General features: G+C 44.0%; 3 protein-coding genes and 1 long non-coding RNA gene across 5 annotated transcripts in view; 1 reads left to right on the forward strand and 3 right to left on the reverse strand.

The window, feature by feature from the left end:
- Nucleotides 1-3,383: 3,383 nt before the first annotated feature.
- Nucleotides 3,384-9,880, reverse strand: LOC143137518 (uncharacterized). Its single transcript, XR_012989989.1, has 5 exons — nucleotides 9,779-9,880; nucleotides 9,222-9,299; nucleotides 7,377-7,433; nucleotides 5,499-5,640; nucleotides 3,384-5,298 (listed from the first exon to the last, which is right to left on the reverse strand). It is a non-coding gene; the product is annotated as an uncharacterized LOC143137518 (long non-coding RNA).
- Nucleotides 9,881-29,398: 19,518 nt separating this feature from the next.
- On the reverse strand, nucleotides 29,399-33,372 carry LOC143137507 (perforin-1-like). Its single transcript, XM_076297757.1, has 2 exons — nucleotides 32,899-33,372; nucleotides 29,399-30,419 (listed from the first exon to the last, which is right to left on the reverse strand). Exons 1-2 carry the CDS (start codon nucleotides 33,237-33,239, stop codon nucleotides 29,411-29,413), a joined length of 1,350 nt encoding a protein of 449 aa, XP_076153872.1. The 5' UTR covers nucleotides 33,240-33,372; the 3' UTR covers nucleotides 29,399-29,410.
- Nucleotides 33,373-37,981: 4,609 nt separating this feature from the next.
- LOC143138640 (uncharacterized) lies at nucleotides 37,982-41,311 on the forward strand. The gene has a single exon (XM_076299065.1). The coding sequence runs from the start codon at nucleotides 38,390-38,392 to the stop codon at nucleotides 41,309-41,311; it is 2,922 nt and encodes a 973-aa protein (XP_076155180.1). The 5' UTR covers nucleotides 37,982-38,389.
- A 29,628-nt stretch (nucleotides 41,312-70,939) lies between these two features.
- Nucleotides 70,940-72,089, reverse strand: part of LOC143137501 (SEC14-like protein 1) — a 24,620-nt gene continuing 23,470 nt past the window's right edge. For both annotated transcript variants that reach the window (XM_076297742.1, XM_076297743.1), the window contains one exon: nucleotides 70,940-71,592. In XM_076297742.1, coding sequence (XP_076153857.1) covers nucleotides 71,487-71,592 — 106 coding nt within the window. In that variant the 3' untranslated portion in view covers nucleotides 70,940-71,486. The remainder of the gene's footprint in view (nucleotides 71,593-72,089) is intronic.

The raw sequence follows: 72,089 nt of genomic DNA on the forward strand, positions 1-72,089 counted from the left end.
GTAATAAGGATAATTGAATGTTTAAGTAGCCCCCATTGACTGATTTAGTGTAGGCCTATGCCTAATCCTGTGAACATTTCAGATGCAACACTGGCATAATTAAGAAATATTAATGCAAGCTATGACTATATAAACCACTATTCTGAATAATGTGTTTGTGTTTCATTTTCACCTGCTGCCATGTGCGTTTGGCAATGGTGTTGCATCTGAAATGTTCACAGGATTAGGCATACACTAAATCAGTCTTGGTTGCTTACTTGGAAATGAGGTCTTATGTCCAAAATCCTGAACCACCCCTTTAAGTGGTGTTAATCGGTACTACGACGCTGATTATGAAGTTGATTTGTTGAGCCAGGGTTAACCTCATTGGAGTTTGTGCGCGTTCACATAAAAGGGGCGGGTTGCAGCGCAAATCACCACTTTCAGTGATGACGCGTTCACCTTATTTTACGGATGAGGAATGCAAAATTATTATGACAAGTTATGAGGAATTAAACCCCACTCTACGACAAAAATCAAATACGTCGGCAGTGAACAAAGCAAGGCAAGGCTGTTGGCAACGTATTGCAGATCGGGTAGCCTAAATGCCTAAAAGTAAAGTTTTATTTCCACATGTTCTTCAAATAGGCTACGGAGGATTAATAGCTTGCGGAATGTATTTAATGAGTTGAAATAATTAAAATGCCTATTTTGAGTTCATAAAAATGCCTACAGATGCAACACAATTTAGAAGTGGGCATATAGATTACAGTAATAAGGATAATTGAATGTTTAAGTAGCCCCATTGACTGATTTAGTGTATGCCTAATCCTGTGAACATTTCAGATGCAACACCATTGCCAAACGCACATGGCAGCAGGTGAAAATGAAACACAAACACATTATTCAGAATAGTGGTTTATATAGTCATAGCTTGCATTAATATTTCTTAATTATGCCAGTGTTGCATCTGAAATGTTCACAGGATTAGGCATAGGCCTACACTAAATCAGTCAATGGGGGCTACTTAAACATTCAATTATCCTTATTACTGTAATCTATATGCCCATGAATTGGGTTGCATCTGTAGGCCTTTCTATGAACTCAAATTAGGCTATTTAATTATTTCAACTCATTTCAGACATTCCGTAAGCTACTAATCCTCTGTAACACATATTTGAAGAACATGTGGGAATAAAACTTTACTTTTAGGCATTTAGGCTACCCGATGTGTACTTTGGAGTGGGTAAGACTGTTTTTAGTGGCAGGCTAGCACATACCGTTGACTTGCGCTAGCCTAGCACCTGCGAACTCTGCAATTAGAAGGACTGGATGAAACGTGTTGAAAACGGTCTCCACTGATAAATATCACACTTGCTTACTTGGAAATGAGGTCCTATGTCCAAAATCCTGAACCACCCCTTTAAGATAACCAGGTTTTGTCAACCCCGGTTTAACAAAGTAACCCTGGGTTACATCTGGGTAGGTTAAGCTCCCTTCATAGTACAGGCCCCTGGTCTGGAGCAGGCTAGCTCCACAGAATAAATCGCCATGGTAACTTATACCATAACATATCCTGCTGCCCCCTATCCCGCTTTTGTGCAACTGGATCACGGATAAATTGAGCCAGGATAACCAAGATATCCCGGCTTAATCCCTTATCCTAGATTTGTGCAATAGGCCCCTGGGATACATGTAAACATAAACACAAACAAACAAATCCCTAACTGTGTATTATTTAGGTACTTACTTGAAAGTCACAACCTCTGTTAGCAGATTAATTTAAGGCTTACAGTATATAGATCTTAGCAAATATGGTTTTGGGAAATGCACCCCTAGTCGGGAGGAGGTTATCAGCTAAGACTTCTAGGCTAGATCAGCACAACAAAACGCGATTGGTGGACACAGGCCCTTAAACTAAAGTGGTTAGTGCAGCTTAGCCCCTCCTTTGACAATGGCGCCACCTTTTGTGGGTGTAAGGAAATTATTATTATCATTGCATAACCATTTGTGTAAGCAGAAATACTGTTGTGCTGAGTTTTAAAAACAGAGAGTTACAGTTGAGTGTGCACTAGTCAAACGGGAACCGCACCCTGTCTGTGTGCGTGTGTGTGAGATGGAACTCGCAGCGGAGTCGCTATGTCTTGCTTCCTGGTTTCTGTGTGCATCTGTACAATAAAAGACACAGCTTTGGGCTGCAGAGTCAGAGACTGATTGTGAAAGGGATATTCCCTTACACTAGCAAGCTCTCCTCTTGGTACCAGAGTTTGTGGGCAAAGCCATACTACGTGTTGTGGTTCTTGTATCTATATGTTGAGGTTAAATTCCCTGACAGTGGGTATCCCTTGACCTCGGAGACCGCATCGTACAGGGGTCTCTTGGGACAGATCCGACTCATGCCTGACAATATTCTTTATTCTTTTTGTTTCATTTGTAGTTGGATTTTTAATACAATGTTTAGGTGTCCTCTACGAAGGAAGTGTTTTTATGTTGCTTTTTGTGTAAGTCCTTTGTGTTTGTTTAGAAGACATACAATATAGATGGGAATGCATTTGTACTACACCACCGCCTCTCCCTCACAGCTGTTGAAAACATAGTATACTATACAGTTATTGCATATGTAGGCCTAGTTAAAGTGAATTCCCTAAATTATAGAATAAAATACATTTCCACAACGCTGGTTGGACATTGCTTCTGCATTTTGAAATCATCACTCTATGGGAATTGATGGCGAACAATTCAGCCTGTGGCATATGTATTTTTCAGACAATATGCAGAATCTTTTTTCACTTACGAATGTACACGATTGGCGATATATTTTGCCAGCACACCTCCCTAGCTTATAATTTGCAACTGTGTTGCATCTAGCAGTGATCTAAATGTTATAACCTGTTCCTGTTGTGTGAAATAAACCGCTCTAGATCGATTCATTTTGTAAAGGAGTAAAATAGCGCAATAAATAAACGCCCTTCTTATGGGAACATGCATTGAAACTAAAGAGGGAAGCCTGGCTTGACACATTCACTCGTAAGTGAGCTTCGTGGCACCGTTTAACTCTGATTGCGAGTTTGGTATTTGTCAACCCAGGTTATCCAAAGAAAGCCTGGGTATGTCCAGCGTCCAAAGTATAACTGACCACCATGCTGAGTAGTAACTAGTGTTGACCCAAGCCATTTTGACACAAAGAAAGAAGTTTATTTAGTGTATTTCATACTCAGGGGGAATGTAATGTGCTTTACACAAACAAAAAGCAAAGCAAAAAAGAAAATACAAGCACAAAAGGACAGTAGTTAAAAACAATAGTTTAAAAAGTAACATACACAAAGTAGAATGATTAAAAGAAAGACACAAAGTAGAATGATTTAAAAGAAAGACACAAAGTAGAACAGAGTGCATCTGAAAAGACATTCTGCATCTGTTACAGTTTAGGTTGGTTATTTAGTTCAGCAAAGATCCCCCCAGTATGCTGATGATTTAAGACCTTGCCCAGTGATTTAAGACCTGTAGGGATTATCTACTCAAGAATCTTAGCCAAAGAGTACAGCATAGTGCACACACATACATACATACAGCAGTGAGCTCACTAGGAGCAAATACACACACCCGGAGCAGTGGGCAGCCTTAATCCTGGTGCCCAGGGAGCAGTTGGGGGTTAGGTGCTTTGCTCAAGGGCACCTCATCCATGGATGTGGATCCCACATTTGTCCTACCAGTCAGGGCTTGAACCAGCCACCAGCTGGCCACGGATGCCCCAGGTAGAGCCAGGTATATATTGTTATGGTATATATACCGGCTTCCATAAAGATCATCTTCAGTATAAAAAGACGACACTTTGGAATATGAACGGAGACGTTCAATAGGGCCCTGTTGTTTGTGTGTGTTATATTCATTTAGTGGAATTTTATTAATTTCATTTTCATGAATTCCAATTTGCAGAGTTGGTAATCCAAACATAATTATAGAATTAGTGATTTTGATTTCATAACGAATCTCTTTTTTAAGCCACACACGAACAACAGGGCCCACCAACATAGAGCCAGGTATTGCAACGCTATCGATACCGGCTTCCATAAATATCATCTTCAGTAAACATACCCAGACGATGCTTGTAGGGAAAAAACCTACTCAGAACTCTTATCCAAAGTTTATAGAAAAACTCTAAATCTTTGGACTAATGGAGTCTTATAGAGTGCAAACGTACACTATTTGGCATGGGACAGAAGCATGCATTTAACATGGATACCATGCATTGCTTGCCACAGGCACAAAGTGTTTAGCATGAACCATTTGGAATGCAATTAATGCATGCCTAGTCATGGCATTATTATACAATAGCCTCCAAAAGGAGGCCAATGTATAGGATTCTTAGCCAAGGACTGCAGAAAATGTTCTGAGTCAGTTGACTTAACATTCCTTTTTTTTTGAACAAAATGTTCAACAGGGCCCTGTTGTTTGTGTGTTATATTCATTAAGTGGAATTTGATTAATTTGATTTTTATGAATTTCAATTCAAGAATTGGTCAATCAAAACATAATTATACAATGAACTGACTTTGTACATTTTATCTTACATTTCTACTTGTTAAGTCACACACAAAGAACAGGGCCCACTAACATAAAGCCAAGTATATATTGCTAAGGGTATACAGGTATATACCGGCTTCAATACACATCTCTTTCAGTATAAACTAAAAAGATGATGCTGGTAGGTGGAAAACCTACTCAGGACTCTTAGCCAAAGTCTATAGAAAACCTCTACATATTTGGACTAATGGAGTGCAAAGTTCACACTATTTGGCATGGGACAGCAGCATGCGTTTAGTGTGGATGCCATGCATTGTTTGCCAGAGGCCAAAAAAAGTGTTGAACCGTTGAACCAAAAAGCATGAACCATTTGAAATGCAGTTCATGCATAACTGCATGAACCATTTGAAATGCAGTTAATGGTTAACATTGCCATTATTGCCTTCCTTTTGACTAACCTATGTTTTCATAGCCAAGAACAAAAGGGCAAGCCGCCAGACCTATGAGAGCATATTGAGTCTCAATATTAAAATTGATGTGCAAAATGAATTAAATTCATATGCAAAATGCCAATGTAATCCTAAAATTGAATTTAAATTCCCCGCTCATACATTCAAGTTTGGGCTTGAGATGAAAATTAAAATTCAATCATTCCATTTTACATTAGCAATTCCTTTACACAGAGATCTGGAAATATTTTAACATTGAGACTGATATGCTTCCATACCCCCCCCCCCCCCACACACACACACACAGTTTCTTCATCCCCGGATGTGTTCCAGGAATGATGGTTCACTACAAGTAGAAAACAAAATGCAGATGTAAGCAGAAAATGTGTGTGTTTGGGGTGTGATTGTCAAGATATTTGAACCATGTGAAATCAAACAATACAATTTCAGGTTAGCATGTTGCAGTTAGCTTTAGTCTTAGTTGCATGCTTTTGGCTTTAACTCAACCATATGTGCTTCAAATGTTCAGTAATTCTGAATTCTTACCTCTGGTTGTTAGCATCCTATAATAAGAAATGCCGGATGGTGTTTCCAATGGCGTTGGCCAGTATCCGGTTGGAGCCCACCCAACTTCTCCTTGTAGATGTATTGTTCAGATGTACAGCCCTCATCTTGGTGGACAGGGGTCCTGAAATAATATTTTATTAGGATAATTTAAGAGTATGTTTAACTGGACACCCAACCCAAAACTGCTTATAACTGATAAATGAAGGGGAATTCTGACCGTTTTTAACATAAAGTAACATAACACAGTGTTATTTAACATAACGCAAAAAACTAAAATAAAACAAAATAATTTACACTATTAGTGTGTAAGAAATGCTGCTAATTGGATGTTGTTTAACTTAAAGTATTGATAAATGGTGCAGTCACTTTAAGGGGCGCTGAAACTAAATGGTTCTCATAACATCTTTTGCCAACTCTTACTCACAGAGGATAAGGCTGATTCAACTCTAGCCTTGTTTGTTTATTACACGTTATTACAAGCAGCCTTCATTGTTAGGATATGGAAACATGTAATGAGTTGATGCTAGCTTAACATTTCTGTTTGCAATGCAAAGTACATTATGAGCCTGATAGCCACCTAGCTATCTGAATGGAATAGGCTTCGTTTCAATCGGCATATATGCTTCATGGAAATGCTTCGTTTAAGGAAAACGAATTGTTGAAGAATCACCAACTCAATTCTTCAGAGGCAAAGTAGTATTGGCTATGTTACAAATCAGTGAGTACAGCCAATGTTAAAGAGCCCTCTCACCAACCTGAGCTTATAGATAGTGAGGCAGTGGGAACTTGATAACTCTGCCACCTCTTCTAGCCTCCCAGTCTTTGTTGGATTCATAATTTCCTTTTAACAGTTTCTTATTAAATAGGAGATACCAACAATGACAAGCCAGCTGGTGCCTCTATGTATCGGTCTCTTTTGCGTGCTCAAAATGCGCTCCAAATTACGCATCCTTTATCGATTATCCTTACATGTTTGATTGATAACTCATTTGGGAATGTTTTAATGCACATATACTGTAATTTAAAAAAGAAAACTATGAACAGATTTTGCGTTGTTTGTGTTATTCTTCGAAATGTGAGATCCGTAGGCTGATGCTTGGCATTAGAGCTTGATAAACTTGAACGTTACTGTTTCTGTGTCAAGTGTCCTAGCTGCGCTGTTGACGCAGCATTGGGTAAGCTAGCCTGTCCAACAGACAACTCACTCACAGGGTGCCCGACGCCCCCCTGTTGACGCAGCATTGGGTAAGCTAGCCTGTCCGACAGACAACTCACTCACAGGGTGCCCGACGCCCCCCTGTTGACGCAGCATTGGGTAAGCTAGCCTGTCCAACAGACAACTCACTCACAGGGTGCCCGACGCCCCCCTGTTGACGCAGCATTGGGTAAGCTAGCCTGTCCAACAGACAACTCACTCACAGGGTGCCCGACGCCCCCCGTTAGCAGAGAATGCCTAGATAATGCTGGCTTTAACAGCAGCCTGTCTTAGTGGTCTAAACAATATGAATAATATTAATTGAGCATGGTTTAAGAACAGCTAACAGCAGATGCACACTTTCATGTATCTTATATGGAATTCCCCCCGTCACTTAGGCGCCCCCCACTGGCGTAGTGCCCCTATGGACCGCATGTGTTGCATACACCCTTTTTTGCGCCACTGGGGGTCACCAAGTACTTCTCGCTACAAAAATAAATGAAAATAGCACAGCTTTGTAGCTGCCTGGCTGTGCTAGCCACTAGCAGGACAACTCGAGTTAGGCAGCACCATTTCTTCACCCACTAACAGTACACTACACGGGGACTGCGAGCAAGGCTCTATGTTAAAAACGTCTTATTTCCCCATTTAACAGCACTCACCGTTTCCCATGAAAATGCACCAAGTGTTCCATTGACTCACTTTTTGTCAATGAATGCCTGTTATACAAGCAGAAAAACATAATAAACAACTAATACAATGTGTTAATAGGATGATACTTCAACTTGTTACAATGTATTTCCACTTGCAATCAGCTCTGTGAACTCTGGTGGGTGTGAAACATAATTGGGCCTATATTACAATCCTTTATGCAAGAACAATGACAGGCCTCACAGATGTTACATGGTGAATTTACATAGGTGTCTAGGCCATATAAATAATCATTCTTACGTGGTGAACATACATAGGTGCCCATTGCTCAAATAGATGGTCATCTAATGTCGAATGTCAGAGTAATGAGATTCAAAAACTTACCTTAATGATACACCACAATTTATAAATAACAAATTTTAAAAATAAAGTTTATCAAATATATATTAGAAGAACAATTAGTAAGGAACTACAAGATTTCTTTTTGAGGTCACGTCTTCCTACTGTAACATAATCTATACATTAAATACTTCATGGCCACGAGATGGCGCCATGGCATTGAACTTTGGCTGATGTGAGCAAGCAGTTAAATGGCTAAATCTAGTGGCCGTGCAGCGCAATGGCGCAATGAAACATTTAATTTAACAGGGAATTACGGTAGAAAATGTTCCTTAGGCCAGTGTTTTTCAACCTTTTTTGTGCCACGGCACACTTTTGACACTTAAAATGTCCCACGGCACACTAACATCCTGTGTGAAGAAAACATAAACATACCATAGCCTAAAATTTCAAATAATACAGAGATATGGCCTTATTATAGCTTCTATGCAAGACCTGCTCAATATAACAAGCGCCCTCTGTTTCATTTGTAGGCGACTATATCTAATTTAATTGTTATGAACTGGATATGTGATGATTCTGTGAGTACTGGATATGGGGCCCCCATTGTACAATGCCTGCATACCACAAATAGTGCAATCATACAATTAATGAGAGCATGTGGTTATAAATTCTTTGATTTTTGAACAGTTGCTTTTCTGGACCAGTGAGTGACATTTGGGTAATTTTCTGCGGCACACCTGATGATCTCTCACAGCACACTAGTGTTCCCCCGGCACAGTGGTTGAAAAACACTAATTATTCGTTTAATCCATCTGATTGGTTGTTTTCCTTTTTAAACTTTGTTCCTTTATAAATTGTGGTGTATCATTAAGATACGTTTTTGAATATCATTACTCTGCCATTCGACATTAGATGACCATACATTTGAGCAATGGGCACATCTTAGGGACTGACCGTTTTCATAAGATTTCTCCACATTGCTTTAAACAATTTATGATATTCTTGCTGTATATATATATATATATTGTACCAAAATGTAGTTTATAATTGCGTGAAATATAATAATGGTGTGAAATATAAGTGAAATGGTTGCTATTTTAAGTCAGCGGCATTGGTTTGAGGACATTTTTAAAGTATTGTTTTAGATGTGCTCAATGGGAGACTAGTGGTGACCAAAGAATATTTTGCAGCGGACAGGTAGCCTGGGAAAAACCAGACGAACTTCCAGCAAATTTGAGATTTGCTCTGCAGGTCATACATTTGTATTTATGTATTTACAAATGTATTTGCAGAATACATTTGTATTGAGAAGGGTCTGGTGTCAACCAACTATGACAGCGGTGTAGGCCAACTGCATATTACGTAATGACGTCAATTGTCATAGGCCTAGTCTAGGCTATATTCTGTAAGCAAGAAAGTGTTGGTTTACAATGATAGACTCCTAGGTTTAACTCTACCTTAAATATGAATGCTGTGTGTAAGCCGTTTGCCAAAATGAATGCAAAATGTCTAACCTGGTGAAATTATCCAGGGGAATTGTGTAGATCTCTCTCATGCAGGCCAGTCTTTCCCCAGCGATTCTTGTGCTTGTGCTGCAATGTTTGCAAACAAGGGATCTTAACGGACTATTTTCCTATAGGATAGGCATGACATAGACTATGCTACAAGTCTTAAATTACTGTTTTAATGTCCAGACAGAACTAATCAATTCAGCAAACAAATCGGACAAACTCGGCTATTATTCTTAGCAGACAGCTAGCCTACTTCTTTTTGTTTAGGTAGGCCTACATTATTACCTAACCTATTCCACCGCCACTTAGCCTACCAATGGTTTTACTGAGACCAACTCGGTCTAGTCCGCAGGCTACCTACCTACAGCCACCGAGACCTGGGCCTTGTGTGAGCAGCAGTAGGCTACCTGACTTAAACTACTGTTCATTAACACAAAACGTCAAAATTATTACTTGCATAAAATCACCAATTCCAGGTTATAAAGGGCCTATCAGACCACAAATGATACCGTTCCCTAAATATTTACCGCTCCATACGATTGCAGGAAATCTCTACTCACCAGACTACGCAGTTGAAAAGGGAGAAAATGGCGAACGTTCTTTGCACTTTCCACAGGTGTTCTAAACAACCGGAAGCATGTTGCACGTCAGGTAAGGAAAGGTGGGTGTAGAATGCAGTTCAGCCTGTTTGGAAATTAATGCAGATCAAAGAGAGAACAAAACAAAACAACTATCACCACACATGCACCATTTCATTTTCTGAACAACAGTAACCTGTTTGTTGTAGGCTAGGCTGCAGTGAAACCGTTTTGATTTGGTTTGAAAAGAACAGAGTCAACACTGTCAGTGAAACAGAATTAGAGAGAGAGACAGAGATGTGTGTAGGGCAAGCATTTGAAGCATAGGCTACAGATAAAGACTAACAACAATGTCAGCTTTCTAAACTGTAGTAGCCTCTAAATCACCCTAATGTACCTTCATCTCAGAGCATTACCATAAAGGGCATTAGTTTATTTTTTCTGTGAGAAAGAAACTTTCTGTATAGCAGCACATTGCTTAATTTTGTATTTTCACCACTAGAGGCCACTGTGGTGTTTATTTTGTCGTAAGTCGATTCCTTTATATTAGAGGCCTGGAGGAGGTGAGATGACTCAGAAGCAATAAGTAGCTAATCAGTATGTAATATTTAATAATAGTATTTAAAATTCAGGTCAATCAGGTAAATGTCAGTAAAAAAAGAAAAAAAACTTGCAATTTTCAATAAGAAAGATAGCATACAAGTATATAGTATTACTATACTATATACTATTACTATACTCTTTTGATCCCGTGAGGGAAATTTGGTCTCTGCATTTATCCCAATCCGTGAATTAGCGAAACACACTCAGCACACAGTGAACACACAGTGAGGTGAAGCACAAACTAATCCCGGCGCAGTGAGCTGCCTTCAACAACAGCGGCGCTCGGGGAGCAGTGAGGGGTTAGGTGCCTTGCTCAAGGGCACTTCAGCCATGCCTACTGGTCGGGGTTCAAACCGACAACCCTCCGGTTACAAGTCTGAAGCGCTAACCAGTAGGCCACATAATTTTTCTTATGTGATTAAAGAACATAGTCTGTGCCTCACGTAGAGTGACATTGTGCATGTGTGGGAGTTTGTCATTGTCTGTCATTTTCTTGTATTTTGTCACATATTTCATCCAACATGTGTAGTGATACCTGATCTCAAGTGCATATACAGTAGGGCTGATCAGCTGCAGAATCGATCAGGCAATTGATTCTGTCCCGCATTGTCTGATCTTCCAGGGCAACTGTATGGCTCTTGAAAGCTGCCCATGCATGATCATAGGAAATCAGCCTCAACTTTGTTTCTGGGTGCTTTGGTGACTCGGGCTTACAACACCAGACACATTTTGTTTCATCATGTATCTGCCCAAGACTTGATCGCAGTCATTTGGCAGGTGGATCTGCAGCTGTGGAACATTCATCTAACATAGAAGAAGACTGAGATGGGCATTCATCAGTCTGTTTTTTCTGTCTTGTTTTGGCTTGTTCCAGTTTCTTAGTATTACATAGTGTCAACATACATGCTTCATGGACATATTTTCCAACTGGACCTTTATCCCAATCAACAGTTGCATAGACATGCCACATGTAGACTTGTCAAGGCCACTCCATAACAGTGACTTTAGTTTTATGTTTTCCCATCTCTGGGTTGACCTAATGGTATCCGTGGCTTCATTACACAGAGTACCACACTGGAGAACACATGACTGTCTATCTGTCCCTGTTGGTATATTGTTTTTTTCCCATATTCAAGCAGTTGTGCATGCAGCATGCACACTGTCTTTACATTTGTCTTTACAGATCAAATCTAGCTCCTCTCACTGTGGGCTCAAAAGAATGACTGAGGCAACAAGCAGCAGCACTAAACAAGCATCATGTGCTAATCCTGTGGGCATGTCAAGGCATGCAAAGGAAACAGTTAAGTCCTGCTGACATGAATCAAGAAAACTGGGTATGATGTGCACAACATAAAATTAACAAATGTAGTTTGAGTGCATTATTCACTGGCCTTTTGTTATTATTATTTTTTTTTTTTTTTGCTTTTTAACAAAAGTTAAGTTTTCTATGTACTGGGGTGGGGGGGGGGGGGTGATAATGTAAGGACTCTCAAAGTAAAAGACCATCACTGCATCCAAAGTAATCATCAAACAATGCTAAAACAATGGCCAAATTGTCAAATAATATAAGAAAAGGCAAACATTGTGAAAATAGACCATCTACAAGCCCACTACGCCTCACAATCCGAGGCATTGTGGGCTTGTAGATCAGCTATTTTCTCAATATCTGTATATGTGGAACTAGGGGTGTCACGATTCTTCAAATCCTCGATTCGATGTAATTTTCGATTTTAAAGTCACGATTCGATTCGATTTTCGATCTTTTTTTTGTATATTACTATTAATGCATTACTTATATGTTATTTACTCTTTTTGGCCTTTTCCTTTTCTGTTTCAGGGGGCTTTTATTTTGAAACCGCTTTTTATTTTGAAACCGTTCCAATCGTGAGGTTGTAATGTAAACAGAACTAACATTAAGCTAAAACAGAGACGTGAACATAGTGGAATGAAACAACACAGAATGATAATTTGATTGTTTCAGCACACTCTGAAGAGACCCAAGGTTAGTGTTCATGGAATATGTACTTATCAATGTGCATTTTAAGCCTGAAAGTAATTTTGGACTGTAACTATCTCACCTTTTCACTTGCTAAGTTGAGTAGGCTAAGTTAGTTTTAATTGACGTGAATGAATGAATACTTCCACACCGGTGATTTCAAAGTAGCAAGAGGGGCTTTGATTTCGGTAGGTTGATGTGTATATTTTAACTGGCTGCAGTCTAAAATTAGAGGAGTGTTGACGCTGCAGTTCGTGCGTGTGTATTTGTGCGTCTTGGCATACATGCTGGACGTGACATTGGGGGTGTGGCTGCATTGTCGATTCTACTTTTAAGTTCGAAGTTCGAGATTGAGATGGTTATGGTTATGGTTATGGATTTAGCAGACGCCTTTGTCCAAAGCGACATATAAATACAAAACAACATAATAATATTTAAAAATTAACAGGGAACAGATTAAAATCTAGGTCAAATATAGTAAGGAGAATAGTTGTAGTACACAATAATATCAATTCAATCAATAGCCTAATAAAAAAAGCAATGTAAAAAAGGGGAAAGGCAATAATAAAACAATAATGTCAATTCAATCAATAATATAAAAACAATAACATGCTAAGACTACATTAAGGAGAATATCAATAATAAACAATAATGTCAAATTAATTAACAGCCCAATTAAAATAAAACAACATTATATAAACCATAACACATAAGCGCTTAAACAACTAAGTATATGTTGAATAGGAATGTCTTTAGACCCCTCTTAAACGACCCAAAACTACCACAGGAACGGAGAGCACTGGGCAGTTCATTCCACCAACATGGAACCACTGAAGAAAAGAGTCTGGAATTAGACCCAGTTTTTATGACTGGTCGACACAACATACGCTCACCAGAAGACCGCAGTGGGCGGTTGGGGATGTAAGGCTTGATTATTGAATTAAAATAACTAGGAGCAGATCTAGTTAGTGTCCTATAGGCCAAAGTGAGAGATTTAAATTTAATTCTGGCTACTATAGGGAGCCAATGGAGAGTAACTAGGAGAGGAGTTACATGTGTCCTCTTTGGCTGATTGAAGACCAGGCGTGCTCCAGCATTTTGAATCAGCTGTAATGATCTTGTTACACAAGCGGGTAAGCCAGCTAATAGTGAATTACAATAGTCCATCTTAGAGATGACCATGGTCTGAACAAGAAGTTGTGTGGAATCTTGTGTCAGATAAGGTCTGATCTTCCTAATGTTGTAAAGCATAAACCGGCATGATTTTGCAATAGAAGCTATATGCTCAGAGAAGTTAAGTCGGTCATCAATTACAACGCCCAAGTTTCGTGCCGATCTAGTTGGGGTCAGTGAAGTTGAGTCAAGCTGGATGTTAATCTGTTGGGGAATAGCTGTTTTAGCTGGAAACACCAAAAACTCTGTTTTTGAGAGATTAAGCTGAAGGTGCCGATCTTTCATCCAGGCTGAAATATCCTTAAGGCATGCAGAAATCCGGTGGGAAACACTAGAGTCATCAGGTGGGAAAGACAGGTAAAGTTGAGTGTCGTCTGCATAACAGTGATAGTCAAATCCATGGGAGCGAATGGTATCACCTAAGGAAGTGGTGTAAATAGAGAAAAGCAAGGGTCCTAATACTGATCCCTGAGGCACACCTGTGGTGAGGGCATGAGACTTAGATACCTGTCCCTGCCAAGACACGTTGAAAGAACGCCCTTTAAGGTAAGATTCAAACCAGTCAAGAGATGTAATTTCGATCGATTTCGAAATAAAATCGAAATCGTGACACCCTTATGTGGAACGGAGTCACACAAATTGGGGGGTCCCAAGTCCAAATATGATTGTTTTGGGGGGTCACAGCCTAAAAAGGTTGAGAACCACTGTACTAGATGGCAGCCATCTTGAATTTCGCGGTCAAAACAAAGTTGTAATATCAAAATGATGTCAAATGTGGAATCCTCATGGTTGACTTGTATGAAAAAGTGCCTTCATACATGATTCTAGGTCATCAAGATCAAAAGTTATTTTTTAGAGATGGCGCCGGGCTCCATTTTGAATTTGGCTCTCTAGCAAAAAATGCCGGGATTTTTGGGAGGGACATGGGGGCTAAATCTTTTCTAAAGGGTCCATAGAGGTCAAATCAATCATCAAAACATTGTTGCCAGAGGATGGTCACAGAACCTCACATTATGACCCGACTATATGCTAAAGTCTTTTTGAGCTATTTCCATGTTGAACTACATTTTATATTGACATAGCATGATGGCTGAATATAAAATAAAGACAGCTAACAATGGAATTAGATTGCAGTAGCCTATGATTACATGTATTGGATTGATATTCAACTAAGGTAGACTGCCGTTGTTCACAGCACTAGCTATTTTTGTTTACTGACATACTCCAAGTCTCTGGCCCTCTCTTAGAGCCAGGCATAGTGAGCTTTCGGGTTTGGGGACCACTGGTCTAAGCCCTGAAGCCTCTTAATACTTAACTGACATCTGTTAATAAGTGACCAAGTTTGAGAGGGTGCAAGGGTTCAAAATGCTAATGACAGGAATGGGACAGGATTAGCACTTATGACTTAAATTGATCTATCCTTAAATTGTCAAACACGTTGCAAACACATTTCTGTTTCATGTCAGTTGTTTACAGTTGTTTACTGATGTTTCATGGCAGTTGTTTACTGATGTTTCATGGCAGTTGTTTACAGTTGATTACTGATGTTTCATGGCAGTTGTTTACTGATGTTTCATGGCAGTTGTTTACAGTTGTTTACTGATGTTTCATGGCAGTTTACTGATGTTTCATGGCAGTTGTTTACTGATGTTTTATGGCAGTTGTTTACTGATGGCAGTTGTTTACTGATGTTTCATGGCAGTTGTTTACTGATGCTTAATGACAGTTGTTTACTGATGTTTCATGGCAGTTGTTTACAGATGTTTCATGGCAGTTGTTTACAGATGTTTCATGGCAGTTGTTTACTGATGTTTCATGGCAGTTGTTTACAGTTGTTTACTGATGTTTCATGGCAGTTGTTTACTGATGTTTCATGACAGTTGTTTACTGATGTTTCATGGCAGTTGTTTACAGTTGTTTACTGATGTTTCATGGCAGTTGTTTACTGATGTTTCATGGCAGTTGTTTACTGATGTAAACAACTGCTTCTGACCTCCCTTTGTGGTTCACTTCACAACTCTGAATTGTTGGTTAATTCCCTTGAGTAGAGTCTGCATAGATGCCCACTTACCGAAAGGACACAGAAAGGGTGCGCATTATCACAATTTTGCAGTCGGACAGCACTAAACCCTCATGAAGTTTACTGGAAACGCACATCAAAGTGTGGGAGGGGAGAGATTGGGATTTAGCCATAGACTCACAACTTGATGTATTCAAACTTTCTGTATTATTTTCACCACTAGTGAAACTGCACTGGCTCCCTGTAGAATTGTTTTAAGGCTCTGTTAATAACTTACAAAGCTCTAAATGGCATATCACCTTAATATATCTCTGAGCTTTTAACATCTTATCAATCACAAAGGAACCTGAGATCTTCAAATTCTTAATCTTTTTTGTGCCAAGCAAAGTGGACAAGCTGCTTTTATCCATTATGCCCCCAAACTATGGAACACCCTGCCTCTGTACATCAAATAGGCAAATTCTGTAAACATCTTTAAAAAAAGACCTGAAAGTCAAAGCTGAAGTCGGTTTGGATTTTCATTTATATTTATTGAAGTTAAATTTAAATTTCATTTAAATTTATTTCATTTTTATGCCTTGCAACACATTTGAAAATGTGTTGCAAGGCATAAAAAGTCCTCACTTTAGATGAGCTCGCACAATATCATTAACTAACCACTTGTAACTCCTCAGTTAATCATGAATTATAGTATTAGGAAGTTGTTTATAAAACATGTATTCACAACCTAACTAATCATTAGTGCATATGTAACAACTGTTAAATAATGGAAATATTACTTCATCAACAAAATATTATTGCATAATTTATTAAGTATTAACAATGATTTATAAACATATATTTTAGATATAGGCTTATTTACTATGAACAAACCATTTACGTACTTTAACTGTGTGTACAAATGCTTTACTAATGAGAAATAATGTATGAGCAATACTTTACAAATGATGAACAAATCATTTTGTAACGCATGCTGGCTCATGCATGAGCTACATAAGGGAGTTCCACGCCAGAATGAGTAAATAAAGAATATTAAAGTAATATACGAAAAAGTCAGTGTAGTGACTAAAAGCAAGGTGTAGTGCGAGTGTATGTCTAGGGATGTGTTCAAACAAAACAAAAAGACGACGGTCGAGAGGAGAGGAAGCCCATCTGCACTTGGAACCCAGGCCTTCAAATACAGGTGCTCACCAGGGCAATACCAAACACCTGCACATCTCGGGCAACCTGCTTCACACAGAGACAGACAAACATGAGCGCAAGTGGGCGGGGCCAGTGGAGACCCGGCAGGGTCGTAACAATTTACTTATAGTTTACGAATGCATAACAAATTATGAATTGTGTGTAGTTATTATAAAGTGTTACCTATTTGGTAACACTTTACTTGAAGGTATCTACATAAGACACATGACACTGTTATATCGTTTATATTATAAACGTTTATGATTTGTTTATAATGTTTATGACACGTTCATGACAGTGTCATGTCACTCTAATGTAGATACCTTCAAAAGCGTAACCAAATATTTTCATGATCTGATTGCCTATGACGCCCTGGGCAACCACCCCCTCTCAAATTCAGGTCGACTAAAAATTACTGTTGTCCTATGTGTAATAGCACAGCTAGCAACAGAGCAACAGCCATAACATTTATAATAATTAATGTTGGCCTATTTCATTACATGTGTAGGTTAAAGGAACACGCCACCCAATGTCAGTAGTAATATATGTTCTTACCTTAACTTTCACGAGTTGAGTCATACCTCTCCCGTGTTCGTACGTGCACTCAAACGCTCTGGTGCGCGGCTGGACTGTGTTAGCATGTTGCTATGCTAGCGGGCTTTGACGGCAACTAAGCTTAGAAGTAATCAAAAACATCCACGTTTTACCGACTTAAATACAGTTGCACGAGTAGTTGATAGAAATGCTACGGCCATGCAACATGAAACGTGGCGATTTTCCAAGCGAATAAACCGGAGAACTACAATGTGTGGCGCAATAGCACTTGGGAGTACTTCGACCTAGCGTAGTAGTAGGCCTATTGTTAACACCTAATTGTAGATCCTATCCACCACAGAGTTTAGAATCCATGCTGGATCGACCCTCAGCCTCTCCCTCCCCTCTGAGCGAGAGAGAGGCACACACACTAGAAATGCGCTGATGGGCTATTATTTCAACCATAACTGCATAGCAAAACTTATCATCCGTCAGCCATCTATCAGCACCAAAGTTTTTTGACCAATTTTCGAAACCACACCCGCCCACCATCCGCTGGTTGTTTTAATGTAGGCTATGGGTGATGCAGCGCTGCTGACGTGAGGCTAGAAAGCCCTTGCCTGTTCTAGAAAGACTGATCGATCTAATGCAACAAATATATGAAAAGGCTAAAGTCGTACATTGGCTATGTTGTAGCCTATCCCCAGAATATCAGCAGCAAACTCAGTCTCTGTCTCGCAAAACAGTCTCCAAATAAAACGCACATCGGCCTGTTGCCTATTCTGCCAGCTTGTGACAATATATCATCCAACATGCTTGATTGCATTGCATTCTCCACATTTTTAGCTAAATTTTCATGTACCACATCAGCATTTTTGTTCAGTGAATCTTTTGTAAATTGCTTTACAATTACCGTCGGGCCTATAGGCGTATTGCCTGGCTTGCCTCAGCTTCAGTCACGTCCTTTTACAATTTTATCATTGTAATAAAAAACGCAATTTGCCACATAATTTCAACATGCTCCTGGCCTACTAATTAATGCCTATTGTACTTTATTTTTTGCAAAAAAAAAGAAATCCTTGATAAAATAACAAGTCATTCACATTATAGGCTACTTTACACACTGTTATGTCAGGGTGACTGACAAGCCTGTTCTGAAGACTCCCATTCATTTTGACTGCACGAGCGCGTCTTTTTCAGACAGACATTTTATAGCAGGCCATCGGACAAATATGACGCCTCGATATTAAAGAAACTCCGACTCCATTCATTCTGAAAGTCCACCGCACAACGTGCATGTTCACATTTTTAGTAAAAACCGCAAAACTTGCTTGCTTGCCTACACATCTAAGTTTTCCGACTATTTTTCGTACCTTCTTTTTCCGCTGGATGTTATTGAGTTTGTAGAAGTTGTAGCTCTTACGTTCTGAACATCTCGCACTGCCATCGCCCGATGTCATTTCTGAGTCATATCAGCTGCTCTGTCTCTCTTTTAAATGCCTATTCCCTGAATGGTAGGCTACAATTATGTGTTTTATATATAGGCTAATATCGAAACAAAATAACCCAGGCAGTCTCATCTAGGATATAACACAGGTTGAAGTCAACGTCAAGTTGGTTCTATTTAGGGAGGTGAATGTGTGTAAACATCTGTAGATGACTCAGAAATGACATCGGAAGACAAGGAGTATAGTGGCAAGAGGCAAGCCGAAGGCTGCTGACAAGGGCCCGACGCTATTGTAAAGCAATTTACAAAAGATTCACTGAACAAAAATGCTGATGTGGTACATGAAAATTTAGCTAAAAATGTGGAGAATGCAATGCAATCAAGCATTTTGGACGATATATTGTCACAAGCTGGCAGAATAGGCAACAGGCCGATGTGCGTTTTATTTGGAGACTGTTTTGCGAGACAGAGACTGAGTTTGCTGCTGATATTCTGGGGATAGGCTACAACATAGCCAATGTACGACTTTAGCCTTTTAATATATTTGCTGCATTAGATCAGTCTTTCTAGAACAGGCAAGTGCTTTCTAGCCTCACGTCAGCAGCGCTGCATCACCCATAGCCTACATTAAAACAACCAGCAGATGGTGGGCGGGTGTGGTTTCGAAAATTGGTCAAAAAACTTTGGTGCTGATAGATGGCTGACGGATGATAAGTTTTGCTATGCAGTTATGGTTGAAATAATAGCCCATCAGCGCATTTCTAGTGTGTGTGCCTCTCTCTCGCTCAGAGGGGAGGGAGAGGCTGAGGGTCGATCCAGCATGGATTCTAAACTCTGTGGTGGACAGGATCTACAATTAGGTGTTAACAATACTACTACGCTAGGTCGAAGTACTCCCAAGTGCTATTGCGCCACACATTGTAGTTCTCCGGTTTATTCGCTTGGAAAATCGCCACGTTTCATGTTGCATGGCCGTAGCATTTCTATCAACTACTCGTGCAACTGTATTTAAGTCGGTAAAACGTGGATGTTTTTTATTACTTCTACGCTTAGTTGCCGTCAAAGCCCGCTAGCATAGCAACATGCTAACACAGTCCAGCCGCGCACCAGAGCGTTTGAGTGCACATACGGACACGGGAGAGGTATGACTCAACTCGTGAAAGTTAAGGTAAGAACATATATTACTACTGACATTGGGTGGCGTGTTCCTTTAATAGGCTACTCATAAACAGCTACATTCATCTTTTGCTCGTACCTCTCCTTTGCTCCTTTTCCTACCTGCTGGCTCGACCCTTTTTTGTCCTGTGTTTATTTGGCACTCAATAATTAAAATGGCCTCAATACCATTAACCAATTGTCAAGACGAAGCCAAATTCATTTTGGTGTGCCGATTGGTTTTGTATTATTATTTCATACGAAGGAAATGTGTGACTGACTTAAGCCTACTAATTGAGGTAGTTGTGCGATATTCCTCACTTCCCCGCTCCAGTAGGGAGACGTGGTCCAGAGGTGAATCCGACGGCTGCCCCTCCTCCTTTCTCTTCTCATCTTCTCAGCAGCAAGCACAGGCGCCTGCAAAGTGTATTCGCCTTATTCACCCGGCGGCCATTAGGCTAAGAGACTTGCCATTACAACTCAGTCCAGCAGATGGTGGTGGTAATGCACTCCGTTTGCAAACTGCCAAAAAAAACCTCACTGAAGAAGAACAACAGGCCAGTGAACCCTTGAGAGCTTTTTTTTGGCAGTTTGCAAACGGAGTGCATTACCACCACCATCTGCTGGACTGAAGTTGTAAGGGCAAGTGTACCCTTTAGCCTCGTAATGGCCGCCGGGTGAATAAGGCGAAAAGGGCGCCCACTCCCCCACACGATGACATGTGATTGACTATATGTGCAAATGAGCGATAGAAAGCTGATTAGTGAAAATTAAAGCTAATTTTTTTCAACTGCCACCCTGGACGGCTGCCCATATATGGATTTCTATGCAACGTCACGAAAACATGCGTGCGCAACCAAGAGGCAGAAAGCACCATAGAACAGCATAAAGCAATGCAAAAGAGCAAAAGAATAAAATGAGTTTTTGTGCTGAAAACTGCACCAATTTGAAATCACGATGGTTAGAGAATGTTAAATATGTTCAAAATCCCTAACGGAATGCATGTCTTCGCCAAAAATGACAAAATACAATGTTATATTAATAATGCAAATGAACGGGCAAGTCGAGTCCAAGTCCAAGTCCCAATCTAGTCCCAAGTCCTGAACAAGTCAGGTACTCTTCACTTAATAATGCCATTATTAGACTATCGATCATAATTTTAGCACTTCCATCTAATCCACAGTATTTTTTTTATAAATACAGATTAAAATATGTTCAATGTTTCTGTCTTGTAATCTTTTACGACATATGCATGTGCATACCTGTGTAATATTGTAACGCCGGTTCAGCCTGCGCAGCCCTCTCTGTCCCGTCGGCTGCGTCGACCACGCCCACTCCAGTCCTGCTCCGCTTCGCCGGAGTTCTAACCACCTGCAGTCGATCAACTAATTAGCCACTGGCTTTAAAATGACTCTGTCTCCCTTGCCTCAGCGTGAGGTATTGTTTCTCTTGTAACTTACTAAGCCGTGTGATATTAGCAGTATTGCGAGATTTATGACTTTATTGTTCTTTGACTTTGTTCCGTACCCCGACAACGATTCTTGGACCTGCGATTTTGGATTATTTGCCTTACCTGTGAAACCGTGTATGACCTGGACTGTACCTTCTGACCCCGACTCTTGGACTTGTGTAAATTGGATTGTTCGCCCTTTACCTGTGAAACTGTGTATGACCTGGATTGTGTTACTGGATTTTGCTACTGGATTTGCCCTTTGCCTATAAAAAGTATTCTCCGCATCTGAGTCTCCCTCGTATTCATCATAGAATACCTCACCGCATGACCGACTCAGCGGAGGCCCAAGTCTCTTCGAATCTACAAGACGATACCATCCAAGAGCTTGTGAATATGATGCGTGGAGGCCTACAGCCAACCAACCCTCCGGGTCCTTCCCGGACACCCAGCGTACCATCTCTCCCTGCGACGATTGCTCTCCCTGAGAGGTATGACGGTAACCCCGACAAATGTAAGGGATTTCTTATGCAGTGTTCACTGTTCTTGACCCATCATCAGGATAAATATCCTACTGAAGAGGCCAAAATACATTTCGTTATTTCCTTGTTATCTGGCCGGGCATTAGAATGGGCCACTGCATTATGGCACCAGCCTAGCCCTATCTTAAACTCAGAACCCCAGTTTCACGCACAGTTCAAAGAAGTTTTTGACCACCCTGCCTATGGGAGGGATGTGGGAAATTTGCTGTGTGAGATTCGCCAGGGGAGACGTTCGGCAGCGGACTACGCTTTGCAATTCCGTACCCTTGCGGTAGGGAGTGGATGGAATGATTCTGCACTCCTGACCCTTTATCGTAGGGGTTTAAACCGTGACCTCCAGGCGGAGCTGGCTTGTAGAGCTGATGTACGAAGTTTGGATCATTATATACGAATGTCAATATCCGTTGATAACCTGTTGCGAGAACGAAGCCCGCGGGAACTGCCCCCTCGGAGAACGCCCGCCTATCCTGTTTCAGAGCCTGATCAGTCCTCAGAACCAGAACCAATGCAGCTCGGTCGCGTTCCCCTGACCCGAGAGGAGAAGCAGAGGAGGCTCCGGCTCCGCCTCTGTCTCTACTGTGGAGATCCGGGACACCTCAGACTCCAGTGCCCCGTCCGACCCGTGCAGGATGTAGTCAGAGAGAGAGGAGCTGAGGTGAGACTTACGGTGTTATACAATGTATCCCACAAACAGCTCACAGTCCCTGTAAAGTTGGAAACTAATGGCACCATTATGTCTCTTTCAGCCCTGATTGATTCTGGAGCTGCAGGAAATTTTATTGATGCTCAACTGGCAACTGAGATGGGGGTCACGCTACAAAAAATTACTCCTCCTCTCACTGTTCATACCTTAGATGGTAGGCCTATGGGCAGTGGTCTGGTTACCCACCAGACTGAGTTTATATCATTAGATGTAGGAGCGCTGCACCGCGAGAGACTGCAACTCCTAGTTATTAATTCCCCTCGTGATCCCCTTGTTCTGGGCTACCCTTGGCTGCAGCAGCATGACCCAGTCATTTCATGGAGAGAGGGAGACATTGTCTCCTGGAACACTCAATGTTTCCAATCCTGTCTATCTATTCCCTGCCGATCCACCTCTATCGAGAGTCCCCATGTCCCCGAGGCGAGTATACCTCCTGCCTATCACGACTTTTCTGACGTCTTCTCTAAGTCTAAAGCTACCAACCTTCCTCCACATCGTCAATGGGACTGTGCTATAAATTTGTTGTCTGGTGCGCCTCTGCCTAAGGGCCGTGTGTACCCGTTATCTATTCCCGAGACGGAGGCAATGGAGAGTTACATCGACGAAGCGCTGAATCAGGGATTTGTTCGTCCGTCTACTTCACCCGCTGCTTCAGGGTTCTTTTTTGTGAAGAAGAGGGACGGAGGTCTGAGACCTTGCATAGACTATCGCAGTTTGAATACAAGCACAGTCAAGTTCAGTTATCCGCTCCCTTTGATCCCCGCTGCGCTGGAGCAGATGCGCGAAGCTATCATGTATACGAAACTTGATCTCCGCAGCGCCTATAACCTGGTTAGAATTAGGGAGGGCGACGAGTGGAAGACTGCGTTTGTCACCACTAGAGGACATTACGAATACCTCGTTATGCCATATGGATTAACTAACGCCCCCTCCGTTTTTCAGTCCTTTATGAATGAGATTTTCCGAGACATGATTAACAAATTTTTAATTGTTTTTATTGACGATCTTCTGATATACTCTTCAGATCCAGTCCAGCATGTGGCCCATGTCCGCCAGGTGTTGCAACGTCTCCGGGAGCACCAGCTGTTTGTCAAAGCAGAGAAGTGCGAGTTCAGCCGGCCAACGATTTCATTCCTGGGATATGTTCTGGGACCAGAGGGAGTTTGCATGGATGACCACAAGGTGAAGGCAGTTCTGGAATGGCCGGTCTTACACACTGTGAAGGAGCTACAGCGGTTCCTGGGATTTGCGAACTTCTACAGACGCTTCATTCGCAATTTCAGTGCAGTAGCGGCACCCCTCACCGCCTTGATTCGAAAGGGCCAGAAGCTTCTTAAGTGGAATGACCAGGCGCAAGAGGCTTTTGACAAGCTGAAGAAGCTTTTCTGCTCCGCTCCTGTCCTGAAGCAACCCGACCCCGCACTGCCTTTCGTGGTGGAGGTGGATGCATCCAACATGGGTGTTGGCGCGATTCTTTCCCAGAGGCATGGAGACCCGGCTAAGATGTATCCCTGCGCGTATTATTCCTACAAACTCTCACCAGCCGAACGAAATTACGATGTGGGTAACAGAGAACTCCTTGCAGTAAAGCTGGCCTTGGAAGAATGGAGGCACTGGTTAGAGGGAGCGAGGCACCCGTTCGTGGTGCTCACGGACCATCGCAACCTGGAGTACATCAAAGGCGCCAGGAGAATGAACGCACGACAAGCCAGGTGGGCCTTATACTTCACTCGTTTTAATTTTGTTGTTACATATCGTCCTGGGTCTAAGAATTGCAAAGCTGATGCTCTGTCTCGAAGATTTTGTTCTCAGGACGCCCCCCCAGTCGACGAGCCTATCCTGAATCCGGCCTGCATAGTAGCCCCTGTCCGCTGGGAGATCGAGAACGCTATCTTGGAGGCGCTGCGTGAGGAGGGTGCTCCACCCGAAACACCTGCACAAAGGATGTATGTACCGACATCAGTGCGCTCACAGCTTATGCAATGGGTCCACACGTCCCTCAGCTCTGGACACCCAGGTATTACTCGTACTACCGAACTTCTGACGCGGAAATTCTGGTGGCCATCCCTGACCGACGATGTTAGAGATTATGTGCTGAGCTGTCCGGTATGCGCACAGTCGAAGACCCCACGAGGTCTGCCCTCTGGAGAGTTGCAACCGCTACCGGTGCCGGACCGTCCCTGGTCGCACCTCAGTATTGATTTTATCACTGATCTACCAATGTCTAATGGGTTCAACACAATTTTGGTGGTGGTGGATCGTTTTTCTAAGATGTGCCGTTTGATTCCCTTTTCTGGTCTCCCCAGTGCTATGGAGATGGCAGAGGCCTTATTCAAGGAGGTGTTTCGGTTCTATGGAATCCCCGAAGACATTGTGTCAGACCGCGGCCCACAGTTTATATCTCGGGTCTGGAAGGCGTTTTGTCAGCGGCTGCAAGTGACTGTCAGTCTCTCGTCGGGTTATCACCCGCAGTCGAACGGACAGACGGAGAGGCTTAATCAGGAGATTGGGCGCTATCTGAGGCAGTACTGCAGCCATAACCAGACAGACTGGAGCCGTTATCTGGGCTGGGCGGAATATGCGCAGAATTCCTTGTTTCACTCGTCACTGAAATTAACGCCCTTTCAATGTGTTTTAGGGTATCAGCCGCCCTTGTTCCCTTGGGAATTGTCTTCCTCAGATGTGCCTGCGGTGGATGACTGGTTCAGAAGGAGTGGGGAGGTGTGGCGGACGGCGCACGTACAGCTTCAGCGAGCGGTGCGCACTCAGAAGCGCTTCGCTGACCGGCGCCGCCGTTCTAACGCAGACTTCAAACCTGGACAGCGAGTGTGGCTGTCCACGCGGGACATCAGGCAGAGACTGCCGTGTACTAAGCTAAGTCCTCGTTATATTGGGCCTTTCAGGATTTTGAAGAAGATTAACCCTGTTGCTTATCGACTCCTGCTCCCACCCAGATTTCGGATATCGCCCACTTTCCATGTTTCTCTGCTTAAGCCTGTCTGTTACAGCCCGATGTACCCGCCCACCACTGCGCAGAGTTGCCCCGCGCCCCTGGATGTGGGTGGTGAACCGGCCTACTCCGTTCGTGCCCTCCTCGACTCCAGGAGACGTGGTGGTCGTCTGCAGTATCTGGTGGATTGGGAGGGGTGCGGCCCGGAGGAGCAGTCCTGGGCCGACGCTCGGGATATTCTGGACCCGAACATGATGGCAGCATTCCACCGGAGCCGTCCGGACCGCCCTGCACCTCGTCGCCGGGGAAGGCCGTCGACTTCGAGGTCGTCGGGAGCCTCCCGTGAAGGGGGGGGTACTGTAACGCCGGTTCAGCCTGCGCAGCCCTCTCTGTCCCGTCGGCTGCGTCGACCACGCCCACTCCAGTCCTGCTCCGCTTCGCCGGAGTTCTAACCACCTGCAGTCGATCAACTAATTAGCCACTGGCTTTAAAATGACTCTGTCTCCCTTGCCTCAGCGTGAGGTATTGTTTCTCTTGTAACTTACTAAGCCGTGTGATATTAGCAGTATTGCGAGATTTATGACTTTATTGTTCTTTGACTTTGTTCCGTACCCCGACAACGATTCTTGGACCTGCGATTTTGGATTATTTGCCTTACCTGTGAAACCGTGTATGACCTGGACTGTACCTTCTGACCCCGACTCTTGGACTTGTGTAAATTGGATTGTTCGCCCTTTACCTGTGAAACTGTGTATGACCTGGATTGTGTTACTGGATTTTGCTACTGGATTTGCCCTTTGCCTATAAAAAGTATTCTCCGCATCTGAGTCTCCCTCGTATTCATCATAAATATACACATGTGCAGACCTGAGTAATCTGTACAAAACGGATAGCTACATGACACTCAGCACAGCTGCAAATATATATATTGTTTTTCCAAATTGCGGAGCCCACTGTAAGGATGAGTAATAATTTGACTGACGGCATTTCACTGCGCTATGCCACAGATTTGCCTGCAAACAATTTATTAGGCTGTCTGCCAGAAGCGACTCATAAGGGAAGTCAAGGTCAACACTTTTATATTATTTAAAAGATAATAATGACAGTAATTATGTTTTAAAGTATTCATTTCTTAAGAAATACTACACATTTAATGCTGTTTATCTCATTTGTAAATGGTGCACTGTCACTTTAAGCCCATTGTGTGCCACTGTCTACACATTCTCATAATGATCTTTTTTTACCAGCTCCATTCAAATACAGTATAGCCATATGGCTAGTCCACAAACTCAAACATTGTTTGTGCCACATGTATAGCACAATATTAACAATGATGAGCATAATATAAAGTTGGCACAAACAGCTTTCATTCCTTTGGAAAGAGAAGCATGTATGACATGATGCTTGCTTGACATTTTCTGTTTGCAATTAAAAGTGAATGATGAGCCTGGTAGACCCCTACAGTAGCTACAGTAGCTGAGTGGAATGCGTTTCAATCGGCATATGTGCTTCATGTAAAAAAAATATAGAATACTTCAAGACTCACCAGTTCCATTACACAAAGGCAAAGACAACTCTTCATATTTTTGTCCACTTTCCAAATCACAGTGAGTGCAGCTAGTATGTCATAGTGACCTGGATCAGAGACTTTCTAATGAGGAGACACAGCACTCAAAAAATACTCCATAGAAATGCATGGGGCTAGTTTGTCACGCCAATATGGCTGTTGTCTACACATATTCCACCCCTTCCTCGGCAAAACGTCGACATGTGAATACATTGAGCCAATCATGTGGTGTGATGTGAATACATTGAGCCAATCATATGGTGTGTTGTGAAGACATTGTGCCAATCATGTGTTGTGATCTCGCCGTTGGAGCAAGATTGGTGTTGTGAAGCCTTGCGCACGCGCATTTCTGCCGAAATGGATGCCCTACGAGTGCCCAAAAAGTGTTGTCAAATGGCCGCCGAGTGGAGGGACTTGCCTAAAAGGACTTTGCCTGGATCTCATAGTTTATAACAGTAGGCTAGTGAGAACCGGATACATTTGCAATCTCCTCTAATCTCATATTTGTTGCCTTCACGATTTCCTTTTATACGTTTCTTATATTTAAAAGAAGATATCAATTATCATCAACAATGACAAGCCAGCTGGAACCTACTCGTTTTCTCTCCCTCTCGTGCGTGCTTAGATGCGTTCTCAATTCAATGCAGTAGGCTAGCATAAGTTCATAAGTTGGATCTTAATGGAGAGGACTTGAAAAGATCATCTTAAACATTCAGTTTGCAGTAAAGCTACTAGTGATTGGCTAAATGTTGGTCCTTCCTCTGTCTCTTGGTGCCCTACACACAGTGTGTAACGCGTGTGTGGGTAGCGGCAGCACTGAACTGTGCTCTGGCCGCTTGTCTCCGCTATTTTTTTTTTTTTTAGTGGCTGAGGGAAAGCGTCTCTGTGGTGACTGGTCCACGATCAGGACATTTAGTTTTTGATTCGAGACATGTCAAGTCATCACAAGTCAAAGAGGCAAAGTCCAAGTCAAGTCTCGAGTGAATAGTATTCAAGTCCAAGTCGAGTCGCAAGTCATGCCGAATTTTATCAAGTCAAGTCTGAAGTCATTAAAATCATAACTTGAGTCTGACTCGAGTCCAAGTCATGTGACTCGAGTCCACATGTCTGGAAATGAGATGTTATTATCATTGAGACAACAGGGGTATACAAAAAAATCCGATTGTAGCTTACAGCAGCCGACTATTTAGGTTAAGTTTATAACGTTGTGGACGGCCACTAAGCATCTTCTGTCCCATGGCTGCGCGTGCTTCTAGTTTTGTTGGTAAACGGGAAACCCGTGTATACTGCCCATATGAGAAACCGCCCCTGTGTGTAATAATGAACAGTAATCCTGATAAATGAAAGTGCCCATTGAGCCATCATAAGAGGAGATATGACAGGACTGAAAGAGAGGAGACTATCAGAATATCAATCAAATAGCAATTTATTTGACAAATGACAGACTTGAACCGTATAGATCATACCTTAAACTCTATGCCTAAAACTTTACCTACAATCCCTACAGCCACCATTTAATGAACCGTAAACCTAATTAAGTGATTAATCACCATGACAACCCCAATAACTCAATCAAACATGATGAACCTAATTATCTAATAAGTTAAGTGTTTCCTTTAAGCAACAATTAGCTATTAGTTAATTATTACCTGAGTAACCCTTGAGCCACCCCTGACAGACATGCACACACACACAGGCTGGGGCTATACACACACGCCCTGTTTAAGGCTGGGCCGACACACACATCCTGTTTATGGCTGGGGCGAGTAGACCTCACACCTGGATCCCGTCAGGTGCGGGTCACAGGTGAGGGTGAACTTGAAGTAGAACGGATAAATGAAAGTGCCCATTGAGCCATCATAAGAGGAGATATGACAGGACTGAAAGAGAGGAGACTATCAGAATATCAATCAAATAGCAATTTATTTGACAAATGACAGACTTGAACCGTATAGATCATACCTTAAACTCTATGCCTAAAACTTTACCTACAATCCCTACAGCCACCATTTAATGAACCGTAAACCTAATTAAGTGATTAATCACCATGACAACCCCAATAACTCAATCAAACATGATGAACCTAATTATGTAATAAGTTAAGTGTTTCCTTTAAGCAACAATTAGCTATTAGTTAATTATTACCTGAGTAACCCTTGAGCCACCCCTGACAGACATGCACACACACACAGGCTGGGGCTATACACACACGCCCTGTTTAAGGCTGGGCCGACACACACACCCTGTTTAAGGCTGAGGCGATAGACACACACACACACACACACATCCTGTTTATGGCTGGGGCGAGTAGACCTCACACCTGGATCCCGTCAGGTGCGGGTCACAGGTGAGGGTGAACTTGAAGTAGAACGGGCCACGCTTCACCCCACAGCTGCGGTAGTGCGTCCCCTGCTGCAGGTGGACGTTGCAGCGCCCCAGCCGGTCGTCCCGACCCCAGTCCTCGTCCCACACCTCCAGCCGGAGCAGCTGCGTGGTGTCCACGTGGCCGAAGTCGAAGATCTGGTTCCAGGTCGGGTAGTTGGAGCGGATCATGCGGGAGCGCCGGTAGCTGCTGCCGTACCACAGCTTGACGTAGGCCTCGGTCTTCCCCCACCGATCCCCCTTCAGGCGACGTGCTCGCAGCGCCGTCACCACCAGGCGGCCGCGGGCGATCCGCAGCGGACAGCAGTTCGGGGAGACGTTGGGCCGAGCGCTGCACGTCGGCGGCGACGTCTTCCTCAGCGCGTGGGCCAGAACGTACTTGCGGATCTCGTTCCGGAGGTTCTGTCGGACGACGGCGTCGGTGACGAGCTCGTGCAGAGGCAGGAGGGAGTAGGAGACGATGTCCGGGTTCCTCTTCAGGCTCTGGAGCCAGCTGTGGAACCCTGCGGAGTCGTTCCGGGTCATGGAGAACTGCCCCAGCCACCCGTTGCCCCCGGAGACGTCGCTGCGGTGGTCGAGGAAGCCCGCGCTGTACCCCGCGGCGCTGTCCTGGTTGTTGATGATCTTGGAGCAGCTGGACGACGAGCCTTTGAAGAGGCCCAGACCCACGGACAGGCCAGCGCTCAGGCAGTTCTTCACCTGGCTGCTGGACATGCTGTTGAGGGTGATGAGACAGGTGCGGATGGAGGTGACGCGCTTGAAGCGGCCGCCCAGATGCACGCGCTGAATGTAGTGGGTGCCGAAGACGCTGATGATGCGCCGGTACTGTTCTGCGGAGCTGGAGGAGTAGGAACGGGGGAGGCTTGCTAACGCCCGATGAAAGTCAGGGCTGAGTGGCGGGGCACTGCGCACACGGTAACTAGACAAACAAACAAACAAACAAACAAACAGAAGGAGAAGAATGGGCAGAACATTCTAATAAAGCAGGTGCGAATTTCAGAACCATTCCATTGTTTTTTTCCAACCAAGAAAATTGCAAGAAATTACCAGTGCATGAAAATGCAAAACGTATAATGTAAAATAAAGTGTTAAAACAGATAATGTAGAGATAGTTACAAAGGTTTTGCTTAGGTAGACATGGTTGTTGCAATGATAAAGCTGTTTCTATGATGGTTCCTAAGGTAATCATGATTGTTGCTATGAAAACTGAGGTAGATGCTTTATTTCAATGCTTGCTATGTTGGTTGCTAGGTAGGTGGTGGTTTAATATAGTTATAGTTGGAATGGCTGAACAGTTGAGTAGTTTAAATGGTTAAATTACGTAATAGTCAATTATTGTAGTGACGACTTTTATTTTGAAACAGTTGTGGGCAGAGGAAACAGTTGACGGGAGTCATAGATGATGACAGTGTTATAAAAGCTAACTTACACGTTACATTTATATAGCTCTTTTCTCAACACTCAAAGCGCTTCACATGGAAAGGGAGACCTCACTAACCGCCACCAATAATTTCTGTACAAAGAAAGCTAACTATGCTAACAATGTAAACAAGCTAACTGTGCTAACAGTGTTACTTAGCTAAAGCAGTTATGCTAACAAAACTAACAATGTTAACTAGCTACCTGTACTTATTGTATTATTTAGCTAACTTAGCTAATGTTTGCTAGCAGGTATGCTAACAACGTTAACTATGTTAACCATGTTAACTTAGCTAGAGACTGTCTCAAATTGCATACTTCTGCACTTACAATACCTAATTTGAGTGCGTGAGGGTGTTCACACTGAAAATTCCAACGTCACAAAGGCCGCTGCAAGTCCCTGGATGGTGCACTCATAACGGTTAAAAAGCTGAGTGTGGAACGCTGGACACTTTTTCGCCCTTAACGGACGCCATCTTGGGGTTAGTGTTTGATATGAGACGACACTATTCTGTAAAAATTTGCGCACTACGCCAGTCAGCACACAGAACACATAGGGTGCTGCACAGAAGTGTACTCACAAAAGTACGCCAGTTGAGACAGTCAATGTTTTCTAGCTGTTATGTTAACAATGCTAACTATGTTACTTAGCTAACTTAGCTAATGTTTTCTAGTAGTAATGCTAACTATGTTAATTATGCTAGCAATGTTAACTAGCTGTTGAAGACTTTTATTTTGAAACAGTTGTAGGCAGAGGATACAGTTGGTGGGAGTCATAGTTGATTACAACTGACAGTTGGAATGGCTGAACAGTTAAATAGTTTAAATCAGTGGTTCTTAACTGGTGGGTCGGGACCCAAAAGTGGGTCGCGGAACCATTCTGGGTGGGTCACGGAGCTTGTGGTTAAAAAAAAAGAGAAGAAATCGCCCATTTCAAATAGACTTAAATTGAGACTAAATGGTGCAGAATCCACAGTGTGCGATGCACAATTGCTGGAACATGAGTGAAAATGCCTCATAATAAAGTACACCTGTCAAAGACAGACCTGTCAAGTACTTTAAGGTGACATCAGGAGTTGGAGACTTCACAAATGTAATGCCAAACAGCATGTTCCAAACAAATAGGCCTACAGGCACTTCGCCTGTCTTAGCATGTAGCTCACCAAATCTGTTGTCTTGAACGCTATAGAATATATATATGGGTCGCGACTTCATGAACATGGGAAATTGTGGGTCCCAAAGCCAGACCAGTTAAGAACCACTGGTTTAAATGGTTAAATTATTTAAAAGGGAATTATTGTAGTGAGGACTTTTATTTTGAAACAGTTGTGGGCAGTGGAACAGGATCTGTAGTCTTAAGAGAATGAGATTGTATGCTTAAAGCCTGAGAAACTGACTGCAGTTGCTACATGTGGCCTGGCCACCTGGCACAGGATACGAATTGCTTAATGGCCATATTCTGATGTCATAATGGCCAATGGTAAGTCTATGGCGACATTGTTAATAGTTTTTAATTAATAGTTTAAAAAGTATAAAAGTTACAAAGACTAAAAATATAAAGCACACATGTCCTAAGTAAGATCTACGCCACGCAGAGCTACAGTGCACTGTAACTAAGTAAGTATAAGTATATACTCTTTTGATCCCGTGAGGGAAATTTGGTCTCTGCATTTATCCCAATCCGTGAATTAGTGAAACACACTCAGCACACAGTGAACACACAGTGAGGTGAAGCACACACTAATCCCTAATGCTACAACAGCAGCGCTCGGGGAGCAGTGAGGGGTTAGGTGCTTTGCTCAAGGGCACTTCAGCCGTTTCCTACTGGTTAAGGTCAAGGTCATTAGGAAAAGGCTAAGACATGTGGGTGAATATGAATATGGGAGGTTGGAGATACTTCTTTGTAATGTAATATGAGATTAGCTGGTTGGGGATACATACAGTATGTGATATGAGATTAGCAGGTTTGGGATACCGACCTGTAATGGGAACAGGAGAGCTGATGGCAGCTGAAGACGCTTTTGTCCACTCTCAGTCTGGACGAGGCGAAGGCGTAGTCGGCGGAGTCGCTCCCCGACAGCTGCAGGTTTCCTTTGTACTTGGACAGGTCCAGGGCCACAGTCCAGTCGTTTTGGATGGAGGAGGAGGAGCTGTGCAGCAGTGAGCTGACGGAGCTGAATGTGGTGCTCTGGAGCCTGTGGCTGCAGCTGCTGTAGGCGCGCCAGTCCAGCACGGACACGGGCAGCTTCTGCAGCTGGTTGCCCATCAGCGGGTTGGCGCACAGGCTGCAGGTGTTGGTGGGGGTGTGGTACGTCTGCATGTCCACTACGTACGCCCCTTTGCGCTGGAGCTTCACCACGTCGAAGCCCTCGCCCACCAGGTTGTGGCCGGGCACGAAGGGGGCACGCTGGCACTCGGCGTGAGTGCCTGTGCGGCAGGCGTGAACCAGTGCCAGGGGAGATGCCAACAGCAGCAGCTGCAGGAGGCACGACGGGGGAGCCATGAGGACACGGCAGGCACAGGAAATGACACCCTGGGACAGGAAATTGCATCATCACACAACACTGTTAACCTGGACAGGTGGAATGAACTCAGGAAATGGATTTCTAGAAATAGATTACTTTAAAACATTTATAAAGTCTATGGGCTAAATATTTTGTTGACTGTTGATTTTCGAGTGTGACACACACACACTCATGGTGGGAATAAAGTACAGCACAATGGAAAGACAATACATTTCCAAAATGATATTGGTATTTTAGTCCAACCAGCATTCTCCGTACATAAAACGAAAACAGTTTAATTGCTCCAATGATCATGGTAGGACCATGAAAATCTTGGTAATACTATGTAATTTATCTTTGAGTTAGAAAAATTAACATGAACGTTATTAAAGGATTAAGTTATAAATGTTAAATAATTATTTGAGTTAGTTTGACTATTAAGGTTTTAAAATGAAGACTAAGAACTAGATAACTGACTGAATGGGTTCTTTAATGCAACCTTAAACTATGTTAATTGGTAATGGAAAGTACATACATAAAATAATAAAAATAAGAAACATTGAATTGGAAAACACAGAAATTATTTAAATTATTATTATTATCATTATTATATTTCTCATCGTAATGTTTTTAATACTGAAATTATTGTATTATTATTATTATTATTATTATGGCACTATTAATTAAACACAAGAGGGAAAATGACTAGTGCAGGGACACTTACCCAGTGGTGTGGTGAAGGGTGTCTATATCTTGGTGATATTGAGCGTAGCTTCCCTTCAGCCTCAGTGTGCTCACACGTTAGCACTTTCTGCTTCCCCTGCCTTTCATAGGGATGGCTGGAGACGTTTTCCTGTCAAGCAGAGCTGGTTTTTCTGAAGTTTCGGGAAAGTGGTTGTTATATTTCCCTCTAAGGTTGATTTACTGGAACATAGCCAGTGATTGGGACAATCTAACCACAAATTAAACTATACTCACTTTGACAAATTGTAGAGAATCAGAACATAGGAGGTCTTGACAAAAGAATGAAAACAAACAAAAAACGAAAAAATGTTACCAAAACCAAAATCATTCTGCTGGTAGGTTATAAATCCTAGACAAACCAGTTTGACAGTCATTGACTGTATTAAGAGAACCAGATTAATTCATAAGACTTGGGGAATAGCAAAGGGCCATCAACTGAATTAAACACAAAGCATTCATGAGAAAACTGACTTTACTGTGTTATTAAATAGCATTGTTATTATTAGGTTTAGTTTACATTGTTATTAAATACTGTTGTTATTACATAGCATTGTTATTATTAGGTTTAGTTTGACACTTAAGACGTTTCACTTTGCCCATCGTTCAAATTAGGGCAAGATTAAATTCACATTGTTTATATTTAAGGGTTGGAGTCCTGTTCCTTGAAATCCGGGTTATGAAATGCAGGTTATACCGCATTACTGCACTACACACCTAACAATGCAAAGAAGCTGGATTACAGCCAGGTATGGATGACTAATAGGTATGTCCACTAAGTAATTGATGTGTTATGTTTAACCTGGAGATGTTTTAAGGAAGTTGACCTGCTCCTTACAGTAAATGTGCACACCTTCAAGTAAATGAAGCCCCCCCCCCCCCCCCCCCCAGCTGTAATGATGTTCCCATGGTACTGTATGTGACACTATTTATTTGCTTACAGGAGGAAACTAATAATGGATGCATTGTTTGAGGTGATTTGTGTTTTGGCTCAGTGCCATGGAAGGTTTGGGCGGTGTGTTCTATTTTTAGTGTGCATGTTACTGGGTGCTGTTTTGTATTTATGGTGTGCATGATGTAGTTATTTTACTTTAAAGGTACAGATTTATGGTGTGCATGATGTAGTTATTTTACTTTAAAGGTACAGATTTATGGTGTGCATGATGTAGTTATTTTACTTTAAAGGTACAGATATTACAGTTTTTTAAACCCATAAAATGTTTTGTCACATTCAGCAATCATGTCCTCACGACCGCTAGCTGGCCATTCCATGAGTAGCTTACACTGTAAAAAAAACTGGTCTCTCTAGGCAACCCAGGCCCTGAAATCTGGAAACAAAGTGGGGGCAGCCTGTCCCCTAAACAGACACGAAACTCTGCGTGGAATTTCTCAGGGAATGCTGAAAGTAGGGGTGAGCTACGTATAAGTATAGTAGCTATAGTATATATACTCTTTTGATCCATGCGATGGAGCTACATCTCTGTTATGTTTCGTACGGTCCTTGGTTCAAATATAATGTATGTTTTTTTCCCCACAAAAGCTAATACAAAATAAAAACATAAACACAAACAAACGCGACTTCCTGCGCAGTCCCTGACTGCACCTTTAAGATATGGGCTTCAAAACCATCTGCATGCCACACTGACCGAAATAAGGAGAATTGAGTCTCTGACATTGCCGAGCTGCGGGTGCCCAGAATGTTGCACTGTGTAACGTCACAGGTAGTAGGACCATGACCCCTTTGTCGGATTTAGAAAAAAAATATGAAAATTGTTGAAAATTGATGATTTACTCTGCTTAAAGGTCTGCCAACTGAAAGCTTGTGCAGATTTTGAGTAAAAAACTTTTTTTGCACAGACTGGAGTGTGCAGATTTTTTCTTAAATCTTTATCTTATAAATTACCAATCCTGCACTTCGACAGATGAGGGGAGATCTTTAACTTTATAAAAAATTTATGAAAAAGACAAATTCCCACATTGTGTTACTTTAATTGACTTCCTCTAAATCTGGATAGGGAATTTTAGCAGTGTTGCTGGAAAGTGTTCCTGCGTATTGTTTTTCTGCAACATTCCCATTGATATTAGGCAACAATTTATTTTTTGGAGTCATCATCAATAGGCAAATTTTCATGATCATCCAATCAGAATAAATGGAACTGGTTATGTGGTTGCCCAGCAACACTGCTCAAAAAGTTGTCCGATGCATCGTCAGCTTGAGTGACATATTCCTTCTCACCACTTGAACTGGAGCCTTCACACAGATATGTAGTTAAACAGGGGACATTCACTTTTACAGAACACACACACACACACACATACGTGATCCCAATCAAAAACTCACAATATTAATTAAAGACTGTGAAGCTGGCCTTTTCACCAGGATCAAATCCTTCTTTTCACCAAGAGCATGTTTTGGAAATGACCGGCGTTCTATACATTATCCCGCTTATTATACGGCTACTTGCCAAAACGAAAAAATAAACTCCATGATATGTCTCTTTACACTTATTTGTTACCGTTTCGTCGTGGCTTTGGCTGAGAAACAAATAGTTCGCAACACACGCTGAACTTGAATCAAACATTCTTTAGAACACAGCTGATCAACCGTCTGCTTTCACTTTTGAATGAAGTTCCAAGCACAAACTCCGTTGCCATTGACAGCGGTCATTCTTGTTTTCAGAGGTCCTTTCCCAAGAAATAATGACCGCTAGAACGTTCGGAAATCCCATTCAAGTCAATGGAGCATTCTACTTGCATTGTGAAGAGCCGTATAATAATATTCATTAAACATTTGCCTTGAGGAGAACCAGTCCATTCCATACTGGCTACTCAATGTGTTGTGTAAAGATGTATGAAACAGCCACCAAACCACAGTCTGTACAAACATATTATACAATTTTAATATAAATATACAACAAACACATTTTGCCAGTTGAGTTGAGGAGTTAATCTAGAAGATTGGCTCTGTCTGTCTGTCTGTCTGTCTGCAAATTATAATGTCTAGATAACATGTTTATCTGATTGTCACATCTCCCTTCTGCCTCCCATAGTATATATATGACTGTCCCATGCTGTTCAATGACTACCAGTAAATGGTGTTTCTGTGTGCATCAGTGTGTGTGTGTGTGTGTGTGTGTGTGTGAGAGAGAGAGAGTGTGTGTGTGATTAATCTGTCACCACAGAGTGATGTTGAGTAAGATGAGCCGCCTATCTTAACAGTCCATTTGATTCTATCAGTCTTCCAGTCCTGACTGGCTGTCACTCCACCTCCTACTTGGCTTCTGATTGGTCTGCTACTACATGGAGAGGGTGGAGCTGGACTGTGATTGGCTAGAGGAGGTGGTGGCGGAGCTGAACTGGGAGAAGCCACTGTGACTGGATTCCAGACTGGACATGGAACCCCTGAGAGAGAGAAAGAGAGAGAGAGGGAGAGAGGGAGAGAGAGAGAGAGAATGAGAGAGAGGAGGGTGGAGAGAAAGAGAGAGGGAGAGAGGGAGATAGTGGGAGGGAGAGAGAGAGAGAGGAGGGTGGAGAGAGAGAAAAAGAGAGAGAGAGAATGAGAGAGAGAAGAGTGGAGAGAGAGAAAGAGAGAGGAGGGTAGAGATAGGGAGGGGGGGCATTTTTCATGTTACTTTCACTATTCATTATTTGGTTAGACTAGTGTGTAGTAGTTGTGTAGTTGTGTAATGGTTAGACTAGTGTAGTTGTGTAGTGTTTAGATTAGTGTAGTTGCGTAGTGGTTAGACTAGTGTAGTTGTGTAGTGATTAGTAGTGTGACTAGCTCCTTATAATATCGGAGCACCTCTCAGGTAATCAGACAACAACTGCAGTGAGTTGGGAGAGAGAAAGGAAGAACACATAGGCTACTACTGGCCAATCCTCTCCAATTGTTTACAATTGGACTCTGGGCGTTTGGAAACAGCTGAGGGAGGAGGCTACTTGAAACTGCGAGTTTCGGTCGGTGTGAGCGAGAGGACTTTCAGTTGACAGTAATTAACACCCTTTTGAACAATCTAAGCTGTGCGAACGTCAGAGGGCGGTCTACGCTGATTCATCATTAGTGAGACACGAGGACAGCTGCAGGCAATTCCTGTCAGCATAACAATAGAGGCTGTAGCTGAAGCGTCAGCGTAAGCGTCAGCCCTCGTTTCAGCCGTACTCGTTTAAGACGGACGCGGTCAAGACAAGCAAGTTTACCTGTGCAAGTTCACCGAAAAAGGCAAAAATGTACCATTACACCATATCTGTTATCACCGGCCATCGCAGAAAACGGCATCATGCCAAAAGGGGCCGAAATCGCCTTAACCTACAGCAACTTAAACGGTCCTCACCTACAGAAACCTCTTTCTCCATGGCCTTGTGGAACTGTCAATCCGCAGTCAACAAAACGGACTTCATAGCTGGCTATGCCAACCACCTTTCGTTGGAACTCCTTGCTCTCACTGAGACTGGGATCAAACCAGAGAACACAGCCACCCCGGCTGCACTCTCCACTAACCTTACACTATCCCACACCCCTCGTCCATCTGGACGAGGAGGTGGGACGGGCCTGCTGATCTCCAACAAATGGAAATTCACCCCGCTACTGCCTTCAAACAAATATGTCTCATTCGAATTCCATGCCATCACAGTGATCGCCCCAGCAAAACTCTACGTGCTGGTCATCTACCGCCCTCCAGGCCAACTAGGCGACTTTTTGGATGAACTTGACACTCTGCTGTCCTCCATCCCTGAGCATGACTGTCCGCTTCTTCTTCTCGGCGATATCAACATCCACTTAGATGCCCCAGGCTCAGCGGACTTTTTGGCCCTGATCCACTCCTTTGACCTCAAACTGGTTCAAAGCCCACCGACACACAAAGCTGGCAAAGAGCTTGACTTGATCTTCACTCGGAACTGCAGCACAGACACCCTCACGGTGACGCCTCTCCATCTTTCTGACCACTTCTTCATCCAGTTCAACGTCAGCCTGACAGAACAGCCTCCGGCTCCTCAGCCGATGGTCACGTTCCGCCGCAACATCCGGAACCTGTCTCCAACGCACTTTTCCTCTGTGGTTGCCTCCGGTCTACCTCCACTCAACACCTTCTCCTCTCTGGAGGTTAATGAGGCCACAGACTCGCTCTGCTCCACACTGAGCTCGTGTCTAGACGAGCTGTGCCCTCTTACCACAAGGCCAGCTCGATCCAAACACTCTCATCCATGGCTAAATGATACCCTCCGATCGCAGCGCACCAGACTCAGAGCCGCGGAGAGGAAATGGCACAAATCCAAACTAACTGATGACCTCAAAAACTACCAGACACTCCTGGCCTCCTTCTCAGCCAGCATCACTGCTGCTAAGACGGCTTTCTACAATGACAAAATCAACAGTGCTACAGACACTCGAAAACTTTTTTCAACCTTCAAATCGCTACTCAACCCTCAGATGCCTCCTCCTCCATCCAGCCTTACTGCAGATACCCTCGCCTCATTTTTTACAAACAAAGTGGCGGCAATCAGCAGTCAATTCTCTACATGCCCACTCAACGCATCGGACTCAGATACCGCACTCCTACAACCTCTAGGGACTGCTAGATCATCTTTTTCAGCATTCACGCCTCTCTCCGAGAATGAAGTATCTAGACTCCTGACATGCAGCCGTCCTACCACATGCTCGCTGGACCCTATACCTACGAGCCTACTTCAGTCCATCAGCCCGACCATCGCACCAGCTATCACACACGTGATCAATGCCTCGCTAACCTCCGGCACATTTCCAACAGCGTTCAAAATGGCCCGGGTAACACCGTTACTTAAGAAAGCTTCTCTCAACCCTGCTCAAGTCGAGAACTACCGCCCTGTCTCACTCCTGCCTTTCTTATCCAAAGGCATTGAACGAGCAGTCTCCAAACAGGTCTCTGACTTCCTTTCACAGAACAACCTTCTGGATCCAAATCAGTCTGGGTTCAAAAGCGGCCACTCTACCGAAACGGCTCTGCTGTCTGTAACAAAAGCCTTAAAAGAAGCCAGGGCGACCGCTCGGTCATCAGTACTCATTCTGCTTGACTTATCGGCTGCCTTTGATACGGTTAATCACCGCATCCTTCTCTCTATACTCGCTAACATGGGAATCTCCGGTTCTGCTCTCTCCTGGTTTGAATCCTACCTCACAGGACGCTCGTTTAACGTATCATGGCTTGGTCAGCTATCTGCACCTCACCATCTCACCACAGGGGTCCCCCAGGGCTCAGTACTGGGCCCCCTTCTCTTTGCTATCTACACCACCTCCTTGGGACAGATTATCCGTTCGCATGGCTTCTCATACCACTGCTATGCAGACGACACACAGCTCTATCTGTCCTTTCCACCTGATGACCCCTCGGTTTCAGCACGGATCTCGGATTGCCTCTCAGACATAGCTACATGGATGAAGGCACACCACCTCCAGCTGAACCTCTCAAAGACTGAACTGCTGGTCCTCCCAGCTAAACCTACCATACACCACGACATCAACATCAAATTTGACTCTCTGTCTGTTTCACCTACCAGGACTGCAAGAAATCTAGGAGTTGTTCTCGACAACCAACTAAACTTCTCAGATCATGTTGCCTCAGTCGCCCGGTCATGCCGTTTCGCACTCTACAATATACGGAAAATCAGGACTTACTTAAATCAAGATGCCACCCAACTTCTGGTTCAGGCAATAGTCATCTCACGACTCGACTACTGCAACGCCCTCCTGACAGGTCTCCCAGCCTGCGCAGTGAAACCACTTCAGATGATCCAGAACGCGGCGGCGCGCCTGGTCTACAACCAACCCAAGAGGGCACATGTTACCCCGCTACTCATCCAGCTACATTGGCTACCTATGGCGGCCCGCATCAAATTCAAGGCTCTAACGCTTGCCTACAAAGTAGTCTCCGGTTCTGCTCCCACCTACTTGAATGCCTTCATACAGACATACGCTACCTCCAGACCGCTGCGCTCCTCAGACGAACGACGTCTAGCTCTACCTCCGGTACGCTCAGGCCAATCCAAACTTTTCTCATCTGTTGTTCCTCGCTGGTGGAACACACTGCCAGTTCCTACAAGGGCAGGGACATCCCTCTCCATTTTCAAAAAACTCCTGAAGACCCAGCTCTTTAGAGAACATCTCCTCTCATAGAAACACTTACAACAAGTCTTGCTGATCCTAGCACTCACCAGCCGTCTTAAACTGACACGTAACTGTTAAAAAACAGCACTCACTGATGCACTTATTCTTACTGTACTCTAATGTTTTTTAAATTGTCCTAATATTGTTGAGAATTGCTCTAAAACTTTAACTGTTTACCATGTGGTTAGTCGCTTTGGCTAAAAATGCGTCAGCCAAATGTAATGTAAAATGTAATGTAATGATTAGACTAGTGTAGTTGTGTAGTTGTGTAGTGGTTAGACTAGTGTAGTTGTGTAGTTGTGTAGTGGTCAAACTAGTGTAGTTGTGTAGTGGTGAGACTAGTGTAGTTGTGTAGTAGTTAGATTAGTGTAGTTGTGTAGTTGTGTAGTGGTTAGACTAGTGTAGTTGTGTAGTGGTTAGTCTAATGTAGTTGTGTAGTTGTGTAGTGGTTAGACTAGTGTAGTTGTGTAGTGGTTAGACTAGTGTAGTTGTGTAGTTGTGTAGTGGTGAGACTAATATAGTTGTGTAGTTGTGTAGTGGTTAGACTAGTGTAGTTGTGTAGTGGTTAGACTAGTGTAGTTGTGTAGTGGTGAGACTTGTGTAGTTGTGTCGTTGTGTAGTGTAGTGTTGCTGATCTGAAGTCGCGGGACTGCAGCACCTCTGTGTAGTTGTTGTGTAGTAGTTGTGTAGTTGTGTACCTGAAGTTGCGGGACTGCAGCACCTCTGTGTAGTTGTGTAGTAGTTGTGTAGTGTAGTGTTGCTGACTTGAAGAGGCGGGACTGCAGCACCTCTGTGTAGTTGTGTAGTAGTTGTGTAGTTGTGTAGTAGTTGTGTAGTGTAGTGTAGCTGACCTGAAGTGGCGGGACTGCAGCACCTCTGGGTAGTAGTTGTGTAGTGTAGTAGTTGTGTACCTGAAGTGGCGGGACTGCAGCACCTCTGTGTAGTTGTGTAGTAGTTGTGTAGTAGTTGTGTAGTTGTGTAGTTGTGTACCTGAAGTCGCGGGACTGCAGCACCTCTGTGTAGTTGTGTAGTTGTGTAGTAGTTGTGTAGTGTAGTGTAGCTGACCTGAAGTGGCGGGACTGCAGCACCTCTGGGTAGTAGTTGTGTAGTGTAGTAGTTGTGTACCTGAAGTGGCGGGACTGCAGCACCTCTGTGTAGTTGTGTAGTAGTTGTGTAGTTGTGTACCTGAAGTGGCGGGACTGCAGCACCTCTGGGTAGTAGTTGTGTAGTGTAGTAGTTGTGTACCTGAAGTCGCGGGACTGCAGCACCTCTGTGTAGTAGAGAACCCTGCAGCGGTGTGGCGCCCCCTGGAGGGAGGCCAGCATATCGTCCACGCGCGCCAGACTCGACCCTGAGCACGCCGCCGCCGCGCTGCCATGGAAACGCCACTGCAGGATGTAGAACCCAGGCCAGCGAGTCACGTGAGTGCCCTGAGAACCGCAGAACCACAGAAGCGGAGATCAGCACGGAATGACAGAACAGCCACTTCAAATTCAGCACTGCTGTCCATCCTAAACGTCCTGGAGTTGTGTAGTGGTTAGACTAGTGTAGTTGTGTAGTTGTGTAGTGGTGAGACTAGTATAGTTGTGTAGTTGTGTAGTGGTTAGACTAGTGTAGTTGTGTAGTGGTTAGACTAGTGTAGTTGTGTAGTGGTGAGACTTGTGTAGTTGTGTCGTTGTGTAGTGTAGTGTTGCTGATCTGAAGTTGCGGGACTGCAGCACCTCTGTGTAGTTGTTGTGTAGTAGTTGTGTAGTTGTGTACCTGAAGTTGCGGGACTGCAGCACCTCTGTGTAGTTGTGTAGTAGTTGTGTAGTGTAGTGTTGCTGACCTGAAGACGCGGGACTGCAGCACCTCTGTGTAGTTGTGTAGTAGTTGTGTAGTTGTGTAGTAGTTGTGTAGTGTAGTGTAGCTGACCTGAAGTGGCGGGACTGCAGCACCTCTGGGTAGTAGTTGTGTAGTGTAGTAGTTGTGTACCTGAAGTGGCGGGACTGCAGCACCTCTGTGTAGTTTTTGGCTTTTTGGCTGATGCCGTTGATGAAAGCCCCATAGGGCACTTTACGTTGTTACGTGTGAGCTGATGTCAATACATTCTGCCTGAAGCCATGTTGAAGCCCAACTGCTGGTTTGCTGCAAAAGAGAAAAAATAAAATGAATGTTCATTCAGTTTTTTAAAAAAATTGAATGAACCATGAAGAAAGCAGAGTTGCGCCTTATTCTAAATTATATCTCTCGTTGTCTACATTGTCTTAAATACTTTCTCTTATTAGTATACAGTATATATACTTTTGATCCCGATAGGGACATTTGGTATTTCATTTCATTCCAGACCAGCGACCGGCATATTACCATTGGTTAATCATTCACAGGAGCTATATTGGGACAAACTGTTCCAAAGTAATATTTCAACATGTCTTACTTATGAGTTCTTTCCATTCCAGACCAGCGACCGGCATGCCAAAGACCTTTCACGGAGGAAGTTGCCCAGATGCCATCCAGGTACTTCATGTCACTGGAAACGCCATCCAGGTACTCCATGTCACTGGAAGGGTTGAAGTCTTGGGGAATCCTAAAATGTTTCAAATGGTCAATTTTCTGCTTCTGTCACCCTCTAAACCCTTGACCCATTTGTCTGGAGAGAACTTTAATAAACAACTCACCACTTTCCAGAAAAGTCCCCAATCAGTTCCATTGAGCCAGCTTTCTTCATTGACAATCTGGGTTAGGGACACAAAACGAGCAATTGGAAAAATGCAATGACACCTACTAATCAATAATCTACTAGCTAGGCTTACAGTTGGAGAAGACACATTGAGTCTGAGCTTTTTTCATTAATATGGTTTATGAACAAAAATCTAGCCATTTTAAAATACAAAGACACTTATCAGTCAAGAAAGCTCTAAGAATCACAACAGGATTAAACAATCAATGGCCTGTTATGGGTCATTCCATTAATTAATCATTAATAAAACATAATTTGTCTTTGAGTCATCACAAAGTTGTCTATCTCTTGACCTGATATCAGACTGTTATCTGAGATACTGTTATAGGCAAATGCCGGTCACAAATAGCACGTAGCCAGGAACAGTATCACCGTTCTGCTTACAAAGCCTAGAGATTTCATGTTAATGCAAACATAATTGCTTTCTTTTTTCCCAGATGTAGCTTATTAACAAGGTTGCGTTTGACAGTGCAATTTTGTTGAAATTCTTAAATCCCTGCCATCGGTCATTTTTATAACCCTGCTAACAGTCCTGATATGAGCCAGGCTTCTCCAGGTAGTCAAGAAAATGTGTATTTTAGTTGTTTGCCATGTCCAAATTGTCGAACATCTTTGGGCTTATTTACCCCGGCAGTCTGTTTAAGCGAGTGTTCAGTGTTCAGACACTATATAACGTCATGCACTCAACTATTGCTGTAAACAGCTGGCTACCACAGAAACATTCTGAAATAAATGTATGTTTGCCTTACTCACCAATCTACGCAGTAAGTATAGTTTACTGGTTCACGAGCAGACGAGCAAGTGGGTTGAGAGGGTTGACTGTGAAGCAGTAGTCTACCTTATGGACCTTTATCAGACATTTGATAGCAGGGTGACACACCCTTCACTTGATAGACTTTGGAACATCCCTTACAAAAAATAACTGCACTAATCCAATATAGCCTAGTAGAGTTCTCAATGGGTCGGGTCGGGTTCGGCCCGACAAACCCGACGGGACCCGCAGGTTCGGATCGAAAATAAGCAAATGACTTGGGTCGGGTCAGACCTCGGGCTTAATCTGATCTGCTCAGTGAAAAAAAAAAAATGTATTAATCATCGCAGCTGTTCACCGTAAAGAAAGTCTGCTACTGCGTGCAAAGGGCATCAGGGGTAGGGACAGACCTGCCGCCTTTAGCCTGGAGAAGAAGATGGAGTTGGTGAAAAGTAGGCTAAACTTGCCGCAGGTGAATTCACCGTCGCTACTACAGGAGTGGGAAAATCAGAGGTCTGGAACGGTTCTGAAAATTACGACCCGACCCGGCTATGGCTTTTAACCTGATGTAACCCGACACACCAACATGAATTATCTGTTTAATTATTAATTCATGTTGGTGTGTTGGGTTACATCGAGTTAAAAGCCACGGCCGGGTCGGGTCGGGTCGGGTCGTAATTTTCAGGCCCGTTGAGAACTCTACAGTAGCCTATAGTACAGTGTTTTTCAACCTTTTTTGTGCCATGGCACACTTTTGACACTTAAAATGTCCCACGGCACACTAGCATTCTGTGAGAAGAAAAACTATTGCTGTAAACAGCTGGCTACCACAGAAACATTCTGAAATAAATGTATGTTTGCCGTACTCACCAATCTACGCAGTAAGTATAGTTTACTGGTTCACGAGCAGACGAGCAAGTGGGATAGAGAGGGTTGACTGTGAAGCAGTAGTCTACCTTACAGACCTTTATCAGACATTGGCAGCAGGGTGGCGCACCCTTTTCTTGGTAGACTTTGGAACATACTTTTCTGTGGGTGTATGAAATGTTTCAAGTGTCTCACACTTGTGACTCTGGATCAGCGCATGACAAGTAAACAATCACAGTATTAAATGGCATACTTATGTACTTACAACACCTCATTAGAGTGTCTTAGATGGCATACATATGTACTAACTCATTTCAGTGTCTTAAATGGCATACGTATGTACTTACAATACCTCATTAGAGGGGATGCATCCCCTCTATTGAAATCCGAAAACTTATTACAGTGCATGAAAATGCACTGTACTGTTCTTCCTAGGCAACTTCTTCTTCTTCTTATTACAGTGCATGAAAATGCACTGTACTGTTCTTCCTAGGCAACTTCTTCTTCTTATTATTATTATTAGTGGGTTTGATCCAGCAAGACCACAGCATGGCTTTGCCATGCTGTGGGCTTGCGGAGCAAGCCCACTATTGTTCTTCTTAAGTTTTCTTATTATTAGTGGGTTTGATCCAGCAAGACCACTATTGTTCTTCTTAAGTTTACTTATTAGTGGGTTTGATCCAGCAAGCTGTGGGCTTGCGGAGCAAGCCCACTATTGTTCTTCTTAAGTTTTCTTATTATTAGTGGGTTTGATCCAGCAAGACCACAGCATGGCTGAAAGCCATGCTGTGGGCTTGCGGAGCAAGCCCACTATTGTTCTTCTTAAGTTTACTTTATTTATTATTCCTTTTCACCCACTTTTTGGCCGAACTACTGCTCCTAGACCGTTTGAGCTATCGACGCGGTTCGAACTCCAAAAATTCAGGCCCGAACCGGTGTAACTTGCTTGTTAATTTCGTGTCGCTGGCCCTTGTCGTTTTCGCGGTATTCCCGTTTTTCTGCGTTTTTCGGCCCCATTGAAATGAATGGCGGAATGTTCAAGGATTCTAATTCGATTGTGACATCACAGCTCTAATTGCTTAAGCTTGCACCTGGAAGAGTTCTAAGCCACCTGGCAGAGCTCTAATGGGCTGGGCTGGGCTGGGCTGTCTGTGTATATGAAGGTGTGTGCATGTAACTTTTGACCCGTATGTCCGATTTTCATGAATGAGGTACCGTTGGAATCCTTGAATGAAGCCCAGTTCAATGCCTTGCCAGCACTAAGTGTAAAGGTAATGTAAAAAAAGATGAGACAGCGCAAAGCGCTGTCTCATCTTTTTTTTTAAAGCCAAACCATGTTGATACAGGTCATTAAAAAATATATATATATATTTTCCAAATCCATTCAGCCCAGTTCAATGCCTTGCCAGCACTAAGTGTAAAGGTCATGTAAAAAAAGAGGAGACAGCGCGAAACGCTGTCTCCTCTTTTTTTTAAAGCCAAACCATGTTCATATAGGTCATTAAAAAAATAAATAAATAAAGTATTTCACCAATCCATTCAGCCCAGTCCTATACCCAGCTAGCTCCATTTGAACCTAGTCATGTGTACAGTTGTATAGATTATTACATTGAGAAACACACTTTCATACAGATATCATGCATATCCACGCAGCATTACTAATCAAGTTACTCATCGTTGCCCAGCAAGAAGTCCACAATCAATTCAATTGTCTTGCTACGATCTGTGGAGCTTACAGACAACGTTATATTACTACAGGTTCTGTATGCTATTTAAAGCCGACCTAACGCTGAGTCCCTTCTAGACGGTGTGTTGCAATGCATTCTGGGTGCTGTGCTGTGATTCGACGGCTCGTCACCTGACCCACCAAACAACAACTCTCTGGGATGTGGCAAATATCGCGTAAAAACCTTGTTGCCGGAACAACAGGGAAAAGGCAACAGGATAGCAGCACGAAAGACACACAGGATACACACGGAATTTTGATGGACGTCCTTATCAGTCTATGGTCTAACTTATAAACGTGTCGGGTCAACGTCAACGATAAGTAAGTTAGGCTAACGTAAACGTTAGCTATTTGCTGTTGTCATATGCTAGTGCTATATGCTTTAGGCTACGTGATGGCCATTTATCACACTAATTTTAGGTACTACTTTTACGAGGTCTGTAGCTCTGTCAAAATGTATCTTATCGTTGAACAGACTACAAGGTTATCTTCCTTAGACTTCGTAGATGTAGTTACTACAATTTGGAAGCGAATTTCGAAGTGTAAATATGGTTTTAGTGTGTAAACAGACCAACCACGATTTTGCAATGAAGTTAATGGAGCCTTTTATGTAGGGCTTCTAGGCTACTTTCACGAAGTCTGTAGTTCTGTCAAAATGTATCTTATCTATGAACAGACTACATGATTATCTTCCTTAGACTTCGTAGATGTAGTTACTACAATTTGGAAGCGAATTTCGAAGTGTAAATATGGTTTTAGTGTGTAAACAGACCAACCGCGATTTTGCAATGAAGTGAATATGGAGCCTTTTATGTAGGACTACTAGGCTACTTTCACGAAGTCTGTAGTTCTGTCAAAATTGATCTTATCTATGAACAGACTACATGGTTATCTTCTTTAGACTTTGTAGATGTAGTTATTACAGTTTGGAAGCGAAATTCGAAGTGCAAATATGGTTTAAATGTGTAAACAAGACGCCTGATGTTTAATATATGTTAATGAATGGGCACAGTATTATTGTGTACAGTAATGGGCTATCAGTAGTATGTAAACAGTTCATGTGTTATGGGATTTACATAAACTAACAACAGAAATGTTAAAAGCTGGTATTGTGTTTCCTGAATTCTTACATTCAGGCATTCAAATGAAATGTAATTAAATAGCATATCAATCATGCAACAATGCAAAAACAATGAAACTAGTGTAGGCCTAATTATATTTTACATTAGTAAAGCAGTACTCTGATGTGCATGCTTTCACAAACTTTTGTAAACAATCTTAGCACTTTAAACATTGACTGTTTTGAAGTGCATGTAGGCAATATAGTATAAAAATAATAATTGTGATATCATTACAATTTTATAGGGGTTGGGAGGAGGGGGTGGGTTCATGTAGGTGGGCCCTATGACCCCAAAGTATGCCTTGACTGGGCCTCAGGTCAAAGAAGTTTGAGAAATGCTGATGTAGACAACAAAGCAGCAAGGAGGCGTCGTGTGATCATTTAAACAAGTTTTATGACGAGGTCGATGAGGGTGGGAAAAATCGTACATTTCTGTGCAAACTTTGCCCGCACTTCAGTCACATTGTCTTTTAAGAAAATGCAGTCCTTTTTTCGGTTCCAGCAGCCAACAACCTCAGAACTGACCCTTCAGGCCTCTCAGGAGGCGCTGGCCTTTAACCGCAGCCAGAAGAGAGTCAGCAGAAATTTGATTGCCTTTAAAAAATCTGACTTCTTAAAAAATCTTAAACTGGCTGCATTACGTGATTATTTCTGAGATTCTGATACGTTTTTAACCATGACCTATACACAGTTCTGGTTTGAAAATGTATCTCTTAAAATAGTCACTTTATGCAGTCAGCTTAAGATGGCTTACTAGCAACTAACTAATTACCCTAGCAACAACCTAGAAACCACCCCTGTAATGTCAACCTAGCGACCACCATAGCAACCAGCATAGCAACCATGTTATTTATGCGTTTTAGCTTATTGGATGTTGCGTTAATGCAGACAACTTTTGATCCGTGTGCCCGATTTTCATAAATGAGGTACCGTTGGAATCCTTGGATGAGGCCGAGTTCCGTGCCACTGATCAAACCCACTCTTGCAGTTCCTCGGAACCGCAATTCTAGTTATTATATCTTCCTATTCACCCACTTTTTGGCCGAACTACTGCTCCTAGACCGTTTGAGCTATCGACGCGGTTCGAACTCCAAAAATTCAGGCCCGAACCGGTGTAACTTGCTTGTTGATTTCGTGTCGCTGGCCCTTGTCGTTTTCGCGGTATTCCCGTTTTTCTGCGTTTTTTGGGCCCATTGAAATGAATGGCGGAATGTTCAGAATTCAAATTTCGATTGTGACATCACAGCTCTAATTGCTTAAGCTTGCACCTGGAAGAGTTCTAAGCCACCTGGCAGAGCTATAATGGGCTGGGCTGGGCTGTCTGTGTATATGAAGGTGTGTGCATGTAACTTTTGACCCGTATGTCCGATTTTCATAAATGAGGTACCGTTGGAATCCTTGGATAAGGCCGAGTTACATGCCCCTGATCAAACCCACTCTTGCAGTTCCTCGGAACCGCAATTCTAGTTATTATATCTTCCTATTCACCCACTTTTTGGCCGAACTACTGCTCCTAGACCGTTTGAGCTATCGACGCGGTTCGAACTCCAAAAATTCAGGCCCGAACCGGTGTAACTTGCTTGTTGATTTCGTGTCGCTGGCCCTTGTCGTTTTCGCGGTATTCCCGTTTTTCTGCGTTTTTTGGGCCCATTGAAATGAATGGCGGAATGTTCAGAATTCAAATTTCGATTGTGACATCACAGCTCTAATTGCTTAAGCTTGCACCTGGAAGAGTTCTAAGCCACCTGGCAGAGCTCTAATGGGCTGGGCTGGGCTGTCTGTGTATATGAAGGTGTGTGCATGTAACTTTTGACCCGTATGTCCGATTTTCATAAATGAGGTACCGTTGGAATCCTTGGATAAGGCCGAGTTACATGCCCCTGATCAAACCCACTCTTGCAGTTCCTCGGAACCGCAATTCTAGTTATTATATCTTCCTATTCACCCACTTTTTGGCCGAACTACTGCTCCTAGACCGTTTGAGCTATCGACGCGGTTCGAACTCCAAAAATTCAGGCCCGAACCGGTGTAACTTGCTTGTTGATTTCGTGTCGCTGGCCCTTGTCGTTTTCGCGGTATTCCCGTTTTTCTGCGTTTTTTGGGCCCATTGAAATGAATGGCGGAATGTTCAGAATTCAAATTTCGATTGTGACATCACAGCTCTAATTGCTTAAGCTTGCACCTGGAAGAGTTCTAAGCCACCTGGCAGAGCTCTAATGGGCTGGGCTGGGCTGTCTGTGTATATGAAGGTGTGTGCATGTAACTTTTGACCCGTATGTCCGATTTTCATAAATGAGGTACCGTTGGAATCCTTGGATGAGGCCGAGTTCCATGCCCCTGATCAAACCCACTCTTGCAGTTCCTCGGAACCGCAATTCTAGTTATTATATCTTCCTATAAGCCCACTTTTTGGCCGAACTACTGCTCCTAGACCGTTTGAGCTATCGACGCGGTTCGAACTCCAAAAATTCAGGCCCGAACCGGTGTAACTTGCTTGTTGATTTCGTGTCGCTGGCCCTTGTTGTTTTCGCGGTATTCCCGTTTTTCGGCGTTTTTTGGGCCCATTGAAATGAATGGCGGAATGTTCAGAATTCAAATTTCGATTGTGACATCACAGCTCTAATTGCTTAAGCTTGCACCTGGAAGAGTTCTAAGCCACCTGGCAGAGCTATAATGGGCTGGGCTGGGCTGTCTGTGTATATGAAGGTGTGTGCATGTAACTTTTGACCCGTATGTCCGATTTTCATAAATGAGGTACCGTTGGAATCCTTGGATAAGGCCGAGTTCCATGCCCCTGATCAAACCCACTCTTGCAGTTCCTCGGAACCGCAATTCTAGTTCCGCTTACCACTTTTTCTAAACGCAATTTCTCTTGAACAGTTTAACTTAGAAACTTCATTCAAACTTTGTAACGTAGGTCTTCAAACAGATCGGGTTGCTATCTCTTTTCAACTTTGAAACTTTTATACTTTTTAAACTATTAAAGAAAAACTTTTTAAAAATCCCCATAGACTTAACATTGCCGATTATGACATCATAATACGGCCATTAAGCAATTAGAATCCTATGGCAGGTGTTCAGGCCACCTGGATCTCAACTGCCAGTCTCAGGCTTTAAGCATACAAACTGGCCCTATTAAGACTACACATCCTGTTAAACTGCTTCCTCTGCCAAAAACTGTTTCAAAATAAAAGTCCTCACTACAATATTTCACTGTTAAACAATTTAAACCTTTAAACTACTGAACTTTTTAACTGTTTAGCCATTGTAACTGTTACTTGTCATCAACTATGACTCCTACCCACTGTAGCTAGTTAGCATGGTTAGCATAGTTAGCATGCTAGCAAGTTAGCATGCTAGCATGTTATCATGCTAGTTAGCATTTTTAGCAAAATTACTAAAAATGATTAGCTAAGTTAGCTAAGTCACATGGTTAGCATAGTTAGCATGCTAGCATGTTAGCATGCTAGTTAGCATTTTTAGCAAAACTGCTAAAAATGATTAGCTAAGTCACATGGTTAACATAGTTAGCATGCTAGCATGTTAGCATGCTAGTTAGCATTTTTAGCAAAACTGCTAAAAATGATTAGCTAAGTCACATGGTTAACATAGTTAGCATGCTAGCAAGTTAGCATGCTAACATGTTAGCATGCTAGTTAGCATTTTTAGCAAAATTACTAAAAATGATTAGCTAAGTTAGCTAAGTCACATAGTTAGCATGCTAGCATGTTAGCTAGCATTTTTAGCAAAACTGCTAAAAATGATTAGCTAAGTTAGCTAAGTAACATGGTTAGCGTAGTTAACATGCTAGTTAGCATTTTTAGCAAAACTGTTAAAATGATTAGCTAGGTTAGCTAAGTAACATGGTTAGCATAGTTAGCATGCTAGTTAGCATAGTTAGCATAACTGCTAAAATTATTAGCTAAGTTAGCTAAGTAACATGGTTAGCATGCTAACATTGTTAGCATAGTTAGCATGTTTAGTAAAACTGCTAGAAAATGTTAGTTAAGTTAGCTAAGTAACATGGTTAGCATGCTAGCACTGCTATAAAACATTAGCTAAGTAGCATGGTTAAAAGAATTAAAAATCTTAGCATAACTGCTAGCAAACATTAGAGCCGTTCAAACTTTCAGTTATCGTCAAATATCTACCTATGCACAGCCATTAAACTATTTGAATATCAACATTCATTAAACTGCTAGAAAACGTTAGCTAAGTAACATGGTTAGCAGGTTAGCATTGCTAACACTGCTATAAAACATTAGCTAAGTAGCATGGTTAGCATAGTTAAAAATCTTAGCATAACTGCTAGCGAACATTAGAGCCATTCCAACTTTCAGTTATCGTCAAATATCTACCTATGCACAGCCATTAAACTATTTGAATATCAACATTCATTCAACTTCCAGTCTGTCAACAACTTTTAAACTATTTACCTTCAACTTTTAAACGGTCTACTTTTAAACTATCATTAAACTATCTATTAAACTAGCTGTCTATCAACAACTTTTAAACAATCTACTGTCTATCAACAACTTTTAAACTATCTACATTCAACTTTTAAACAGTCTACTTTTAAACTATCAACTTTTATTAAGCTATGCAACCACCATGTCTATCCTAGCATCACCGTAGTAACCATCTCTTTATTATCTGTTTTAACTATACATGATATTTTACATCACAACTTTAGCATTTTCATGCACTGGTAATTCCTTGGAATTGCATTTCTAGATATTATTATTATTTTTCTTTTTACCTTTTTGTGCGCGCTATTCAGCCTAAACCGCTTAACGTACAAATTTGGTTCAAACACCGTTCCGTAGATCTTCCAAGGCTTTACCGTCCTATCCGTTTTTCATTTTTGAGAAGTTTATACTTTTTGAGATATTTGTAATTAAAAGTGTATTTTTCCCCCATAGACTTGAATGGGGGCTGTGATGTCATAATAGAGCCAGATGCGCTCGTTAAGTAGTTCTCAGAGCAGTTCCCAGGCTAATCAGAACACTGGCACAGGTGTCACCTGTGAGGAATTCAACTGTCTCAGCTTCTAAGCATACAATCTAGCTCTACCTGAACTACACATCCTGTTAAGTGTTTCCTGTGTGTCAAAATAAAAGTCCCAGCCATATCTCATGCATTCAGCAGTATCTCCAGAACGGCTTCACGTACATGCTTCAAATTTGGTACGAGTGTTTTTATGGACTCAAAGATGAAGTGAGTTGAAGTTGGAGGTTGAAGGTCAAATGTCAAGGTCAAAAACACCTTGAGTATGATATCTCAAGAATGCCATGTCACACAAGATTCAAATTTGGTTACTCCAAAAGCACCTTTGCAGGTTATCACAATTACCCTACCACCCAGCTAGCAGCAAGCTCAACAGCCTCACCAACACCCTAACCAGCAGACTGCATCCCCTCGTGTAATTCCTCGGAATTGCATTTCTAGTTTGAGTTTATGAGTGGGTTCACACTGAAAATTCTGATTGTGTGAAAGGTCCCCTGTGTGAGAATTTCTCCCATCTAGTGGTTCGGTGTTATATTGCAACCAACCTCACTAGCATCGCCTCATTTATAGTATGGATTAGAACTACAGTAGCCGTCGCACATCAAAAAGCTAAGATGTCTTCAACCACGACCTGGTCAGATATTCCTTCGGGTGTTGAGGTTCGTTAGTTGTGATGTCGAAATTTAACTTAATCATTTGGTATGTGATTCTGCAATAGCTTTTCTGCAAGGCAGTAAATAATAATGCTAGGTCGATGCTATTTTGGTACTATATGTCATTGAGCAGCTAACAATTCTGCAGATGAATCTAAGCTAAGATGACCAGATGTCCTCTTTTTCCAGGACATGTCCTCTTTTTGAGACCTAAAAATTGTCCAGGATTTTGTTCATCTAGAGCCTCAAACGTGTTTACAGTGAATTTGCATTGGGTTTCTGTCAGGATTCTCGTATGGACTGTTGTTTTTGCCTCCCCCTACCTGTTGGAGTGTGAGAATTCTAGAGGGGGATTACTGGTGAGCGTCACTCCTCTTCATCCCTCTTCACCCGTCCGTATCCTTGTCCCTGCCACGCTCACTACAGGAGCTCATTCCCACCTCGTGTCTGCACTTATTGACTCGGGAGCTGATGGCAATTTTATGGACACCTCTTTGGCTCCTGAGCTACACCTCGTTTCAGCCAAGCTGAATACACCCCTGGAGGCAAGAGCACTAACCGGAGTAAGGTTCTCGCCCCCGGTGAGTCTACTCATTTCCGGCAATCATCAAGAGAACCTAGTGTTCGATATGTTAGACTCACCGACTGCTCCTATTGTCCTTGGCCGGCCCTGGCTGGTAAGGCACAATCCACATGTTGATTGGGCTAATAACACCATCCTAGGCTGGAGCCCATTTTGTCTGAATAACTGTCTTAAGAATGCTCTTACCCCCCTGTCTGCAGTCTCACCAGTCACAGATGATTCCATGGATCTGTCTAATGTACCACCTGAGTACCTGGATCTCAAGGCCGTGTTCAGTAAGGCCCGTGCAACCTCCCTGCCACCACACCAACCCTATGACCTGGCCATCGATCTTCTACCTGGTACGTCACCTCCTAAGGGCCGCCTTTATTCCTTGTCTCCTCCCGAAACCGAAGCTATGAACAAATACATTGGTGAATCACTAGCTGCCGGTATCATCCGCCCCTCTTCCTCGCCTGCTGGTGCCGGGTTTTTCTTCGTAGGGAAGAAGGATGGCGCCCTGCGTCCTTGTATAGACTATAGGGGCCTAAACAACATCACGGTGAAGAACCGCTACCCTCTGCCTTTGATGTCCTCAGCATTTGAGCTGTTGCAGGGGGCCAAGATTTTCAGCAAGTTGGATCTCCGCAGTGCTTACCATCTGGTCCGAGTAAGGGAGGGGGATGAATGGAAGACTGCATTTAATACTCCTTCAGGTCACTATGAGTACTTTGTCATGCCATTTGGTCTCACCAACTGCCCAGCTGTGTTCCAGGGTCTGATTAATGATGTCCTTAGGGATATGCTTAACAAGTTAGTTTTTGTTTATCTAGATGACATTTTAATTTTTTCCCCGTCTGTTTCCCAGCACTCCCAGCATGTCCGTAGTGTCCTGCAGCGCCTTTTGGAGAACCAACTGTTCGTTAAAGCGGAGAAGTGTGAATTTCACAAAGAGACTGTTTCCTTCCTGGGGTATGTCATCACAGCAGGAGGGGTACAGATGGATGGTTCAAAAGTAAAAGCAGTCACCGACTGGGAGCGCCCAACGTCTAGGCGGGAGCTACAAAGATTCCTGGGGTTTCTACTAACTTCTACCGGCGGTTCATCCGCAACTATGGTTCGGTGGCCGCACCCCTAACCGCTCTAACCTCCTCCAGGGTGAAATTCTCTTGGTCACCAGCTGCCGAAGCAGCGTTCAACGACCTGAAGAGTCGCTTCACATCGGCCCCAATCTTGAGCCAACCTGACCCTGACCGTCAGTTTATCGTTGAGGTGGATGCCTCGGATGTTGGGTTGGGTGCTATTCTTTCTCAGAAGTCTGGGGCAGATCAGAAGATCCATCCCTGTGCCTTTTACTCCCACAAACTTACTCCCACTGAGCGCAACTACGACATTGGAGACAGAGAGCTGTTAGCAGTAAAGTTAGCCCTAGAGGAGTGGCGTCATTGGCTGGAGGGAGCCAAGGAGTCATTTTTAGTTTGGACAGATCATAAGAATCTGGAGTATCTCCTTTCGGCTAAGCATTTAAACCCCAGGCAATCTCGTTGGTCTCTGTTCTTCTCCCGGTTTAACTTTTGTCTGTCTTACCGACCAGGGTCCAAGAATGGTAAACCAGATGCCCTGTCTCATCTGTTCCCGGATTCGGATCCTGCTCCTGCACCTAGCACCATCCTACCTCCATAGTGCCTCATAGATGGGATATTGAGACCATTGTCCGCACAGCCCCGTCTGGTGAGTCCGGCCCCAGTGCTTGCCCTCCTAACCGTCTTTTTGTACCACAATCTGTCCGTCCCCAGGTCCTGCAATGGGGTCACTCATTCAAGCTGGCCTGTCACCCGGGTGTCAGACGCACCACTGCGTTAATCAAGCAACGCTTCTGGTGGCCTGCTATGGAGGGGAGTGTGCGTGAGTTTGTGAAGGCCTGTTCTGTGTGTGCCTGGAATAAACCATCCAACCAACCACCTGCCGGCTTACTGCAACCCTTACCAGTGCCCAGGAGACCCTGGTCCCACATCGCCCTAGACTTTGTCACTGGTTTGCCACCTTCTCACGGTAACACAACAATCCTCACCATTGTCGACCGCTTTTCCAAATCCGTGCACTTAGTCCCCTTACCCAAGCTGCCCTCTGCCAAAGAGACCGCTGACTTACTCGTGCAGCATGTCTTCAGGCTACACGGGCTCCCAGTGGATGTGGTCTCAGACAGAGGTCCCCAGTTCACCTCTGCCTGTACCTGTCCGTCTGTTTCTGTCTGCCTGCCTGCCTGTTTACGAAACCTGCCTGTACCTGGGGCCTGTTGCACAAAAGCAGAATTAAGACATCCGGGATAAGTTACTGAGCTGCGCTCAATGAATCCAAAACAAGAGCGTACAGGCTTAATTGGTTGCACAACGAGCAAGCCAGGATGAGCAGACACGGATTCATCAAGCCAGGTGAAACCTATCCTGGATAAGTGCGCGCTCATGGCTCCCTCAAATAGACCCCGCCACCGATCACAGAACTAGAGCGGCTTCATTGCTTCTTCTATGGAGTGAAGTAGGTAGATAGCCTTCTCACAACAGCAACAAACAGCAACACCTCTGTTAAGGAGAATATTGCAACTAGTTCCGCGACCACCACGTGTGAAATGGTTAGGCACTCCCGTGACGTCACATTGTCACATGACAGGTCGGGAAAGGCGAGTATGTAAAAGTTAATTAATGATCACAAACGTTTAAATAATGACAGTGGGTCTAGGTATATGTGATAACAATGTGTAGTGGGCAGTGGAATAACTATTGGTTTCCGTTTGTGGTGACTGCTGACTGAGATAAGGGATGAGATTAAATATATCCTGGAATTTAGCCTGGTCTGGAGCAAGCTAGCTCCACAGAATAAATCGTCATGGTGATTTATACCATAACATATCCTGCTGCCCTCTATCCCGCTTTTGTGCAACTGGATCGCGGATAAATTGAGCCAGGATAACCAAGATATCACGGCTTAATCCCTTATCCTAGTTTTGTGCAATAGGCCCCTGGACTCTGATTTGCCTGCTGCACTGTTTTGATCTGCAACTGATTCCCGTTCTGAGTCGTGACAGTTTCTCTGTGGTTCACAAATTAGTTCAAAACAGCCTTTTGAGGCAGTGTTTTCTCATGTCCTCTTTATCACAAACCAAAAAGAGGACACAATCTGGTCACGCTATTAAGCTAATGTTAACAAAGTCCTGATGTTATTCAACAATCGCGCAATGAGCTTGCTAGCTAGTATGTTTTTTGTCGGGTACATTTTTTTTCTTTGCATGCAGATGGCAGAGACGGAGCTGTACTTCGCATATGTCCCATGCTGGCCACCGTTATTTTAAAACGGCGCACATACTGTACATGGAGTCAATCCCATCTATGTATATGTAAATGAGGATTTCTAAGCCAATAGGTATGCTTCGAATTGGTGGTGGTGGTAATTAAACATGAATGGGAAATTTTGATTTTGTTAACAAAAAACTGAAAGCATTACAACGTGGACCTTTAAGTGCACTGCTAGTACCCAGATGAGGGAACGGTCCTAACCGTCAAAAATAAAAATTTCTTTGATTGTGTGGAACAATGAACACTTCTTGCCCTCAATGGACACCATCTTGGCTACATGGCAAAAGGGGAGGGAGCATCTTTGTGATAATTGTGATTGAGGAAGCTGGAGCAGCAGCAGTGGAAAACAGTCTTTACTGATGTACAAACAATTTATAACATAAATATTCATGTTTTGACAAAAGTACGACCATGTCACTGTTGAGTAGATTACACAAATAAAGTTGTATTTACAGTAAATGTCGCAATCGCCATTTCCATTAAAGGAGAATTCCGGCCATTTATCACATAGATCTCTGTTTTTCGAGGGCACCAAGCTGTCAGTACAGGGGGAAAACAAAAAGCTGTCTAGTTTGAGTTGCTACAGCCAACAGCTATAGCACCCACGCAGCTGCAGTGCTACACTCTGGGGGCATAATTGATTATACCCCCAGAGCGTTAGCCTGGATGCCAGCCGAACTAGCCCTGATCACAACATTTTAGGTCGATAAGTTTGGTCTGGAATTGTTCCGTTGAAGAGCAACTATGCCCGAACCAGAGCTATTCGGACCAATCAAATTGTCTGGGCGGGCTTTGTATTATGATGGACAGATGGGCAACAGTGCCTCGTCCATCACGTCATCTGAGCACTCTTCGGTTGATTTGGTTTGCAACTAAAACTCTGTCGCAGATAGCTTCTAAGACCCTGTTTACACGTAGGAAAGAATATATTTCTTTGTGGTATGGCCATGAAAACGGTGGTTTCATCACTGAAAACAATTCTTTTCTGTAAACCCTGGCCAAAGTGGAGATGTGTGAAAACTTCGGTTTCACTTCTGCATGTAATCAGGGGAAAACACATTATGACATGTTGTTCCCACCTGTTTGATCCATGTGTTTGCGACACCCTTCTACAGCTGTTTTATCATCGGTGTGAATGAAATTATTTTTAAAAACGAAGAAGAGGAAACATCTGTTTTTCCGAATAGCCTACATGGTCTGAGATTTCACTATCGCATGTTATACAACATATTGACAGCACACTGACTTTAAAAAAACTACCAGAAAATAATGTTAATGCAAAGTGAAGAAGGATGTTGGGTGTTCTTCCTACAGCTGTCGGTAAGCCATTTCGTTGCTCTGATTGAGTGCAAAGGCACCCCCCCCCCCCCCCCCCCACCCGTATCGGTTGAAACACACCCCATAACCACGTCCCAAAAGTTCGCCTACAAAAAAGCTACCATCTTTTCCCATATAAGGAGATCCGGTATCTTGAGATTTTTCCTATGGGAAAATAACATGGGGATTTGGAATTCGCACCTGTTAAACTCTCGCGAGGACGAAGAAATCGGAAATGCAGGCGTTTTGCTCTAAACATTTTTGTCCTCTGCCTTCGAGTGGATACTGTGATCTTCAGTACATGAAGACAGCACACTTTGAGCTTTGCTACCCCAGAGCTAACTTACAATGCAACTTGTCGTAGTAAGCTTCTCCTTATATGGGCAAAGATGGCAGCTTTGGTTCCTTTTTGTAGGCGAACTTCAGAGGTCTATGGGGCAGTATCAGACTCTGACTAGAATTGAGTATGACGATGTCAGGCTACCAGAGAGTGGCACTGTAGCTGGTAACTCCTTGTTAATTTATGCAATTATTTATTCATGAATGTATTTATTTCAGTTTTTCTACATTTCTTAAATTATTTATTTCTGTATTGGTTCATTTATGTAGACTATTTCTATATTTCTAAATTGTTTCCAGGGGTGATTCTATTAGACCTTATTCAGACACTAACAGTGGCGTCACTCGACCTCGAGCTGCACTGGGGCAGAAGACGCCCCTATAGGGGGCTCTGGGATCATGGTCCCCTGTAAGAAAGTTTTGTATATTTTAACGTTTAAGTGCATCAATCTGGTGCACGTTGAAAAGAGATTCAGAGGTTAGACCTGATTATTTTTTATCAGTAGAAATATTTCTGCTGTAGCCTAAAGAATTTTGAGAATTTTACTTCAGAATGTTAACCATTCACACTAGTGTTAATTTTGTCACCTATTTTTAATTTAGTCTTAGTCTTGTGACGAAATGTCCTTTTTAGTCTTTGTCATATTTAGTCATTCAAATATAATTTCTGTTAGTCAAGTTTTAGTCGACTAAAAGTCTCGTCATTTTATAACAAATTATTTCTGATTACCATTTGAGTCAAATAGTGCTTTACACATCTCAATTTTCCAACAATATTGTGTGTCCACAGGGCTACTCGTCTGTTATAATTACTCATTCTGATTTTTTGTCAGTCAGTATGTTTACATGCACAGGTAAGTCGAGCTACAGTTATAGCTCGGCTGGGATTTGACCATAGACAGTAAAAGATTTGACTGGACCACTGTCATATTCGTAGACCTGTGTTTCTCAAAGTGTGGTCCGGGGATCACTGGTGGTCCGCAAGCTATCCCAAGTGGTCCGCGAGCAGACGTGGTAAAATATAATATAGATAAGTTGTTTGCAATATTGAACCAACTTGTATGTAAAAACAGTTCTGCAACACTGTCTATGTAAGATATGCCAGTTTAAATCATACAGTATGAATCCACACAATAAGCAAAGTGCAAAGACAATAAGCAAGGTGGTTCAGTGAGTAGGCCTATTGTGTAGGCTAATTATAGGCTACTGTTGAAGTAGGTCTAATCTTTTTTTTTAGCTAGGGTTAGTTAAGTGGTCCTGAAACTGAAAAAGTTTGAGAAACACTGTCGTAGGCCAAAGTATTAATGTTTTACTCCGCCTCGCTAGATGGCGATATGCGCCCAAACACAACACATTCCCCAAACACTCTCCATCTTAGCCATAGCTAAGCTAACTTTCCATATTAGCTTACCTGCTAGCAAACTTTGCATCATCAGTCTAACTAGTTAAATAGTTGACATTACATGATGAACATTTTCGTATGGACATTCTGGGGGATGTTAATTTGTATGAGAGAAGCTTCAACTTCTGGGTATGTAGCATTGTGGCATAAAGCTCAGGTAGTTAGCTTGCTAACTCTGGCAGAAATCTCCAGTGTTCTTGTTCCATGTAGTTTCGTGTTGCAGCCACAGGGTTGCAGCAACAGCAGGTAGACCAGCCCAGGGGTTCCCAAACTTTTCCAAAGATTGTTAAGTCGGAGCAAGACCGGATCGCACGAGGGGAGGGTCAAAATCCCCCTTTATGCAGAGCAGAGGCAGCGACTGCTCCATTGATGTCTATGGGCATAGCTCAGAATTTTACCACATATGCTAAGGTCTTGGTTCTATAGAGTTAAGAATGTGAATTTCGGGCACATTTTCATGATCCTCAAACCCTTCTGAACATTTCAGGTACATATTTAGCATTTTTGAGCATTCCAGTCTGGAGAAAATCGACATTTTATCAGGTGTGCGCCGGTTATTTATGCCGCTGCTGTTGGCCGGTTGCAACGTACGCTCATCAATATGTCATCGACACGCCTCTTTATGCAGACAGGATTCGATCCCCATTTCGCGCCCATAGACATGAACTACAACGAAGTATCTTGCTCCGCCTTAACAATCTTTGACTTTTCCACGAGAAGGCCCCCCAAATACCACTAGGTTCTGGCCAAGGACCCCCTTGATGTGTTATTAAACCTATCGACAATACTACGGCAAATGTAAAAATACATTAAGCTAATCCTAATAATTATTTTAGCCGCAAGCACTTTGCGATGGAGCATACAGTGTGTAAAAATTGCATTTGGGCCTTTCTGCTATATGAGAGCTATCATTCTACTATTATTCCCAGTCATTATCATGGAAAATATAATGTTCAGATATGCGACAAATTATTATAATGGCATTGTATAACAACCCTCATAGTAATAGGTATTGTAGCGTTTCACCAAGAGCCAGAGTTTCAAGAACTGGTTTATTGTACAAGCACACAATGCAGCATGTCACACACAGCGGGCCGTGTCAGGCCCAGAACTTAAAGAGGCAGAACTTCCTCGAACCGTAGCCTATATTCCTCCGGGGGTCCCGCCCCCCTTCTCTCCAGGCTGCCAACCATGAGCGTGCCCGGGGTTACGCATAGCACGGTCGCTACATTACCCCCCCGCATCAAAGTTCCTCGACCCTGAGGGAACAACAAATACACACAACACAACACAACAACTTTAAACAAAGTCTCTCAGATGGGCCGGCGGTCTTCTTCGCCTCCGAGGCCGAGCAGGCACCGCCATGTCACGGGTGGGAGAGAGTGGCACTGGGGAGGGGGGTGAGGTGGGAATGTCTGAATGTGTGTCTGTGTGCCCAGTTGTGGGCGTGTGCGGGGCCCGGTGCCCATCCCGCTGAGTGAGTGCAGGGTGAGTAGTGTCTGGGAGGGGGCTGTTAGGGGGGGTCTGTGAGGGCCTGTGTGGGAGCTGGGGATTAGCATCCCCGTGGTAGGGGGCCAACCTGTCTCTATGTATAGCCACTCGTCTGCCACGTGGGGGTAGCTGTACTCTGTATACCACCTCCCCTAGACGCTCCAACACTCTACAGGGGCCTACCCAGTCACTGTCCAGCTTAGGGCAACGACCTTTTTTCCTCTGCGGGCTGTGGACCCAAACCAGCTCCCCTGGTTCCAGGTGGCGGCCCTTGTAGTGTAGATCGTAGTTTCTGCGTTGCCTCGCCCCTGCGCTTTGCAGCTGTATGCGTGCGAAGTCGTGGGCTGTCTCTAGGCGGTCCTGCAGTCTCCTGGCATACTCTCGTCCTGGGGGCACAGCTGGGGTGTCAGGAGGGAGGCCAAAGGCCATTGCTGGTGGGGTGCGGAGCTCTCTACCCAGCATGAGCAGGGCTGGTGTGCAGGCTGTAGATTCTTGGACGGCGGACCGACAGGCCATCAGCACGAGCGGGAGGTGCTTGTCCCAGTCGCGTTGATGTTTAGCAGTGATGATGGCCAGTTGCTGGATCAGGGTCCTGTTGAAGCGTTCTACTAAGCCATCGCTCTGCGGGTGTAGGGGGGTGGTGCGAGTTTTGTTTACACCCAGTCTATGACACAGGTCGGCGAATACTCGTGACTCAAAGTTCCGCCCCTGGTCACTGTGTATGGTTTGGGGCGTCCCAAAACGGCAGACCATGCCCTCCAGTAGAGCTTCAGCCACAGTCTCTGCCTCCTGGTTAGGGAGGGCATAAGCCTCGGGCCACTTAGTGAAGTAGTCCATTACTGACAGCACATACCTGTTCCCGCTGTCAGTGACCGGGAGTGGACCGACGATGTCCACCCCGACTCTTTCCATGGGTGCGCCGACTGGAAACTGCTGGAGCTGTGCATGGGACTGTTCAGAGGGGCCCTTCTTGGCCGTGCAGCTGTCACACCTTCTGCAGAAGTCCTCTACGTCCCTCCTGGACTGCCCCCAGTAGAAGCTCTGACGTAGGCGACGGAGAGTTTTGGTGACCCCGAAGTGACCAGCCCCCATGGCCCCATGCACTGCTTTCAGCACGGTCAGTCTCTCTGCTCTGGGGACCACCAACTGCCACCTCAGCTCTCCCGTCGCCGGATCCTTCCAGGCCTGCTGTAGCACCCCATCAGTGAGCCGCAGGCCCTGGAACTTTGCCCACAGCCCTTTTGTCGCTGCGGAGAGCGGTGCCACCTCCTCCCATGGTGGCCGTGTCTGCATCTCCACCCACTGGAGCACTGGCTGTATGTCCATATCGGCCTCCTGCTGTTGTCTCCACTGCCTCGCTGACATTTCAGTGAGCTCACAGCACACCGCCACCGCGGCCCGGCTGACGATGGCTGCCTCCTGGCCCTGTAGCTCCCTGTCTCGTGTCTCCCTCCTGTCGCAGTGGCGGCACCCCTCCTCAGCGCAGGGTCGGCGAGACAGGGCGTCGGCGTTGGAATGGCGAGCTCCCGCTCTATGCACCACTTTAAAGTCATAAGACTGTAGCTCCTCCATCCAGCGTGCTACCTGGCCCTCCGGCTCTTTAAAGGACATGAGCCACTGGAGGGCAGAGTGGTCCGTCCTGACGGTGAACGGTAGCCCACAGAGGTAGTATTTGAAGTGGCGGATGGATGATAACACAGCTAGGAGTTCTCTGCGTGTGACACAGTAACGACGTTCGTGCTTGTTAAAAGTCTTACTGTAATACGCCACCACTCTCTCTCCCTCTGGGCTTAGCTGTGCCAGCACCCCGCCCACTCCCTGGCCACTCGCGTCACAGTCCAGGATGAACGGGAGGGAGGGGTCAGCCGGAGCCAACACGGGAGCCTCCCCCAGCGCCTTCTGTAGCGAGGTGAATGCTGTTTGACACTCGCCGGTCCACACAAAGTCTTGGTCTTTGCGCAGTAGCCTGAACAGCGGTGCAGCCACACAAGAGAACCCCCTCACGAACCTCCTGTAATAAGAGGCTAAGCCCAGGAAGCTTTTCAGCTGTTGCTGGTCCGTTGGTGTGGGCCAGTCTCTGACCGCTCGTACCTTTTCATCCATTGTGCCAATGCCCTCTCTGCCCAGCCTGTGCCCAAGGAATGACACCTCTCTCTGCATGAAGTGGCACTTTTCCGGGTGGAGTTTGAGACCCGCTGCTGCTATACACTCCAAAACATGCCGCAAAGACTGGAGAGCTGCCTGGAAAGTGGGGCCATGGGCGAGAATGTCGTCCAGGTACACCACACACTCACGCCGAGGGACTCCTGACAGCACTTTGTCCATCAGTCTTTCGAACGAGGCTGGTGAATTGCAAAGGCCAAATGGGAGAACTTTGAACTGCCAGAGGCCACGGCTTGTGCAGAAAGCAGTCTTTGGTTTGGCAGAGGGGGAGAGGGGCACCTGCCAGTATCCAGATCTCAGGTCCAGTGACGTGAACCAGGCTGAACCCGCTACCTGGTCCAGAGCCTCGTCCACCCGTGGCAGGGGGTAGGAGTCCTTCCTCGTCACCCCATTGAGCCGTCTGTAGTCCACACAGAACCTCCACTGACCGTTCTTCTTTGGGACCATGACGACAGGGGCGGCCCACGGGCTGTCAGACGGCTCCACAATGCCCGCCTGCTGCATCTCCCATAACACCTTGTCTGCTGCTTCCTGGCGTGCCAATGGGAGGCGACGTGGGCGTAACTTGATAGGCGGGCTGTCACCCGTATCTATGTCGTGCTGTATTAGGTGTGTGCGCCCCACGTCACCTTCTTTGAATGCAAAAATGTCCTTGAAATGCAACAATAGTTGCCACAATTCTTCACCCTGTTGGGGGTCTAGATGAGAACAGTTCCGACGCCATACACCCCGTACTGCCGACACGACACTTCCCTCCTCCGTTTGGGGGAGCTGGGCTGCCAATGGTTCAGGGGCCCGGCTCTTAGGGGTCTGTATAGTGTGTGCCGGCTGTGGTGCAGGTGAGGCGGCTAGGTGAGGTGAGGGGGGTAGTGGGGGAGGCGGCTGGTGTGTTCCGAGCAGCGGGGGCTGTAACATGCCTCTGCTCGGCTGTGAGTGGGGGGGTGGGGGGCTACAGAGATCTCGGGGAGTGGGCCTCCCGGTCCGTACAGTGGGGTCATTGTTGGCTTCAGCGGAGTTTGCTGACACAGTGGTTACCTGGGGTGTTGTAGGGTTGAAGAACAGGGGGGGTGGAGCCATGTTGACAGGCCGTTCCCCCGGAAAGCACAGGGTGGCCTCTGCAAGATCCAGCCGACAGCCTGTGTTCTTCAAAAAGTCCAACCCGAGAATGCAGGGGTCCTGGACTGACGCCACCCACACCGGGTGGCGCACTGTTTTACCGCCCACCACAAATGTCAGTGTCCCTTTGCCTTTCATGGGTGACAATTCCCCCGTCACCGTCCGCAGGTGGACTGCTGTTGGCTCCAACACAGTTCGCCTGGGGAGCACATCGGGCCGCACTAATGTCACTGTAGAGCCGGTGTCAACCAGCGCTACACACGTTACTCCCTCCACAGTGACTGGAATGTGGCAGAGGTCCCCAATTGAAGTCCAGCCCACTACTGCCACCGCCCTCGGGCCAGCCGCGCCTGATGGTGTATGTGGGGGCTTGTGGTTCGTGGTCCGCGTTGCCCCCTCTATGCGGACCCGGGGTCGTTTCCCTGGTGCCTGGGTGCTTTTGGGCATGAGCGTACCAGGTGACCGGGTTTTCCACAGCCCCAGCACAGTCTAATAGTGCGGTCCAGGCGCTGCTGAGTGCCCAAGGAGGCTGCCCGCACTAGCTCTGTCAGTTCCGCTGCCCATGTTGGTGTTTGCGGAACCTCTGCTGCTGCTCTGACCTGGGGGCTGTTGTGTTCCTGTGTGGACATTGTGATGTAGGCGCGGGCCGTCTCTCTCTCCGACGCCCTCTCCAACGCCTCCTGCAGGGACCGTGGGTGTGTCAGCTGCACCTCCACACGCAGTTCGGGTGGTGAGAGGGCTTGCATGAACCGGTCGCGGGCTAGCTCGCTTTGTACCGCCGGGGGCATGCTGCCATATGCTCTGCGGGTAAGGCTCTCAATGTCATTGGCTAATTGCCGTAGCGGCTCGCCCTGTCTTCTGTATCTGTTATTTAGTTCATTGCGGAGGAGCCCCGCTCCTGTAAGGTTCCCGAACCGTCGCTGGAGAGCCCCCACCAGTGCGCCGTAGCTCCCTCTGTCACCCACGTCTAAGAGCAGCAAGCATGCTAAAGCCTCATCCGTAAGGCACATCGCCAATTGTAACGCTTTAGTCTCTTGCGACCAGTTCAGTGATTTAGCAAGCAGTTCGAATTGCGCATGAAAAGCTTCCCAGCTCACCTTCCCGTTGTATTTTGGAGTTTTCACGGAGCTAGCCGCTACCGCTGTTATTGTGGACTGGGCGCCGCCATTGTTGTTTACATCTGAGCTTCCCGCGCCGAAGGTGACGTCAGTGTCTGCGTCCCCCTCCAGCTTTGGCTTGCAGGTCGCAAAGCGTGCACGCCCTCGTCCATCGAAGCCAGTCTCAGAGGCCATCGCTTCCATCGTGCCCCTAAGGAAGTCTCTGCTGTCCTCCAGCCGTCTCAGCTCCCTTTGTAGATGACCAAACATCCATTCTGCGGCTCTGGCTCCTACTCCGTCACTCATCTCCTCACGCACACTGTGGCGACACGGTCTTGCTAACGCTAACTAAACTAAACTTGGTGACTAACTAATCGTGCAGGGTGCACCCTCGGTCTTCCCTAATCACTCCTTCGATAATTTTTACTTCTGACACCAGTGTAGCGTTTCACCAAGAGCCAGAGTTTCAAGAACTGGTTTATTGTACAAGCACACAATGCAGCATGTCACACACAGCGGGCCGTGTCAGGCCCAGAACTTAAAGAGGCAGAACTTCCTCGAACCGTAGCCTATATTCCTCCGGGGGTCCCGCCCCCCTTCTCTCCAGGCTGCCAACCATGAGCGTGCCCGGGGTTACGCATAGCACGGTCGCTACAGTATATTTTAAATTTTTCAATTGTATTTATTTGTTGCTTTTATTTTTCCTTCCAACTTGCTGAGGCCCCCCTGGCACCCCCTCGCGGGCCCCCACTTTGAAAACCACTGGACTAGCCTACAGGAAAGCTGTTGCGTATGAACTCATTCGGAATATTTTGAAAACGTAACAGCTAGATATTCTGTCTTCTCATTTTGTAGACGAAAATGAAGAGAGATTTTATCTTAGTTTTTATTTCATGCAAAACATTTTAGTCTCGTCTTTTTTCGTCAACAATAATGCATCTTAAGATAGTCTTAGTCAGTGTTTCAGGACATTACTGCCGTCTCGTCATCATCTCGTCTTAGTCATGAAAAAAAAGGTCGTTGAACATATTGTAGCGACCGGCTGTCAATCAGGGAGTGCCCGCGCTATGCATAACCCGGGGCACGCTCATGGTTGGCAGCCTGGTGAGGTGGGGGCGGGACCCCCGGGGAATATAGGCTACTGTTCGGGAAAGTTCTGCCTCTTTCGGTTCTGGGCCTGACACGGCCCGCTGTGTGTTACATGCTGCATTGTGTGCTTTGTGCAATAAACCAGTTCATGAAACTCTGGCTCTTGGTGAAACGCTACAATATTTCCTCTCGTCTCGTCTGACAAAATTAACACTAATGCACACACAGGTGGATTAGTTGATGATAATTGCAATAAGTTTATAACCATAAAGCATAAGCATGCTGAGTTTCACAGTTGTGGGCAATGGTCAAATATAGCATATTTAAGCAACCCATGAAGTTACGCAGTAGTGGTCACTTGTGTTTTTCAGCTAGTTAATCTAAGATAATAAGTTATCTTTGCCATCTATACATGCTATATATTCCTTTTCCAGGACAGTCTTGTGACACTGCCACATTAGTGTGCCATTGCTTAAAATTAAGTCTGTAGGTCTCATATAATATCAGTGTGATATGAATATGTACTTATTTATATGTATTTATCATGCTTTATTTCCACTGTGTATGATGGTATGGATATGGCTGATTTGTATGTGGACACTGTCGGCCGATACCCCTATCACCGCGCACCCAAACTATATAGTAGAGCGCGCTAGATGATGGGGGCGGTCTGAAGAGAGTAGCAAGCGTGTGTGAGATTTTTGTAATGTGTGGCGCCAGTACTCAGTGCTGCAGCTAAAAGTATTGTAAACTGTTTCTTTTGAGGGGTAAATAGAAAGAAAGTGTCCCTACGGTGGAAATGGACTTTATATAAGTTAAACGCCGCTTGTAGAAGACCAGCGCGTTACCAAAAAGAGGACGCGTCAAGAAAGCTTTTGCAGTCGGCTGGCTGGATTTATTCATCGGAGTTTGGTGAGACCGATTGTTTTTCTCTTTTGCGTGGTATAACTGCAAGCCGATCATCGCATTTTTTCCCTTTTTTGTGGATTACCTTTTTTGTTTGCTACGTCGCGGGACAATTCGCCGGCAGCGGCCTTCTCGTTTCCTTGTTGGGATTATGCAGACTCTTGCGGGCGTCCTGGCAAAGGACAGGATATCTTTCGCTTAGTTTGGACTTCTAGGTTTATTTTCGGGACTAAAACAAAGGACATTAAAATCATTTGGGGTTGTGTGGATCATTTAATGTGTGAAAATATAAAGCGCTGTACTGTGCGCTATTCTGGTTTATTGTTTGGTGCGTGTTTTCCTTTACTGCAGGTAAACTGAAGATACCGTTATCAATGCTATAGTTTTGGTTAAGTGTCGGATGTATTCTGATTTGTACATTGTTTCATGTATCTCATAACAAACCTACTTAATCTGCTTAATCTTTCAAAATAACCCCTTGTGCGTTTTAGTTAACACAGCCAAACGTAAAAGGTTGATTGTTACAGTCTGGGTCTGGGACACAGCAGTTCCAATACTGGGGCATGTGCCCCAGTAAAAAGGGTCTAGTGACGCACCTGGCCCCTAATGAGCAGCTGATAGCGGATCTCGTCCCAAGAAGTGGGCAGTTTTGTCCAGTTTAAAGATATTTCAGAATAGGCCTACATGAACAATCAAAAACTCACTCAGTTAAAAAAAACTCAACTCATAATAATAGCTATATCTGTATGTTTTTATTTATCTATCTATTTATCTTGTATGCTTTTATTTTCCCCACACCTTACCTAGAGATTGGCATGGTTTTATTTCAGTTAGCCTAATAGCTGGAGAGATGATCTTATGGAAAGTACCCCATGCCAATCGTGAGATATGGTGAAGGGTATGTGATGATGTGGGGCTATTTTAATTCCAAAGGCCAAGGGAACTTCATACAGGATTTATAGTATCCTGGATCCATGAAATTACTGGCCTTTAAAAATAAAAAGCTGCCTGCCTCTATGGGAATTTAACATAGGGGTGTGAATACCTATGACCCCTGTATTTTAAGGAATAACATTTATTTATTTATGATACATTATTCATTCACAAAGAAAATTGGTGTCCTTAAAGGTTGGACATTTACTCATTTCTTTTACTTAAGGCAATTTCCAAAAGATGATTTTATATTCCTCTTTTTAGTCAACTTTAGCATGGGTTCAAAGACTTATGAGCCTAACTGTATTTGTACATATATAGTTATGGTTATGGGATTTGGCAGACGCCTTTGTCCAAAGTGACACACAAATACAAAAACAACGTAATATTTAAAATTACAGATCAGATTAGAATGTTGGTCAACCTATAATAAGGAGAATAGCAATAATAAACAACAATGTCAATTCAATCAATAGCCTAATAAAATAAGCAATGAAAATGAGGGAAAAAGCAATAATAAACAATAATGTCCTTTCAATCAATAATATAAAAACAATGACATGGTAAGACAGCATTCTGAATCAGCTGTAATGATCTTATTACACAAGCGGGTAAGCCAGCTAATAGTGAATTACAATAGTCCAGCTTGGAGATAACCATGGTCTGAACAAGAAGTTTCTGCAATAGAAGCTACATGCTCAGAGAAGTTAAGTCTTACTGTATATCTATTATATATATTAGTATTATATAAGCCATAAGTGTCCACCTCTCTCTGATCAGTTTTATCTCCTTGCAGATGAGTCACAGGTCACATGATGCTCCCTGGTCCTGACTGTTTCTGCTTATGACCTTCTCAAACCCTAGTGTTCACCAAGAGCATGTTTTGGACATGCGTTTTGGAACTTCTGGAACCTTTGGAATTATTGTGCTATTGTGACACATTAAGCATGTGCCCTGAGGAGTACTCAGCCAAGTTCATTCCATACTGGCTACTCAAAGTGTTATGCAAAGATTTATAAAACCACAGTCTGCGCAAAAAATATACAATTTTAATATAATGTACAACAAATACATGTTGGGAGTTGACGGGAGTTGATTTAGGCTAGAAGATTGGCTGTGTGTGTGTGTGTGTGTGTGATTAATATGTACAGTTAGAAGAGGTCATTGTGCACTTTCCAGGTCCAGGACAAACATGTGTCCAAATATGCATAAGAAAAGAAGTCCACACAGTATATAGCATGACAACACAAAACAACAGAAAGGGAAAGAGTCAGAAGCGCCGACTCCTTTTTAGAGCGTTTTGAGAATAATTGGTGACTGCTGGGTGATGTCCATGTTGAATCCATTTTAATACAAATATATAACAAATGCACCGGGCAGTTGACAGAAGAGTTGATCTAGGCTAGACAATTAGCTATTTGAGTGTGTGTGTGTGTGTGTGTGTGTGTGTAAGAATGACCGTGTGTGGTGTGTGTGTGTGAGCCGTCTATCTATACAGTCCATTTGATTCATGCTTTTTCCATAGTCCTGACTGGCTGTCACTCCACCTCCTACTTGGCTTCTGATTGGTCTGCTACTACCTGGAGAGGGTGGAGCTGGACTGTGATTGGCTAGAGGAGGTGGTGGCGGAGCTGAACTGGGAGAAGCCACTGTGACTGGATTCCAGACTGGACATGGAACCCCTGAGAGAGAGGGAGAGAGGGAGAGAGGGAGAGAGGGAGGGAGAGAGAGAGAGGGAGAGAGAGAGAGCGAAAGAGGGAGAGAGGGAGGGAGAGAGAGAGAGAGAGAGGGAGAGAGGGAGGGAGAGAGAGAGAGAGAGAGAGAGAGAAAGAGGGAGGGAGGGAGGGAGGGAGAGAGAGAGAGAGAGAAAGAGGGAGGGAGGGAGAGAGAGAGGGGGGCACATTTTTTTCATGTTACTTTTATTATTCATTATTTGTTTAGACTAGTGTGTAGTAGTTGTGTAGTGGTTAGACTAGTGTAGTTGTGTAATGATTAGACTAGTATAGTTGTGTAGTTGTGTAGTGGTTAGACTAGTGTAGTTGTGTAGTGGTTAGACTAGTGTAGTTGTGTAGTGGTTAGACTAGTGTAGTTGTGTAGTGGTTAGACTAGTGTGTAGTTGTGTAGTGGTTAGATTAGTGTAGTTGTGTAGTGGTTAGACTAGTGTAGTTGTGTAGTTGTG

Source organism: Alosa pseudoharengus, unplaced genomic scaffold (genome assembly GCF_046254945.1).
Source record: "Alosa pseudoharengus isolate Yale_2024_CS ecotype anadromous, Long Island Sound unplaced genomic scaffold, YU_APseudo_1.1 YU_APseudo_1.1_scf_21, whole genome shotgun sequence".
NCBI lineage: Eukaryota > Metazoa > Chordata > Actinopteri > Clupeiformes > Clupeidae > Alosa > Alosa pseudoharengus.

Bases quoted from the DNA above. Each gene is read 5' to 3' on its own strand.
- LOC143138640 (XM_076299065.1), top strand. From the start codon at position 38,390: ATGTACCATTACACCATATCTGTTATCACCGGCCATCGCAGAAAACGG.
- LOC143137507 (XM_076297757.1), bottom strand. From the start codon at position 33,239: ATGCAGACGTACCACACCCCCACCAACACCTGCAGCCTGTGCGCCAAC. The intron at 30,420-32,898 runs GTCGGTATCCCA...TTGTTTGTCTAG, and splicing joins CTCTCCTGTTCCCATTACAG to TTACCGTGTGCGCAGTGCCC.